This window comes from Eschrichtius robustus, chromosome 14 (assembly GCF_028021215.1).
Source record: "Eschrichtius robustus isolate mEscRob2 chromosome 14, mEscRob2.pri, whole genome shotgun sequence".
NCBI lineage: Eukaryota > Metazoa > Chordata > Mammalia > Artiodactyla > Eschrichtiidae > Eschrichtius > Eschrichtius robustus.
Window position 1 is genome coordinate 76267669 of NC_090837.1, and position 72089 is coordinate 76339757.

General features: G+C 40.9%; 1 protein-coding gene and 1 pseudogene across 1 annotated transcript; both read left to right on the top strand.

Annotated features, from left to right (window-relative positions):
• Positions 1–22442: 22442 nt before the first annotated feature.
• SKA1 (spindle and kinetochore associated complex subunit 1) lies at positions 22443–37253 on the top strand. Its single transcript, XM_068563314.1, has 7 exons — positions 22443–22639; positions 23276–23374; positions 26060–26184; positions 28337–28434; positions 32179–32316; positions 35913–36082; positions 36932–37253. Exons 2-7 carry the CDS (start codon positions 23287–23289, stop codon positions 37078–37080), a joined length of 768 nt encoding a protein of 255 aa, XP_068419415.1. The 5' UTR covers positions 22443–22639; positions 23276–23286; the 3' UTR covers positions 37081–37253.
• A 2780-nt stretch (positions 37254–40033) lies between these two features.
• LOC137776214 (DNA repair protein RAD51 homolog 3 pseudogene) lies at positions 40034–41189 on the top strand (annotated as a pseudogene).
• Positions 41190–72089: the final 30900 nt, after the last annotated feature.

Below are 72089 nucleotides of genomic sequence, written 5' to 3' on the forward strand. Positions count from 1 at the left end.
CTGTTTTCCAAAGTGGCTGCATCATTTTACATTCCCACCAGCAATGCATGGGATAATTGTGACCTCCTAGGTCTTCCATCATACTGTACACATTGCAGAATCAATGTGGGGCTAAATCAGTATGTCTGTAATTGCATAAATGCAAATGGAGGGGTTACTAGAGTGTTGTACTGGTTAGGCAGAAACAAAGGAATTTGGGTGCTTATACCAACAATTCTACAGTGCTATGTAGAAATTATCAATATTCTATGGCAAGCAGCATTCCCTTGGTCTCTTCCACAACCATAATCCTTCCAGCCACCCGTCCTTCCTCCAGTTTCCAGGTCTGCAGGGTCAGTTCCGCCAAGCACCTCTCAGGGTAGAACTGGTCACATAAAGCAGTCATAGAAGGCTGAGGGACATAGGCATGAAATCCACAGCTCCATCACATACCACAGACCACACTCCAAGAGATGCATAACTAGCTCCATATCTCAAGCTGGTTAACAGCCACCTCAGAGCCCAGATCTTCTGCCTCTCAGCCCTGTGTGTCTCTTGGGACATAACCTATCACAAGTGGACAGCATCCCCAACCCCCCTCCCCGATGTATCTTGGAGACTGAAGGACATTCAGGACCTCCAATGATGATTTTCCAGAGACATAATTTATATGTTGAGTCTGACTAGTGGGGTGTATTTCTTAGGAGTAGGGTACGTTGCGAACTCACCTGCCAAACCGCCCTAGTAAACCAGAGCACAGTCCCCTCTTAACTGGAGCCCTGACTGCGATCCAGTTGGGTGCGCTAGGTTGGGCCTAAGGATGGGGAAAGCCGGAGAAATCTAAGAGTCTCGCACACTCCCTCCAACTCCCGAGTTTTACCATGATAACCATCGGGAGTGGGGCCCTACACCTCCCGCTGCAGGACGCCTATGAGCGCCCTGCGCTCAGAGGGGATACTTTCCAAGTAAGAGACCGGAAGCGGGCTCTGTCTCCATGGGAACCAAAGACTCCAGGACTCGCGACTTCCTATGGGGTTGAATGGCTGAGTCTGCGCAGTTCTCACCTCACCATTGGTCACGCCCATAGGCTCCGTTGCTCCCCTGCTCTCAGGTTCTGATGGAAAGGAGCAGACGCTAAGGAAATCGATTATGGTAACTACCATAACAGTCCTTTCCCATGAGAAACTCACGATGTGGTTGGAGAGACGATATAAAATCAAACGCTTTCATTAAATTGTTAAAAGCCCGTCAATAATAAAGGAATGCAAATTTCAGAAAAATATGACCTAGTCTAAACGGATCAAGGAAGATTCCCTGCAGAGGTAATTATTGACCTAAATTTTGAAAGATGATTCGAATTATTCACAGAGGATAAAAAGATTTTGTGGGCCAAAGGATATTCTGGACAGAAGAACGTGATGAACAGAAACTCAGAGGTGTCAAAGAGCATGCTTGTACTGGTAGGGTGCGGTTGGAGGCACACAGAAGTGGCAACCTCCAGAAACAGCTGTTTGGGTGGGATTAACTGCTTCGCTAGAGAGGCTGGTTGCTGAGGTAGGCAGGAGCCAGGGCAACCGGTATGTCATGCCAAGGAACCTGGGCTTTCCTTTGAAGATGATTGATAGGGAGCCATGAAAGCACTTTTTTTCAGGGGGGAAAAAAAAAAATGTGAGTCCTGCCACAATCACCGTACTCACCCATGACCATTGTGTATCAGACATTCCTGATCTGGTTCCCCTCCTGTCAGCTGAACTCCAATTCTGACCCTGTTTTTCTTTGTTTTTCCTTTTTTAAAAAATTTATTTTATTTATTTTTGGCTGCATTGGGTCTTCGTTGCTGCCTGAGGGCTCTCTCCAGTTGCGGCGAGCAGGGGCTGCTCTTCCTCGCAGTGCGCAGGCTTCTCATTGCAGTGGCTTCTCTTGTTGCGGAGCACGGGCTCTAGGCACGTGGGCTCATTAGTTGTGGCTCATGGACTCTAGAGCGCAGGCTCAGTAGTTGTGGCGCAGGGGCTTAGTTGCTCCGCGGCATGTGAGATCTTCCTGGACAAGGGCTCGAACCCGTGTCCCCTGCATAGGCAGGCAGATTCTTAACCACTGCGCCACCAGAGAAGTCCCTGACCCTGTTTTTCTAATCAATAACAAATCTGAGTGTGATGAGGATATTGTTGTCAATTCCAAATTTGTCATGAACATCTATGCGGCAGGCCAGATGAAAGGGCAGGACCTCCAGGAGCTGGGCAAGGCCAGAACAGCACAATAGATCATGGGCCAGATAATCCAGACATTCCATTTTGGATGATAAATAGCTTAGCAATAGCATGTACAGGGATAGTGGATCCTGTATTGCACTGCCCTGATCCCACTGAGGGACATATTCCCCCAGCTGCGGGTAGTGTTGTTAGAAAATTCACGAAGAGGCTTTATTGAGGGTCTAAAGCATGCACTGGGAAAAATGTTCATGGAAAACAATGCTAAAAGCAAAATGATTAAAGGCTGGGATATTTAGTTGTATAGAATGATTTATTGATTGGCTGATTAATTGATCTGAGCTGAGTTTTTGTTTGTTTGTTTTTTAAATTCAAGGGAGAGGAATAATGGACTTAGGTAAGTCTCCTTAGGTAAGTTTATTCCTAGGTATTTTATTCTTTTTGTTGCAATGGTAAATGGGAGTGTTTCCTTAATTTCTCTTTAGGATTTTTCATCATTAATGTATAGGAAAGCAAGAGATTTCTGTGCATTAATTTTGTATCCTGCTACTTCACCAAATTCATTAATTAGCTCTAGTAGTTTTCTGGTGACATCTTTAGGATTCTCTAGGTATAGTATTATGTCGTCTGCAAACAGTGACAGCTTTACTTCTTCTTTCCGATTTGGATTCCTTTTCTTTCTTTTTCTTCTCTGATTACTGTGGCTAAAACTTCCAAAACTATGTTGAATAATAGTGGTGAGAGTGGACAACCTTGTCTTGTTCCTGATCTTAGAGGAAATGGTTTCAGTTCTTCACCATTGAGAACGATGTTGGCTGTGGGTTTGTCATATATGGCCTTTATTATGTTGAGGTAAGTTCCCTCTATGCCTACTTTCTGAAGGGTTTTTGTCATAAATGGGTGTTGAATTTTGTCAAATCTTTTTTTGCATCTATTGAGATGATCATACGGTTTTTCTCCTTCAATTTGTTAATATGGTGTATCACATTGATTGATTTGCGTATATTGAAGAATCCTTGCATTCCTGGGATAAACCCCACTTGATCATGGTATATGATCCTTTTAATATGCTGTTGGATTCTGTTTGCTAGTATTTTGTTGAGGATTTTTGCATCTATGTTCATCAGTGATATTGGCCTGTAGTTTTCTTTCTTTGTGACATCTTTGTCTGGTTTTGGTATCAGGGTGATGGTGGCCTTGTAGAATGAGTTTGGGAGTGTTCCTCCCTCTGCTATATTTTGGAAGAGTTTGAGAAGGATCGGTGTTAGCTCTTCTCTAAATGTTTGATAGAATTCGCCTGTGAAGCCATCTAGTCCTGGGCTTTTGTTTGTTGGAAGATTTTAAATCACAGTCTCAATTTCAGTGCTTGTGATTGGTTTGTTTATATTTTGTATTTCTTCCTGGTTCAGTCTCGGAAGGTTGTGCTTTTCTAAGAATTTGTCCATTTCTTCCAGGTTGTCCATTATATTGGCATATAGTTGCTTGTAGTAATCTCTCATGATCCTTTGTATTTCTGCAGTGTCAGTTGTTACTTCTCCTTTTTCATTTCTAATTCTATTGATTTGAGTCTTCTCCCTTCTTTTTTGAGTCTGGCTAATAGTTTATCAATTTTGTTTATCTTCTCAAAGAACCAGCTTTTAGTTTTATTGATCTTTGCTATTGTTTCCTTCATTTCTTTTTCATTTATTTCTGATCTGATCTTTATGATTTCTTTCCTTCTGCTAACTTTGGGGTTTTTTTGTTCTTCTTTCTCTAATTGCTTTAGGTGTAAAGTTAGGTTGTTTATTTGAGATGTTTCTTGTTTCTTGAGGTAAGATTGTATTGCTATAAACTTCCCTCTTAGAGCTGCTTTTGCTACATCCCATAGGTTTTGGGTCGTCGTGTTTTCATTGTCATTTGTTTCTAGGTATTTTTTGATTTCCTCTTTGATTTCTTCAGTGATCTCTTGGTTATTTAGTAGTGTATTGTTTAGCCTCCATGTGTTTGTATTTTTTACAGGTTTTTTTCCCTGTAATTGATGTCTAGTCTTATAGCATTGTGGTCGGAAAAGATACTTGATACAATTTCAGTTTTCTTAAATTTACCAAAGCTTGATTTTTGACCCAAGATATGATCTATTCTGGAGAATGTTCCATGAGCACTTGAGAAGAAAGTGTATTCTGTTGTTTTTGGATGGAATGTCCTGTAAATATCAAGTAAGTCCATCTTGTTTAATGTATCATTTAAAGCTTGTGTTTCCTTTTTTATTTTCATTTTGGATGATCCGTCCATTAGTGAAAGTGGGGTGTTAAAGTCCCCTGCTATGATTGTGTTACTGTCGATTTCCCATTTTATGGCTGTTAACATTTGCCTTATGTATTGAGATGCTCCTACGTTAGGTCCATAAATATTTACAATTGTATCTTCTTGGATTGATACCTTGATCATTATGTAGTGTCCTTCTTTGTCTCTTGTAATAGTCTTTATTTTAAAGCCGATTTTGTCTGATAACGAGAATTGCTACTCCAGCTTTCTTTTGATTTCCTTTTGCATGGAATATCTTTAACCATCCCCTCACTTTCAGTCTGTATGTGTCCCTAAGTCTGAAGTGGGTCTTGTAGATAGCATTTATACGCGTCTTGTTTTTGTATTCATTCAGCCAGTCTATGTCTTTTGGTTGGGGCATTTAATCCATTTACATTCAAGGTAATTATCAATATGTATGTTCCTATTACCATTTTCTTAATTGTTTTGGGTTTGTTATTGTAGGTCTTTTCCTTCTCTTGTGTTTCCTGCCTAGATAAGTTCCTTTAGCATTTGTTGTAAAGCTGGTTTGGTGGTGCTGAATTCTCTTAGCTTTCACTTGTCTGTAAAGGTTTTAATTTCTCTGTCGAATCTGAATGAGATCCTGGCTGGATAGAGTAATCTTGGTTGTAGGTTTTTCTCTTTCATCACTTTAAATATGTCATGACACTCCCTTCTGGCTTGCAGAGTGGAGATAAATGAAATATAGAATAGAAAAATAATAGAGAAAATCAACAAAAATAAAAGTTAGTTCTGAGGAAAGATGAACAAAATTAACAAAATTTAGGTAGAGAGTGTGTGTGTGTGAGAGAGAAAACACAAATAACTAAATCGGAAATGAAAGTGGGGACCTTACCTCTAATATTGCAGAAATAAAAAGGGTTGTCAGAAAATACTATGAACTAATTTACACCAACAAAATAGATAATTTATATGACTTAGACAAATATCTACAAACACAAAAATTACCAAAATATCTCAAGAAGAAATAGAAAATCTAAAAAGAACTATAAAAATTAAAGAAATGGAATGAATAATAAAAAAATCTCCCAGGTAGTTGCCAGCAGCTGGGGAAGAGGGGAATGGTGAGTTATTGCTTCATGGATGCAGAGTTTCAGTTTGGGAAGATGAAAAAGCTCTGGAGATGATGGTGGTAATTGTCACAGAATAATGTGAATGTACTTAATGCCACTGAACTATATATTTAAAAATGGTTAAAATGGTAAATTTTATGTTATGCATATTTTACCACACAAAGAAAATGTGAAAATTCTTTTTTAAAAGTCTCCCAACAAAGAAAAGTCCAGGACCACACGATTTCACTGGTGAATTTTACCAAACTTAAAAGAAGAATTAACACTAATTGTTCTCTAACTCTTCCAAAAAATAGAAGAGGGAACACTGTCTTAGTTATTTTTGCTGCTACAGCAGAATACCATAGACTAGGTGGCTTATAAGCAACAGAAATTTATTTCTTACAGTTCTGGAGACTGAGAAGTCCAAGATCAAGGCACCAGGAGATTCTGTGTCTGGTGAAAGCCTGCTTCCTGTTCATAGGTGACAGCCACCACGCCATGTCCTTACATGGTGGAAGGAGCAATGGCACTCTCTGGAGCCTAAGGGCACTAATCCCATTCGTGCGGGCACCACCTCTTGATCTAATCACCTCCCAAAGGCTTCGTCTCCAAATATTGTTACATTGGGGATTAAGTTTCAGGATATGAGCATTAGGAGGGACACATTCAGTCTATAGCAACTTCATAACTCATTTTATGAGGCCAGCAGTCCTGATACCAAAGTATAACAGAAAAAGACATCACAAGAAAACTACATACCAATATCCCTTAAAAATATAGATGCAAAAAATCCTCAACAAAATACTAGCAAACTAAATTAAACAGCATATTAAAAGAATTATACACCATGATCTAGTGGGACTTACTCCAGGAATGCAAGGGTGGTTCAACAAAAGAAAACCAACAAATGTAATATGCCACATTAATAGAATGAAGGGAAAAAAATGGTCATCTCAATTGATGAAGAAAAACATTTGACAAAATCTAACACTTTTTCATGGTAAAAACACCCAGAAAACTAGGAATAGAAGGAAACTTCCTCAACATGATAAAGGGCATCGCTTTGAAAAAATCCACAGCTAGTATCATACTAAATGGTGAAAGACTGTAAGCTTTCCACCTAAGATCAAGAAGAAGACAAGAAATGGCCACTCTCACCATTGTTTTCAACATTCTACCGGAATTTCAGAGTTATTAGACAAGAAAAAAAACCATCTAGATTAGAAAGGAAGAAGTAAAACCATCTCTATTCTTTGATGACATAATGTTATATATATAAAATACCAAAGAATGCACAAAAAATAAACTATGAGATCTAATAAACAAATTAAGCAAAGTTGCAAGGTACAAGGTACAGGATCAACTTTTTAACCTGATAGAGTGCATCCATAAAAAAAAAATCTATAGCTAACACCACACTTAAATAGTGAAAGACTGAATGCTTTTTCCTTAAGACTGGGAACAACGCAAGGATGTCTGCTGTTGGGAAACGCAGTCACGTGCAGCTTCTTGCCCCTTGCACAGTTGTATAAGAGAGGCCTTTGACCTGGAACATTTCCTAGCAAAGACATAAAGAGCCCTCACAGCCCAAGCTAGGCATATCTCTTTGCTTGGCAATATCTTTCCCTGTTCCAGGCTTAACGCGTATATCTTTGTTCTGCTTATGAGTGTGTGTCCTATAGCACCTGGCCAACCCCATTGCTATATCTGTTCTTGGAGGGGAGGTAATGGGGTCCTTTACCTGTAGCACAAGAGGGGTACGTGCAGACCATTTCCTTGTGTCAGCTTCTGGGCAAGCCCTGCTGGCCATGAGGGACAGACACTTACTATTGAAGCTGATCTTGCTCTGTCTCTTCTCTACGTGAGGAAAGCATTGTTCCATCCGGCGCCTATGTGAATCATGTCTTTCTCTGCTACCCTGACATTTGCAAACCATGAAGGGTTGACACCCTGGGATTGTTGCTGCTAGGCAACAGGTGTCACTTGCTCAACATCTGCTCTTACCATTCCTGTTACACATCATACTTACAGCCTAGTCAGTAAAATGAGAAAATAAAAAGAAGTAAAAGGCATACAGATTGGAAAGAAAGAAATAAAACTTCCCCTATTCTCAAACAACATGATTTTCTACATAGAAAATCCAAAAAAAACTTTAAAAAAAGGCTTCCATAACTTGTAAGTAGTTTAGCAACACTACAAGATAAAGGGTCAACAAACAAAATTAATTGTGTGACCATATGAACATCATACCAACTTGAAAGCAAAAAAATTTAAATAATACCATTTAAATAACTCCAAAATAATGAAACACGTAGTATAAATCTAACAAAATATGTGCTGTATCTGTATGCTGAAATCTACAAAGTGCTAATGAGAAAAATAAAAGAAGATGTAATTAAATGGAGAAACATGTCAGGTACGTGGGTTAGATAATTCAATATATTTAATATGTCAGTCATTCCCAAGTTGAGCAACAGATTTAGCACAATTCCAGTCAAAATATCAACAGAATTTTTGGTGTATATATACACAAATTTATTTAAAAATTTTATGGAAACAAAGGAACTAGAATAGCCAAAACAATTTTTTTTAATTTATTTATTTTTGGTTGCATTGGGTCTTTGTTGCTGCGTGGTGTGCAGGCTTCCCACTGTGGTGGCCTCCCTCACTGCAGAGCACGGGCTCTAGGTGCTCGGGCTTAAGTAGTTGTGGCACGCTGGCTCAGCAGCTGTGGTGCTTGGGCCCAGCTGCTCCGCTGCATGTGGGATACTCCTGGACTAGGGCTCGAACCAGTGTCCTCTGCATTGGCAGGCTGACTCTCAACCACTGCGCCACCAGGGAAGCCCCAAAACAATTTTTAAAAGAAGAAATTTGGTGGGATCACACGACTTCATTTTAAGACGTGACACTATAGTAATCAAGACAGGATGGTATTAGTGAAGGGATAGACATATACATCAATGCAACAGAATAGAAAGTCCAGAAATAGACTCACTCAAATACAGCCAATTGATTTTTTGCAAAGATACAAAGGCAATTCAATGGAGAAAAGATAGTATTTTTCAACAAACGATGTTGGAACAATTGGACATCCACCTGCAAAAAAAGAAGAACCTCAGCCCAAACCTCACATCTTATGCAAAAAGTTACTGTAAATGTACCCTACAACTAAATGTAAAACATGAAACTAGAAAACATCTAGAAGGAAACATAGGAGAAAATCTTTATGACCTGGAGTTATGCAAAGAGTACTTAGACATGACATCAAATTAAGATCCATTAAATAAAAAAATAGATAAACTGAACTTCATCAAAACTCAAAACTTTTGCTCTGTGAATGACATTGTTCAGAGGATGAAAACATAAGAAGGGGTGGGAGAATATATTTTAAAAACACACATCCAACAAAAGACATCTAAAACGTATAGGGAACTTTCAAAACTCAAAAGTAAGAAAACCTAAACAACCCAATCTTAAAACACAGGCAATAGATTTGAACAAACATTTCACCAAAGTTGAATTTCTCTGTGACATCTCCTCAGGTGTCAGTGTTTCACCTGTATTTTAAAATGACTGTTTTAAAATTTTAAAAAATTTTTCGTTTGGTACCTACTGCTGCTGTTGTCACAAGATTTGGTATCCATGGTGAGTACTATGAATGGTGACTGTATCCTTTCACCCACAGTGCCAAAAAATTTCAAAAAATAACCATTATACATTTAAAAGGGAGATTATGGTTTAGGTAAGGTTGGATCAGAGTTGGGATTATGGTTAGGTTTGGGTAAAAGTCATAATAAGTGAGAGAAGAGGAAACCATGAGCAGAGGGTGTTTACAGAGTATGCAGGAAACGGTCCACATTTACGCATTTTATCCTAGGAGTAAGCACGTGGACCCTAAGTTTGTTTCTGACAGGTGGAATAATGAGAGTTTTCATTTTATTCTTTATACTCTTCTGTGTTGTTCAAATTTTCAATTAAAAACATGTGCTCCTTTTATAGTACAAAAAGCGAGTGCTAAAAAGGAAGATAGTGAAGTTTAATTTCATAAACTTTTAGAGCAGGTTGACTGCCCATCTGTGGCCATGATTCCCTAAGTTTGCATTTTGTTTTGCTGGTGCCCTCAAAAGAATGGTGTGCCCTGCCATCTAGTGACCATGTGGCAAGAGAGCCTTCCAACCAGCATTCCGGTAAAGCCAAAGTCTGTTTTATCAAGTTTGAAGAAGACAACAAATATACTGTGTTCTAGGTAAAACTTTGATTTGGTTGAAGGCTTAGTGATACCAAACACAGATAAAGTATTCTGTTTCGTGATAATATCTCATCTTTTTTGCATCATCTGGGAATACAGTTTTCCACTGAAAGCTTAACTCTACATTACTACATAAAAATTAAATGAACATTCTCACTCAATTCTTAAACTGAATATATTGGACACAACAACCTATTCTCTGGAGTTCATGGTCTTTTGAAATGATACATAGCTCCATCATCAGGAAGAACCCAGGCTTAGTTGTAGCTAATCAGTAAATCCTGGGCATGTTTGTAGCAGTTTCTTACAGTTACGCCCTGTGTTGGTTTGCTAGAACTGCCATAACAAAGTGCCAGGCTGGGTGGCTTAAACAACAGAGATCTGTTGTCTCACAGTTCTGGAGGCTGGAAGTCTAAAATCAAAGTGTTGGCAGGTTTGCTTCCTTCCGAGGTCTGTGAGGAAAGGATTCCTTCCATGCTTCTCTCCTTAGCTTGTGGCTGGCCATCTTCTTCCTGTGTCTCTTCACTTCATCTTCCCTTTAAAGGGATCTGTGTCCAGATCTCCGCCTTTTAATACAGAAATCAGTCATATTGGATTTGTGCCCACTTAATGACCTCAGTTAACTTGATTACCTCTGAAAGACCCTGTCTCCAAGTAGGTCACATTCTGAGGTAGTGGGGTTAGGACTTCAACATATGAATTTGAGGGGTGGGGTACACAATTCAACCCATAATACCTCCCAGTGTTACATTTCAGAAGGAGACCAGTTAGCCTCATGTTGGTACCTCAAATCCTCAGCTCCTTGGTTCTTCCCGTCTTCCTTTTCTTCCCCCTCAATAGTGTTTAACCCTAATGCACATTAAACTTATCTGAGGAATTTTTTAAAAATTCTAATCATGAGCCCTACCCATAGATCAATTGAATCAGAATTGCTGGAGGAAATTTGCAAGGAAACCTAACCCAAATGAAGGGATACAGGAAGGCTTTGGATAGAAGCGGATTTATTTGCTGAATTTTGAAAAATGAATGGAAATGCTTGAGGTAGAAAATAAAGAGGGACATAGCCAAGAACATCGTGAGCAAAGACACAGAGGGGACGAATAACACGGATGGGCTGGCAGAGTCTGCGTGTGTCTTGGCAGGGCTCATGCACAGGGGCACGGGTGTATTCCTACAAACAAGAGGTACTGGGAGATGAAGCTGAGGAGGCAGGCAGGGCCCAGGTCGAGGGTGGACTTGTGCATCAATTTCAGCATTTCAGAAAGGGAGCCTTGAGACCCACCATGATCACTGCGCTCACGCCTGACCATCCCGTCCTTGCCTCCCCGATTTGGCTGCCCTCCTGTCAGCTGAATCACAGTTCTGATTCTACTTTTGTAAACCATAACAAGTGTGAGTCAAAAGATACGAAGAAGAATGCTGTTACCACATCCAAAGGTGCCATGGATGGCAGTGAGTCGGGGTAGAACGGAAGGGGCAGGACAACAGCTGGGCAAGACTCATGGAGCATAATGGATGGTGGGGAGATCTGGACCCAGACAAACAATGGGGTGGATTGTGCAGAAATGCATTGTGGGGGGGGGGGGGAGAAGGGAGGTGAACAGCTGGGTCCAGGCATTGAGGTTAAAGACTTGGTATAAGGACCCATGCTGGGTACAAGGGAAAAGGCAGAGGGGAAAGTCTGGGCTAGTGAAGGTCCTGGGAGCAGCTTCATTGGGATGTGGTGAAGGGGAGTAGAGCCACTCAACTGCTGAGTGTGTACAACTGCCAAGCTCTGGAGGGCCGAGCTTTGCTGCTCCAGGCACTGGCATGGCGCAGGCACACGTGGGCTGGCGTGATTGTGCTGCTTGCTGTGAGTGCGGCCGGGAGCCCTCATCTGCAGTTCAGACTCCTGAGTGACCTTGTCTCTCAAACATCAATAGCAACTGGGAGGGTAAATGTGCTGTGCTTGGGTTTGTTGCCTCTCCTTCAATAGTATTACAACACATGGTGAGAGATTCCTGGTGTAATTTGACCATTTTCTAGATTATCCAGGAAGTTTATCTGGAGGTTTGGGGGATATAGTAAATCCTAAGAGTGCTCTGATGACTTCTGATAAATCTTTGAGGCAAAGATTCAAAATCTTGCAATTTATTATAAGCACCTTTGAAATGCATGAGTTATTATTAATTTAGATTTAAATAAGGCTTACACAAGATTTGTAAATGTACCTGTTATACAGAATGTACTTCAGTATGTTTGGTTGCATCCACCCAGACAGAAGTTTTCCAAAACATGGAAATTACCTCATCATACAGACTTGGACATCAAAATGACAGTTAATAAAATGAAATTCTAACTGAGTTTTCCTTTTCATTGCTAAGTTTTTCTTAAGGAGAAGAACTTTCAGAAGGTAAGCAAGAAAAACACCTTAGTTCCAGGAAATTAGAACATATTCAGCAAAATGAACACACTGATAAAAATGATACCCAAACAGTCTTTTCTGGCTTTCCTGTGCCCTGTTATTAGAGATCTGATCGGCAGCTATTTCCACAATTAATTGATTCTGGAAAATGTGGCAAGATTTACTCTTCTCTATCTCAAGAATTGGACAACTGCCCACTTTGTAAATATCAATATAATAATATCCTTTAAGTGCTTTGGGAAAAGTGTCTATCAAATAAAAGATACAGTTATGTAACTTATTATAGTACCCAATTTCAAATATTTATATATAAATATTGATGCCTGTTCTAAGAAATATTTTACCAAATTCACAAAGTATGTCAATATGTGAATGCCGTAATCTAACTGTATGTCCTGGCTGCCTTCCGCTTGCCCCTCAGTAACCACTCTCCATGGTCTTCCATCCAGCCCTGGACCCACGGGGCCTGACCTATACAGACTACTTCAAGAGTTTGCTTTGCTTTCTGACTTCAGGATGGATGTAGCCAATGGGACTGGGAAGATCCACAGGTGGGAGGACAGTAGAGGCAGGTACTTATTCTCCCAGCTTCCTTCCTGCTACGTTCCTGACAGGTGTGCTCTGAACCTAACCAGAGGCCACAGCTCCTGCCTGGTGGCACCTCCATAGAACTGTCTCCCCAGGCTCACGTGACCGTTAGTCTTCGTGCTTAGAGGTAATAACTGGTCCTTGAGTTTGTGAACGCCAGGGAACCTTGCCATCACTTGTTACCTTCTGTAGTCTCTGCCTACACATTGTGGGTAGCTTTTTAATTAAATTCTCCTCCAATTATCCCGTTTGAGTTTTCAGTCTGATTCTTGCCAAGGTATTGAATGATACAATGTGGTTATTCTCTTCCTCTGTGTGAACTAAGCATATGCCCAAAAAAGTGCTAAAACACAACCTCTAATTGTGAAAAACCAGAGAAATTGTGTATTACAAATGTGCTCTATTAATATTTCTCTCTTCTTCCTTTTAAGTATTGATAGAAACCAATGCTCCAATTTCCAGGCAGCTCTGAGTCTCTCTTGAGGTCAGGTCACCCACAGCCTGCCAGGATTCAAGGGATTATTCATACATTGCTAGTGTTTGCATTGGACATTTTATACCCCTGTATGCAGCAACCATCCTCTAGAATATGTGAATGAGAAAGAGGATGGATTTTCTTATTATTGAAAAATTATTAAGTAATTTCTTTCATTTGTGTCCTTGTCCCTTCCGCTCAATAGGCAGCTGATCTTCTCATCTTATCCTATTATTACATATACACATTCTGTCCCATTAAAATGCTAGAATCTAGGGATTTCCCTGGCGGTCCAGTGGTTAAGACTGCGCTTTGACTGCAGGGGACGCAGGTTCGATCCCTGGTCTGGGAACCAAGATCCCGCATGCCGCAGGGAGCGGCCAAAAAAAATAATTTAAAATATGCTAGACTCTAGAAGCCAGAGATATAAAAGATTAGCCTCTCAGTCTCAGTTGGAGACTGCCAACCTTGCTATGGACTGAACTGTGTTCCCTGAAAATTCATATATTGAAGCCCTAACCCAACATTGTGACTATTTGGAGATATGACTTTTAGGAGTCAATTAAGGTTAAATGAAATCATAAGGCTGGGGAGCTTAATTCGATAGGATTGGTGGCCTTTATAAGAAGAGGACGAGATGTCTCTCTCTCTCTCTCTTCCTCTCTCCCCATCCCCGCCCTACCCCAACCCAACCACTCCTGCCACGGGAGGACACAGAGAGAAGGTGGTTGTCTACAAGCCAGGAAGTGGGTTCTCATCAGGAAGCGAATCAGCTGGCACCTTGATCTTGGACTTCCCAGCCTCCAGAACTGTGAGAAGTAAATGTCTGTTGTTTAAGACACCGAGACTATGAATTTTGTTAAAGAAGCTCAAGCTAAGACCGTGCGTGTTTTATTTTGTGTATTGAAAATGCAGGGGCAAAAATCCTATCACAGCAGTAACAGTGGATATAACCACTGCTAGCCTGCTTGACATATTTGCTTCGAGTCCAAACCCCACCCTCATCCCGTTTAAAGAAAGCCATACTGGTTTACTTTTTCATTAAAATGACAGACGCTTACATATAAAGATTTAAAGAGTACATCAAAAGGCAAAAGTGAAAATTAAAATGTTACACAAAGGGCAAAATCTCTGAACCACTACTCTGGGTGCTGGGTGGGGTCTTCGCGGCTGGCCCGTCCCAGCATGGACCCTCTGCCCTGTGAATGAGCTGGAGCGAGGGCCACTGGGGCCCTAGTAGTCTCAGCCTGCCAAGCCTGGGGTGGAGCCTCTTCGTAGGGAGGGGCTGCGTAGAGGAAGGGGATCCCCCGACTTTTTGGTCGCTCTCACCAGAAATTCAGCCTTTTCAACTCAGAGTTGGAGGGAATGAGCTATACTGGTGGCTTGCCCTGCTGGTGAGATACTGTGTTCCCTGATAGAAACCCGAGGGGAGAGCGATCGCCACTGTCTTCTTGGCCACAACTGCCTGGAGTAGAGCTTCCATCAAGCTGAGCTGGAGTTGGAAAGACAGGAAGGAGGTGCTGGCTCAAGGCCCACAGACTTGCACTGGTCTTAACTAAGTTTTAGTAGCCTTTATGAATAAATATTCCTTAATTTTCTGTATGCCCTTCAGACAACTTCCAGACATTTTAAATGGCTTTTTTTCCCTTCATAGTCTACACTAGTTATGTTTGTTCTGCTGGGGAGCAGGTCCTAGGGGCTCCCCACATTGCCATCCCAGGAGTGAAACCCTCACATATTTTCTAATTTCACTTGAGACTCCTCTTTTCACCCATGTGTTGCTGAGAAGTTTTTTGTTTAATTTTGAAATATTTGAGGATTTTCCAGCTATCTTTTTATTATTGATTTCCAATTTAATTCCATTGTTGTCTGAAAACATACTATGTCTTATTTCTATTCTTTTAAATTAGATAAGGTATATTTTATGGCCATTTTGTGGTATATTTTATGGCCCAGAATGTGGTCTCTCTTGGTGAATGGTCCATTCAAGCTTGAAAAGGATGTGTATTCTGCTGTTGTTTGGAGTATTCTATAAATGCTAATTAGATCAAATTGATAGTGTTGTTCAGTTAAACTATATCCTTAATGTTTTCTGCCTGCTTGATCTATTGGTTATTTGACAGAGGGTTTTGAAGTCTCCAACTGTGAGAGTGGATTTGTCTATTTTGCCTTTCATTTCTATCAGTTTTTGCCTCATGTATTTTGATGCTCTGTTGTTAGGTGCATACATGTTTAGGAATGTATGTCTTTTTGGAAAATGACCCCTCTATTATTATGTAGTGTCTCTGTTTATCTCTGATAATTTTTCTTGTTCTGAAGTCTACTTTGTCCAAAATTAATATAGCTATTTCAGTTTTCTTTTGATTAGTGTTATCATGGTATATCTTTACCTCTCTCTTTACTTTTAATCTATTAGATTCTTTATATATTAAGTGGGTTTCTTATAGACAACATATAGTTGGGCCCTGTGTGTGTTTCTTTTTTTTCTGAATCCAGTCTGACAATCTCTATCTTTTAATTGGTGTATTTAGACCCATTCACATTTAAAGTGATTATTGGTATATTTGGATTAATATCAACAATGTTTGTAACTATTTTCTATTTGTCACCAGAGGCTTATTTTCCTAACTTCTCTGCTTTTAGTTGAGCATTCTTTATTAGTAAACAGTTATTCTTCTTTTAAAAAATTTTGGGGAATTCCCTGGTGGTCCAATGGTTAGGACTTGGCACTTTCGCTGCCATGGTGCAGATTCAATCCCTAGTTGGGGAACTAAGGTCCTGCAAGCTGAGCAGTCTGGCCAAATACAAGTGGTTTCCCTAGATTTTGCAATATACAATAATATTTCTGAAGTACATATATATCACAATATGGCAAAATATTAACATTTGAAGAAGTTAAGTGAAGGATATATGAGTGTTTGTTGCTCAACTGTTTTGATTTTTATGTATGTTTGTTTGAAATTTTTCAAAATAAAAAGTTAAGTGCAGTTATCTGAGGCACCCTGATATTTTCCCTTCTTGTAGCCAATTTGCTTTTTACCTTAATGCTTAAAGAACTCTTTATCTTTAAAGTTGAATAACTTAACTTGAATATTTCTAGTTGTAGAGTGTCTCTTAGTAAATTTTCCTGGAATGCAATCTAGAGGCTCAACGTTTTCCCTCTGCTAGGTAATCACCTTTATTACATCTTTTGGATTCTTCTGGCCCATTTTTGGTGTACTTTACATTTCGGACACCAGTTATCGTCATGTTGGATCATTTCTATCTTCTGCTTCTGTGGGCTTCTCTCTATTTACTTTACTTTCTTTCTTTTCTTTTTCAACTGCATGTACTGTAATCATCTTAAACTTCTCTTTTAACTTGATTTTCAGTGGTGTCTTTTATATTTCTTGCTATTGGTACTTCAGTATACTAGTTCTGTAATGGTGTTGTTTGGACCCTCAATTTATATTTTTAAGTCTAATGCTCTCCTTACATCTTTTTATTTTTTATTTTATTTTTTATTTATTTACTTATTTATTTATGGCTGTGTTGGGTCTTAGTTTCTGTGTGAGGGCTTTCTCCAGTTGCGGCAAGCGGGGGCCACTCTTCATCGCGGTGCGCGGGCCTCTCACTATCGCGGCCTCTCTTGTTGCGTAGCACAGGCTCCAGACGCGCAGGCTCGGTAATTGTGGCTCACGGGCCTAGTTGCTCCGTGGCATGTGGGATCTTCCCAGACCAGGGCTCGAACCTGTGTCCCCTGCATTGGCAGGCAGATTCTCAACCACTGCGCCACCAGGGAAGCCCACATCTTTTTCTTTTGTTTCTGTTTATTCTCTTTTCTATGAGGTCTTATTTTTAATTAATTAATATATATACAATTCATACGGATATAAAATTTCTTCCATTCCTTTAAATATGTATTCCTGTAGGTCATTTTCTTTATCAGTCTTTGCATGGTTTCTTCCTTCCTTGCCTTCCTTTCTCCCTTTTTTCTTTCATTGTTAGACACCCTAAACCAATGTTCTGCTTTTCACAATTTCAAGTAATAGTCCATTGCTTTGGGGAATAGCTCAAACTTTGGATCATTTTCCAATGGGAAACTAGACCCAGTTAGAGGGAGAGCCATGGCCGAGAAGAGGGAAAAAAGAAAGACTATCCCTCAGGTGGTAATCTTCAGATTTCCTTCAATTCTCAGATATGTAGGTTCTCCAATATGATTTCCGGGGTGGTGGTGTCGTTAGGAGCCAGGCCATGCTCTGCTTCTCCTCTCTGCTCCAGAATCTTGTTTCCCTCCTTGACATCAGTTTTAAATGTTTATTACCTTACATTCTCTCTCTTTCTTTGTTGACAGTTATTAGTGGTTTTCTGGAAAGGGTGTTTTTTTTTTTTTAAAAAAAAGTTATTTGAGGTACATTTGTTAAGAAGTAAGGAAAGGAAAAATCCATGGGACAATCTTAGTTCTCTTTTCTAACTTAAAAGTCTATTATCCTTACCTAGTCATATTTATATATAAAAAGCAAGTTACAGGAAGAGAGAAACTTTTTTTGAAGAAAAAAATGTCTGATGCTTTGAGCTGGATGTGATCTCAGAAGTGGTTCATTTCTCTAGTTCACAGAGCCAGTTAATGACCGAGCTGGGACTATGAAAATTTCTCCTGATGGTTTTGTTTTGCATCTTCCTCTGTCTTACTACTGGGTGGAATTTTTAGATGAGAGAGAGAGAGAGGGAAGTTTTCATGCTGGGGACTTTCCTTTCCTGCCTCTAATCATATTACATACCTCTGGGCCTTTGATAAGAGCAGCCTGCTGGCACAGAAATTGTGGCTTGACTATAAAACTAAAAAATTATACATAAGATAAAGACTCAGTAAAGTTAAGAAAGACCACTGGGGCAAAGTGTAAGCTTTTTTCTTTTTCCTCTCCTCTCTGGTTTAAAAAAACTCCCCTATAAATCATTTTAGGGTATGAAACATTGTAAAAGTGACAAGTTTTGATTTTCTGGGATGACCTCAGCTGCTGTGACAGCTAATGAGAATTGAGAAATAGTCCCTGTGGGATCTGTATTACAAGTACATGCTTTGGATTTTAATTTTGTCATCTAGAAAATGGCTTTTAAAAACAAGCCAAAAGGGAATTCCCTGGTGGTCCAGAGGTTTGGACTTGGTGCTTTCATTGCCGTGGCCTGGGTTCAATCCTTGGTTGGGGAACTAGGATCCTGCAAGCCACGCAGGGCAGAAATAAATAAATAAATAAATAAATAAATAAATAAATAAAACAAGCTAAAGGAGAGTATTTTAATAGGTAAATGTAAAAACATAATCTGTCTGGATGTTATAACTCCCTAAAAGGTCAGACTTACCCTGCGTGATCAGTGAGGCATCTCAGAAAGGAAGTCCCATCAGCACTAGAGAGCTATGAACCTGTCCCAAAACTTATTGGACCCACTGGTCACTAGCCATCGGTCAAAACCAGAGGAATAAATATTTCCCAAGTTGCCTAGAAATGCAGAGGCCTGTTGCTTAACGAGATCTTTGATCTTTAGTCTACAGTGACAGTTTAGGGACATCCAGAGGTTAAGCTCGACATTTAGCTGCAAGAGAAAGACAAAGAGAAGTACAAAAAGTACGAATAAAGTCTTTTCTGACAAAGTCAATTGGGTATCAAAAACTTCAAATTTATAGGTAATCTAAAATTGCTCATATGGTGATATGTCATGAGGGAATTAAATGATGATGGAAGTCTATAGGTTCAGAAACACAAAACATGGGAGCAAATGACCCCTTTCTCCTGGGGAGGCAGCAGAGCATCATGGTAAAGAGGACAGTTCTGAGGTCAGGGACCCACTTTGCCATTTATTGACTTGGGCTTATAATTAAGTAATTAAGTTACTTAATTATAAGCCTCAGTTTCCTCATCTGTAAAGTGCAGATCATAATTTAAGTATTCATAAATTTATTACAACGGTTAAACAGGATAATTTATGTAAAATGCCTGAATTAGAATAAGTACCCAATAAATGTTAACTGATGTTATTGTTATTACTATTTTTCTCTGAAGACTAGAGTTCACATTACTTTTGCTCATATTTCTTGCAAGGAACAGTCCAGCAATTTCTTACATCTTGCTCTTTTTGTTTTTTTTCCTCTTGTCATATGACTGTCCAGAGGTACTTCAACAGGAAAGGGAAGATAGGTGCAGGTCAGGACATTGCTATCCTGGAAGAAATAAATTATTGAGATTCCAAACACAAATAACTTTCTCTCAACCAACCATCTCAGCTAGAAAAAGAATGAAAAAATAATCTTCTTGACATAATGAGAGAGATGGAGATGAGAATGGATGAATATATAAAGGATTCAGAACTTGACAATATCAGTATCATAAGTAAAATCCTTCTCAGAACACTATGGAAGTGAATAATGAATTGTAGCAATGGTTCTGGAATTTTTCCAAGGAATTATATCAGCAATACAATCATTCCAATGCAGAATAGCTCTCTTTCCTACTTGTAATTTGGGGATGACAATGGAACATAGCTTCTCTGTGGAAAGAGATGGGATACCAATAAATTTTAATTCCCCATAACATAATTTCTGTGAGACAAGTTGTCTCTTTCACCTTGAATGACTCATAACCCTGAAGAAGACAGGTTTTTGTTTTGTTTTTACTTCTCCCTGTCCCCATTGTCTCATAAAAGCAGCTAGATTTTCCTGAGAAACTACCTGTGTCCTACTCTCAGACTCTGTGTTTTGGGTAGGGCTGTCCTGGCTTCCAGCTCCAGGCTACCTAGCGAATCAGACCATTTCACCCCTCCAAATTAGACTGATTGATTCAGAGTGGGCAGATGACCCAAGTCAGGCTGATGAGATTCCATCCTGGGGTTTTGCTAGATCTCTTAGGAAAGCAAGAACTGCTAACCCATTGAGGTATATGTAAGTCTGGAGGTACCAGAGGTCACCATAGGGAAAAGGCCGCCTGAGAATGGGACCAACAGGGAGGAACGCATAACTGAGAGATGGAGATGGCTTCCTAATAGTACGCTTGAGTACCTGGGTTCAGCTGTAACTGAACACACACACACACACACACACACACACTTTACAGTTTTATAAGCCATATAAAGTCTTTTTCCTTGCTTAAGTAAGTTTGGATAGAGTTTCTGTCATTGCAACTGAAGGAGTCCTGCCAAGTAAACCAGTCCCAGAAAGAAATAAGAAGTAGGCAGTGTGATCCAACTGCTCATTTCTATATTTTTTCCACGTTTCCCCCCTCTCGTCTTGTATTCAGTGCCTTTGTGCTCTCTTCTTCTTGTTTATTTTCTCATGGGAAGTAATCTGATAATGTTTGTCCTTGATGCTGCAGGGTGAATTTCTGTTATTATGTTATTTTTCATAGAATGTTGACATTTTAAGCATTACATTTAGTCCTACAAGGAAAGGCTTTGTTCCTGCTAAAGGAATTTAGCTCTAAATAAGTAGGCCTGTTGCAATTAAAAGAGATTTAAGAAATGTATCAACCAAATAACAATGTGTAAATATTGTTTGGCTTCTAATTCAAACAAATCAACAGTTTTTTGTTTGTTTGTTTGTTTGTTTAATTTATTTTATTTATTTTGGCTGCGTTGGATCTTCACTGCTGCCCATGGGCTTTCTATAGTTGCGGGAGCAGGGGCTACTCTTCATTGTCGTGTGCCGGCTTCTCATTGTGGTGGCTTCTCTTGTTGTGGAGCACGGGCTCTAGGCACAAGGGCTCAGTAGTTGCGGCTCACGGGCTCTGGAGCGCAGGTTCAGTAGTTGTGGTGCACGGGCTTAGTTGCTCCGCGGCACGTGGGATCTTCCCGGATCAGGGCTCGAACCCATGTCCCCTGAATAGGCAGGCGGATTCTTAACCACTGGGCCACCAGGGAAGCCCAAATCAACAGTTTTTAAAATAAACACTTTTTTTAAAGTTTCTATCTTTAGGAGGTAAATATGGAAATGTTTTTGGATGAAAAGATACAATGTTTGAGATTTGCTTCAAAATATTCCAGGAGGCAAGGCGTGGGAGGAGAGGAGGTACGGATGAAACAACATTTGCAATAAATTAATAACGGTTGAAGCTGGATGATGGGTTGAGCATGGGGTTCATTGTACTCTTCTTTCTAATTTTATATGTTTGAAATTTTCCATAATAAAAGGTTTTTAAAAGTAATAAGTAGAAATGGCCAAGGCAGGTATTCACCGACCCAGAATCTATGCTCTCATTCTCCCTTACAAAAAGCAACCCTATATTGTTGAGGATGCAATGTAATTGTCCAGATCAAAAAAATTTTAATGATTTTTTTTCTAGTCTCCTTTGCAGATGTGAGTGACCAGTGGAAAGCAAATAGAAGCCATTAGGGGTGATTTCCAGGAAAACTCTTTAAAAGTGCTGTTTCAGCTAAGTCTTTCTCAAAGAAATGAGAAAGGAAATGGCAGTTGTCTTGCACCACAGGCAACCTTACCTCCAGAATGCATGATGCCATGGACGGTGGCACCAAAAAGATGGAACGAATGTGGATCCTTGATGACTGTGGAGCAACCACACCAGCCCTGGGATGCTTTCCCCCCTTTTCTTCAACAAGGGGAATTAAACTTTTTCCCCCCTTTTTTCTTTTTTGCGGTGCCAGGCGGCTTGGGGGAATCTCAGTTCCCCGACCAGGGATCAAACCCTGCCCACGGCAGTGAAAGCACAGAGTCATAACCACTGGACCAACAGGGAATTTTTTTTTTTTTTAATTTGCATTTGCCCTTACAGACACTAAATTCCACGAAGACAGGGTGTCTCAGTCTTATAGCTCACCAACTTGGCTGCTCTTTGGAAGTGGCTGGTGTTTTTAAAAATATTAAGGTTTGGGATCCACTTACAGAGTGTCTGAATTCACTGATTTGGGGTACGGCTTAGACACTGGAATTTGTAAAAGCTGCCCTGGTGATTCTAATGTGCAGCCAATTTGGAGACCCAGTTTAAGCTCACGATTTGATCCCCCGAGCGCTTGGCCCTGGCTGCTGGACGGTCAGGATTGGGTGACCGACTGAAATCACCCGTTACGGCACGGAGTAGGAGGGGCACTTGTCCCGGCAGCCTTTCGCGCCCGAGCCAACCCAGCCCCGCCTTTTCCCCGGCCCGGCCCCGCACCACTGCCCCGCCCCCGGCCCCGCTCAGCTGCGGCCCTGGGTAAACCTGGAAACGCAGGAGGCCGCTAAGCAGTGTTCCGGGAGCGCTGATGTGCGCTTGCGCGGTACCAAGACCCGGCGGGCAGTTTGAATTTCGCTCCCGGAGTTGGGTCTCGCCATCCTGGGCTTCCGGTGGAGACTGGAGGGGTCTTCCCGCCTGGCGACCGCACTGAGTGGGCCCTTTGCTCCCGGACCCGCACGAGGTTGGAGTCTGGTGTTGAGGATCCCGCCTTCGGAAGCGGGCGGAAGGCATTGCTTGGGCGGAGTGGGGGGCTCGGGGCGGTGCCGCGTGGGGCGGAAGAGAGGGCTTGACCTTGCTTCGCCCGGTTAGCCGGGGTGGATGCTTTAGACCTCATTAACCCTCGGAGTGAATAGTACCTGATTTCTTTCCTCCCTTCCCTCCACCTCCTTACCGACCCCAAATAGTAAAGGCCCAAACCCAACAGCATGGGAGAAATGCTTACCTGGACCCGTTTCTTTGAACTTACTGTGTTTTTCCTTAAAATTCTTGGGTCTTTGAGTTTTCAAAGAAAATACCAATGTTGTCTTTATGTGTAAGTAAAGGCATTTGTCCCCTTAAATCTATAAGGAAATGACACAGGCTTATCCCCTGTACCCTGGTTTGGGATGCATTAACTACAGAAAGCTCTAAGACAAGTCAGTACTGGACTTTGGACAGAAACTGAATTTTGTAGAATTGAAAGATATTGCTCTTGAGTTTTTGTACTTTCTTTTCAGGGAGATGTGACTTACTGGGTATTTACCATTCTTGGATATTGAAAGTGAATATAAATTTGTCTGGCTTCTCTTTTTTTATAAATGTATATCTTTTTCTTCAGAGGCTTAAAGGATGGCCTCCTCAGATCTGGAACAATTATGCTCTCATATTAATGAAAAGATTGGCAATATTAAAAAAACTCTGTCATTAAGAAATTGTGGTAAGTAAAACAGATTCCACTGACTTTGTACATACAAAATGCATTGTGATTATTGTCCCACTTTGATATCTTATGCCTGGTTAAGTGAATGTATCTTAGAAAGGTAATTTTAAGTTTCGAATGGTGATTCTTAAAACAGTCTGCGCTCAGTATTTTGAATATTGCAGAGGATACTAAAATGTAAGTTACATTGAACAATGAACTAGCTATTAATTATATTTATTTACTTATGTTTTTCTGAGACACACAAGGCAGAATAGTAAGATTTGAAGGTGATTTAGTGTTCCTAGTTCTAGAGCTAAGTAGAGATACTAAAAGACAAGGAAAAAACCAGAAGTGGAAAAGATCCACAGAGATAGAAGTAGCCCATAACGCATCTTACAGACTGCTTTGGAGGAAGCTGATCAATATATATCACTAGGAAACAATTAATTGAAAATGAAGTCAATTTTTTAAACATCCAGAAACTGGTAAATTGTAACCATCTTCCAAGATATTTTGAAGTGCTGAAAGTGGATGACGCAATGGAAGTGCAGAGAAGTAGGAGATCCTTGTGAAGTCTGGAAAAATATTGTTTACAAAAATGATGTACTTCCCAACCATATCTAGGAAAGCTAAAGATTTATTGATAGGTGGAATTCCATCTGCTGGGAAGATCCTGTTGAACTTTTATTGTAGTTTGTATTATGAATTGATAATTTAAAAAAATTCAAATATGAAATTATACTGTTGGAATGTCCTTTCAAATTATCCATGTCCTTCTGAGACTTTGATATTCTATGTCTCTTGTTGGGAACCACTAATAAAGAGCCTCATCCATTTTACAGTTGGTGGCTGACATAGTCTGTAGAAAGTTAAAGCTGAAGGGACTGTGGGTTCATCTTCTCAAGCCACCTGGTCTCTCACATGAGGAAACTGAGGCTCAGAAGTCAGGTTACTTGCCCCGGTCCCCCAGCTCATGGGTAGTCAGTTGGAACTACAGGTTTTGTGTCTCGATTCCCAGTGTAGTACTTGTCTTCTTCTATGCCACTTTTATTGAATAATCTGAAAAAAGGACATTTAGGTTTTTAATAAGTAGTCTTCTTTAGATTCTCTTTCTGAGGGCATGATTACTATTGGAAAAATATAATTTAGAGATCTGTTAAACGATCAAACCTTGAATTCAAATGACCCCATCAAAGCATGAAGCCTGGATGAAGCAGTCTGACCTGTTAGATAACTACACACTGGGTAACCATCATTTGTACGTGGGGAGAACAATTTGTCTGTTTGGTTCCATGGCCTATTTAGGAAAACCTAGTAATTTGTTTGCCACTTTGGCTGCTGTAATTTACTAGATCACTACTATCAAAAGTAGTGAATTTGCTTAGTGAATTTATTTTACTACAAATCAGCAAACAAGGCCCTAAAATTTAGGTGACTAAGTTATTTGTGATACCAGTATATCCAACTAGTTGTTTTACCCCCTGTAATTAATCTCAGCAAAGACATCAATACTCTGACTTACTTGTTAATTTCTTTTAGTTGTTATGAACCTACTGTCAAATGCAATTTGCATTGCTTTATTAGATTATGTCGATTAATAGTAGTTTGCCTTTACTGAGTGCTTTACTAGGTTCCAAGCACAGTGCTCACCCATCTTATATGTACTTTCCTACTTCTCAGTAACCCTCTGAGGGCAGGTACTGGTGTCTCTGACTTCAGGCCTGGAGGCTTTAGCCATTTCACTCTACTGCATCCATAATCTATAGATGTGGTCACATGATGTTTTCAGTTATGTGTATTTCATGATTTGGTTGCTAGAAGTGAAGATGGAAAGATTTGATTGTGAGGATAGTTTTCCTTTTTGTGCTTTTGATCTGCCCTTAAAAATTCTTGTTTTTACTACTTCTCTTATTTCTAGGGAGGAGGGGACTCTGGTTTTCCCATCCTCGTATCTAGGAAGCTAGAGAGAGGGACTAGGAGGTGGGGTTGGGAATCTGAGAGCAGGCTACTCTCCACCGCCTCCCACCCATACTTGCAGGCCAGTCCAAAACATAAGCTTATCTTCCTGGCCAGTGATTAGAATTTTTCAGGTTTACACATTCACTGAAGATACAGCCCATGAAGAGGGATCCTGGCCTCGTTTGGGATTCTCACTTTCAGCATCCTGTGCTTTGAAGTCCCAAAGCCTTGGCTCCTATCCCCATTAAAACCAAATATATTAGGTTGCTGAGAGTGACGGCCTCCTCTCTCCAGCATTCCTCTGTACCTCGTCCCCCACCCCACCACCATTAGGGCTGCTGCAGCATCAGCTGACACGTACTGCCTGGTCTGTGGTTCGCTCTTCATGTGGAAGCCCTTGGTGATTTACCTTTTTCTCATAAGAGCTCAACTATGCATGTAAAGGGGTGTGTATTTTATCTAGCATTTCTAGGTGTTTTATTAGTGGAACAGTTCTCCAGAAGCAAAAGATTCAGGGGATACAGTGTAATTATCTCTCCCTTCCTTTTTTTCCATATTACTTAGAAATGAGTTCTTAAGATTATCCATAGAGACAGTTCTTAGGGGCTGAAACAATAGTTCTTTCTCAACCCTCAGTGTCTCTTTAAGGTAGAGCTCTGTCCCAAGAGTTCAGTTGGATACATGTATGTTTTTTGCTTTTCTATACATTTTATTTTCCATTTTATCTTTGTTTATTAATAGGGCAAGAACCTACCCTGAAGACTATACTAAATAAAATAGGAGATGAGATCATTGTAGTAAATGAACTTCTAAATAAATTGGAATTGGAAATTCAGTATCAAGAACAAACCAACAGTTCACTCAAGGTAATGGTTTTCTAGTGAAAAAAACAAAATAAAAAGGCAATAGATACAGACTCCCTAATCACCAGGGAATTCTTAAGGATTCTTTAAGTTTATAATGTTCTTAGTTTTGTAAGTTATTATTAACGGTAACGAGTGCCATTTGCATTTTATTTTCCCAGTATAAAGGACTTCAGAGTTCCAGATATGTTTCTTCCTCCATGCTGGTAGCCAGTCTATTTACTAAAAAGGAATATTTCCTAAATAATTCTTTTTTTTTTTTTTTTGGCTGTGTTCGGTCTTTGTTGTGATGCGTGGGCTTTGTCTAGTCGCGGCAAGCGGGGGCTACTCTTCGTTGCAGTGCGCGGGCTTCTCATTGCGGTGGCTTCTCTTGTTGCGGAGCACGGGCTCTAGGCGTGCGGGCTTCAGTAGTTGCAGCACGAGGGCTCAGTAGTTGCGGCACGCAGGTCCTAGAGCATGCGGACTTTAGTAGTTGCGACGTGTGGGCTCAGTAGTTGTGGCGCATGGGCTTAGTTGGTCAGTGGCGTGGGATCTTCCCAGACCAGAAATTGAACCCATGTCCCCTGCACTGGCAGGCAGATTCTCAACCACTGCGCCACCAGGGAAGTCTCTCCTAAGTAATTCTTGGTAGGTTTAATTTAAATAAATGATCTCCTGAGAGTGTGGTGTAGGAGGAATGCCTGCCCTGGGGTTTAGAGATGTGGATTCTCACGCTGGCTCCCCGAAGCACCTTCTGCCACCCTGAGAAGGTCATTTTTCCTCTTGGGGTCTCAGCGTCCTCATTTGAAAAGTAATGGGTCATACCGAACTATTTCTTGGGTCCCTTCTATTCTGCATTTCTCTATTTCTATAGAATATAGTATAAGGATTCTCAAGCAAAGAAAAACTTGAGCCTTATTCACACACACATTTTATTCTAAATAAGCCTTCACCTAATCAAAGTGCTAGTGTACTTTCTGATGGGATGGGAAAATACTCAGTCTGTACCATAATTACCTCATGCTCTTAGAGCCATTGATATGGTCAAGGTGGCCTCTATGGTCCTTTTTAAGCCTTATAATCCTCAATGTCTGTAAAGATTTTTCAGCTCTGGGACTGGGCATGATTGTGCCTATGCTACTATCAGTTGAAATGAAATTAGTATCTCTGAACATCATTCATCTGTTTAAAAGAAAGATGTTATACAAATTCAAAACAGAAACCAATAATGGTTTCACTTCTACCCTGCCCAAGAATGCCCAGGGTTAGGTGTGGGTTTCGAGAATGTTCAACTCAGGATTAAAGACTATTTGGAATTTTTGTTTACATTATGATTGAAAATCAGATGACGGGAATCCGAAGGTACAGAGTATTTTTCTTATTAAATTTGCGTGAGTTCATAACCTCAAGTTCTAGGGAAAGTTAAATAAAGACAACACAAAATGAAAGTGGTTATGATCAAGTAGGAATTTTCCTTAAGCTGGAATATATGAAAGCCGTTCCAAGCAGTATCTCATCGTTGCATTCCGGGAATGCATTATCACTCCGGTGCTGGGGAACGTTTGCTAAGTCAACAAAAGCACTTTACCAGAATGAGAAACATAAATCTTTCATATACTTTTCAGTTGCTTCCCAAGGTTAAAGTATTTTAGAAAGACATGAATGTCAACCCTGCCTGTTGTAATGTTATTCTAACAATTGTCCTCTGAAAAAATCCAGTAGAGAAAAATAATATATTGCCGTCCAAAATCAGCTCGAGAAACCAAAGGGCTCTTTTTAAATATTGCTGTATTCAGTGCTTTTTCACCGCTCTGCTCTTTGAATACTCAGAATCATTGTGATTGTGGTACATAGTCTTTCATGCTCTTTTAAAAAAAATTAATTAATTAATTAATTAATTAATTAATTAATTAATTTGGCTGCGCTGGGTCTTAGTTGCAGCATGCAGGATCTTCGTTGCCGCATGCGGGATCTTTGTTGCAGCATGCGGGCTCTTAGTTGCGGCATGCGGGATCTAGTTCCCTGACCAGGGATCGAATCCGGGCCCCCTGCATTGGGAGTGCAGAGTCTTTACCACTGGACCACCGGGGAAGCCCCTTTCATGTTCTATCTAACATGTTAAAATACACACAGGCAGGACAGATGCTTATTTGTGAGCTTTTTGTTTTTATTTTAGGAACTCTTTGAATGTCTTGAAGAAGATTATAAAGATGTGGAACATCTCAAAGAAAACATTCCTCCCCATTTGCCTCAAGTAACAGTAACCCAGAACTTGTAAGTGTGTTTATAATTAATTTTACTATCTGGTTTTATAAAACTATTAAAGCAAATACTTTAAATCTTTTTGCTTTTCTATATACTTGCAATTTTGTTAGTGATTATCCAGGGTTTTTTTGTTTTGTTTTGTTACTTATACAAGAAATAGTCTTTCCCCCGTCTTTACCAGTTTTCTTATCCCACAGTCTCTGGGAAAAATGTCCCCCCTCTTTCCCAAGGGTAAGTCTCCTCTAGACTGTCTTTTTCTACTTTTTCTCATTTCTTTCCCTTAGAGCAGAGTTTGTCAACCTTGGCTGTATTGGCATTTTAGGTCAGATAATTATTTTTTGTGAAAATAGCATGTTTAGTAGCATCCCTGCCCTCTTCCAACTAAATATCAGTAGCCCCCTGTATCCCCTCCCCCCTCCACCCCTCCACCCAGTTGTGACAATGAAAAATGTCGCCAGACATTGCCATATGTCTTCTGGGGGGCAGAATTTCCCCTGACCCTTGAGAACCACTGCCTTAGGGTAAAACTAAACTTAATGAGCTTCCCATCTTAAAAACAGCTCAAGGAACAAAAACTTAGCTGTTTTTACCCTCAAAGTACTGTCCTACCTCTGTCTGTTCCCTGCCAGTGTATGTTTGTGCCTGCCCTTTTCCTGAAGCCCCTAAAACCTAGCCTTTGGCTGTTAATTACTACCATACTTATGAAAATGATTGCTTGAAGGTCACAAAGAGGTAAAAAATACCTCTTCAGCCCTGATTCTTTTCAGATTTTATTTTGCTGCCCACCTTTTTGAAATTCTGTTATTTGCACTGCCACTGTGCTTTCTTAGTTGTCATCCTACATCTTCGACTAGGCTGCCTCCTTTTTCTCTGCCCTCTTTTAAATTACAAGTATGTCCTAAAGCTCTGTTTTACTCACGCTTACTTAACACCATTATTAATGCTCTCAAATGTCCAACTCTGGCCTTGACATGGCATCTAGTTCTGTTTTAATCGCTTGCTGAGAATCTCATGAATGAGCTGTTCTCTCCTCCAGCTTCGCGTGTCTAAGACTAAACTGTCTCCTTGTTACCCACCCATCACCTAGATAGGAACTCGGCATCTTCAACCTGTCTCTCTGTCTCGTAGCCCCAGCCGTCCATTCGGCCTCTGCGGGGTGTTGTCTGTCCCTGCCCTCCCTCTGATTGTCTGGCTCCATGAGGTCTTCTGTCATCTTTTGTCGTCATGATTGGGGAGCTCCTGTGTTTTGTCTTTCCAGTATTTCTCCACTCCCATCTCTCCAGTCCTCTGCCCATAATTGTATTTCTTTTTTCCTTTAACTTTATTGAAGTATAGTTGATTTACAAAATTGTATTTCTAAAAGGGGGCTCCAAGTACACAAAAACATTCCATGGCTAACTTAACTTTTTAACTTTTGAATGTATCATATATACAGAAAAGTAATTAAAGTATTATTAGTGTAAATTAGAGAAGCATGATAAACATCAGCATATCCACCAGTCAGATTAAGAAACAGGGGGCTTCCCTGGTGGCACAGTGGTTGAGAATCTGCCTGCCAATGCAGGGGACACGGGTTCAAACCCTGGTCTGGGAAGATCCCACATGCCACGGAATAACTAAGCCCGTGAGCCACAGTTACTGAGCCTGCGCGTCTGGAGCCTGTGCTCCGCAACAAGAGAGAGGCCACGATAGTGAGAGGCCCGTGCACCGCGATGAAGAGTGGCCCCCACTTGCCACAACTAGAGAAAGCCCTCGCACAGAAACTAAGACCCAACACAGCCATAAATAAATAAATAAATAAATAAATAAAATTTTTTAAAAAAAGAAAAGAAATAGGACGCTACCAGTACCTACAGCACTTTTTCTATTGCAGACCCTCCCTCTATCAAAGAGGTAATCATCCTGGAGTTTATGATAATCACAGTTTTGCATATGTGTTTCCACAAACAACATACTGCTTAAGTTTGAAAACTGAAAGGAAGGCATGAACCTTGCTGTGTAGGAAAAGGGCCATGTTACTGCTGATAGTTGAAGGTCTCCAGGAAAAGATAAGCTCAACAGAGTCCCTCGCATGTCAGGGTACCTTGGAATTTCACTCCAAGAAGAGAAAATTAGTGGGCAGAAGGTCATGAATAAATGCTAGGAACAGAGATCATCATAGGATATCTGCCAGGGTTGTTGGGCTGGACATTGGCTACCCAGCAGGAATGTGGCCCGAGGAATAGGAGGAATTTTCTTCTAAACTCACTATGGCCTAGCGTCAGCTTTTAGGGCCAGGCCACAGCAGAACCTTTCTATAGGTAGAAATGGTTATTTTCAGTTGATACACACAGCAGGGCCTAAAGATAAGCAAGTACAGGTAAGAACCAGCCAGGCTTACCATGGAGTCTCAGGTTAGGATTCATGTAAGGATCATGCTACCATGGCATCGGGCATCTTCATCTTGACAACCCACCACGTGGCCGTATCCTCATCACACCACCTCAGTCAGGCCTGGTTGCCCTCTGTGTCTGATACTCAGCTGTCGTCTTGGGATCTCACTTCCCTGTCTTTCCTGGGATTCCCTTCCCTTGCTCCTGGGTTGGATCTTCTCTTTCCTGTATCCCATCTCCATTTATCGCTTGTCTTGCTGCTGGCAACAGGGCTCCATTCCTTCCTTGGCAGTTAAACAACCTAGAAGATACAGCCTATTTGTAGACTCTATTTGCTTGTGGGTAGGAGCTATATTAGGCTTCTCACTGACTCCAGAAATTGGGCAGGACTGAGCCAAGGGTGACCCATGCTCATTGCTGGCAACTAAAATGAGTCTGTAGCAGGCAGGACTGATATAGTAAGTCCTTACTTATGAACCTTCAAGTTGCAGACTTTCAAAGATGTGAACATGCGTTCGCATGTCCAATCATGTAAGTTAGTTCACGTGTCTGGCGTACATCGTCACATGCATGCATCCTCTACAAGTGGTTGTGCTTTTGTGTACTTTGTGGTACAGTACAGTATTGTATAGAGTACAGTAGTACAGTATCTTTATTTCAAGCCCAGGATATCCAGAAACAAGAGTAAAAGCACCGGTGATATAGCTGGTACTGCTAAGAAGCGCCAGCTATTGTACTGTATACTACCGTACTTTTCAAGGTACTGTACTGTAAGATTAAAAATGTTTTCTTTATTTTGTGTGTGTGTTTTTTAGGTATTATTTGTGTGAAAAGTATATAAACCTATTACAGGACAGTACTATGTAGCTGATTGTGTTAGTTGGGTACATAGACTAACTTGTTGGACTTACGAACGCACTCTTGAAACGGAACTCATCTGTATGTAGGGGACTTACTGTACTAGCAACCAATGGGATAAATTAGAAAGATAGAAATATAAGGTGATTGATGTTTCCATGTCCAGAAATAGGGAAGTCAGGAAGAAAAGCCATGTAGAAGTTAAATTCAACTTTATGCATATTGACTTTGAGGAGCCAGTGGGATAACTGATGAAGATGTTTGGCACATGTTCTACTTACACCATGTTTTGAGTGTGTAAAGAACAATTATATTACTGAAGATTTAGGGACTTGATTTTTTAGCATTCTCACTATTCAGATCTTCATGAGCATTAATGGTAGGGATAGAAAAAAAGGTTGGCTATAAACTTATAACAAGATGAATCATGTGTTTGATACTGATCATTTTCAGTTGCAAAGCTTTCTGGTATGCTGCAGAATTCTGACGATTACCTGTACATCTGTGCATCTCTATTCTGTAGTGTTAATGGATCAGATCTTGACCCTGAAGAACCAGTCAAAGTTGAGGAACCTGCACCCACAAAGAAGCCCTCCAAAGAACAAAAAAATGTTAAAGAAATGCCATTTATAACTTCTGATGAGTTTAATGGCATTCCTGCGTAAGTATTTAAGATAAATTTTAAGATAAATTCAACTCTTTAATAATCAACATACATGTTGATAAGTATAAGCCTTGATTATATTAATTGTAACATGCTGTGTTCCAACATCGATCTTTTCTAAAATAGTTTTCCGTTGTACTGTGAAAATGCAGGAAATCTTTTGTTGAAGATGTTTAAAACTATGTTTTTTGTTTAGTTGTAAAACCTTTTCATAGAGAGATCTAGAGATGGATCAATTTGTTGCTGAGTCCTCTCAGGGTAATTTTATGATACAGATTTATCCAGTTACATTTCAGAAGTAGCTTCAGTTTTGCTATAATTTTAAGGAAAGTGAGTGTGTTGTATAGGTTTGACAGTTAGAACAGAGAGTGCTGTGTTTGTTTGGTTTGCATTTGTCCATTAACTTACGCCACACACTTGTTTGAGTCTGTGCTCTATTCTGGGGTCTGGGTCACTGAGGAAAAGAATACAGGGTGAATAAGACAGGATGCCTCCCCTGAGAGAGGGCACCTTTGCTCTTCACAGATGACATTGATGGGGAACCAATTATGGAAATCCATGTTTTTAAACTCTCATAATTCCAGGGCTTTACTTAATTAACTTCTAGGCTTTATATTATTACATTTCTTGTTATTTTCTTATACAAATAATGCACGTTGTTAGAAAATGTTTGTTGTTAGAAGATAACTCATCTGTAATTCCACCACTCAGACAAGAGAGAGTATTTCCTTCTATATTTTAATTTCACCTACATAACAAGTTGTTTCTGATTGTCATTACAACAGTGTAGTTATTCTGTGAATATAGTTTACTTACTTTTTTTTTATCATGAGCATTTTTCCATCATTAACTATCATGGAAAACTTGGATTTTAATAGTTGTATAATATTTTATTGTGTGGCTACTCTATAAGTTATTTAAGCATGACCTTATTAAATATTTGGGTTGATTGCATTGTTATGAAGAATGGTACAATGAAATTTCTTTTGGACAAGTCTATTTTAGAATTCCTTCTTCCCTTGAGATAGTGTCCTAGGAGGAGAATCCCTGGGGCAAAGGGCATGATAAGTTTACTTGTCTGAGAGTTGTCTATCTGGATTTTGTTGTTTTTTAATTAATAGACTTTATTTGTTAGAACAGTTTTAGGTTTATAGAAAATTTGAGCAGATAGTACATTGTTCTCATACCTGAAAACAGTTTCCCCTATTACTAACATCTTGCATTAGTGTGGTACATTTGTTATCATTGATAAACCAGTCTAGATACTATTAACTAGATATTAACTAAAGTCTGTAGTTTATATTGGGGTTCACTCTTTGTGTTGTACAGTCTATGGATATTGACAAATGCATAATGTCATGTGTCCACCATGATAAGAATAGTTTCACTGCCCTAAAAATACCCTGTATGCCACCCTTTCATCTCTGCCCCCTGAGCCCCTGGCAGCCACTGATCTTTTTACTGTCTCTATAGTTTCCCTTTTCCTGGGTGTCATATAGTTGGAGTCATACACTGTAGCCTTAGTAATATGCATTTAAGGTTCCCCTCATGTCTTTTCATGGCTTGATAGCTCATTTCTTTTTATCGCTGACTAATATTCCATCGTGTAGATGCAGCACAGTTTGTTTATCCATTCATCTGTTGAACAACATTTTGGTTACTTCCAGTTTGGGGCAATTATGACTAAAGCTGCTGTGAACATTCATGAGCAGGTTTTTGTGTGGACGTGTTTTCAGCTCACTTGGGTCAACACCTAGGAGTGTGATGGCTGGATCCTATGGTAAAACTGTTTAGCTTTGTAAGAAGCTGTCAAACTGTCTCCCATAGTGGCTGTACCATTTTGCATTCCCAGCAGAATGAGAGTTCCTGTTGTTCCCCATACTCACCTGCATTTAGTTTTGTCAGTTTTTTTCTATTAGCTATTCTAGTGAGTATAATGTACCTCATTGTTTTACTTTTCAGTTTCCTGATGACATAGGATGTTGACCATCTTTTCATATGCATAGTAGCCACTTGAAAAATATCTGGCAGAAAAAAAAAAAAAATCTGGCAGTTTCTCTGTTCTGAGACTAGGAATGAGGCTGACAATTCTCTTTAGTTTTTTTGTTTGTTTATTTGATTTGGTCACTTGGTCCTTTCCTTTATTGACAGCTTTATTGTCACTAAAATTCTGTTTGATGCTATTCAGTTTTTTAAATTGTTGTTATTATTGTTGCCCGTTGGCTGAGCTAAAGGGAAGAACAAATGGCTGTGAGAACATTGGAATAGAAGGGTCTTCAGAAAATGCTTCCTTGAAGGGAGTATATTAGACTAGTCATGGTAGAGTATTCATTTTTAAACTAAGGAGTTATTTAACGAATGACTATGAGAAGTCATTCGTTAAATAACGAGAAGTCAGAAGATTAGGGTAAGGAAGAATGTGTTCCAAGCATGGGACTTTATTTATCTTTAAAAAGTTAATACTGAGATGCAATTAAAGTGGAAAACATTGGCACTTGTTTTGAGGAAATTAGGAAATAGTTCACATGATTTAAAGGAATTGCATTGTGTTGAGCTGTGGCATCAACTGTGGAAATTGTGGTTAGAAAAATGAGTGGTGAAAATGAATCTAGAAAGGAAGGGAATAATGAAAATGAATGGGTTTTGGTCAATAAGAACATTTTCCTTTAAACATATTTATATATTATTTTGTCTTAAGGAAGTTTCGATTAGAAAACTGCCCCTTTGAATAGAGGCAAAGGACAGAGTTTAACATAATGAATCCATGATTTGTTGAAGGGAAAAATTGAAGCAGGTGATGAAAATTTTGTTTTTGGTCTGTACAGACCACTCAAAATCAAGGGTCTCCTATTCTTATAGTCTAAGACTCTGGTGACTGGGAGGACGGGCAGGAGGGAGATTGGATTGGAAGAGTGGGCTTTAGAGTGAAAGAGACAATGCTTAAGGGCATTTGAGTTCAGAATGAATAGTGAGCTGTCCGTCGAGGCTGCCTGTAGTTCTCCTCTGCCGGCCAGCTGTGCAGCTTAACTTCCGGGCCCTTTCGTCCCTTTGCAGCCCCTGCACCATCAGTTCTTCTTCGTCTCAATCAGCTTTGTCATCTTTGTTGTCACATTTGTCATCCTTCATCTTCTCTTCCCCCTCTTCCTCCTCCTTTTTCTTTTTCTCTCTGAACAGATCCATTTTTGCAGGAAACTAGAGTGGCATGAGTTATATAATTTATTAATATTTAAATTTTTCTTTCCCTTGCTCACAAACATTTAAAAATATTTAAATAAACTTCTATTTGCAATTAATCAGTCTATTTGATTCAGAGTCTGAAAGCCTATTTTAAATTGTAATGTTAATTCTGTAGGTGGAGAATAGGAACTTATGTATCCAGACATAACTAGGGAAGATAAGCACTAATATATTGTGGTCTCTAATTTTTCAACGGTTGAGATGTGTCTGGTTTATTTGGAAGTTGGTATAAAATTTTTTATATAGAGTACTAATAGCTTTGCTACTGTATAAAGTCATCATATGTAAATGTTTTGCAAAGAAAACAGTTGTGTATGATGATTCTTTAGAAAAATTAATCATTTTCTTTTTTACAGGTACATGAAATCACGCTTAACCTATTGTCAAATTAATGATGTTATTAAAGAAATCAACAAGGCAGTAGTTAGTAAATATAAGATCTTACATCAACCAAAAAAGTCTATGAGTTCTGTGGCCAGAAATCTCTATCACAGATTTATTGATGAAGAAACGAAGGAAACCAAAGGTAAAATGAGAGTATATATATATGTGTACATGTCAACTGTTTGGAATGTAACTAAACATGAGAAACAAGATTAATTCCAGAAACTTCTAACTCTAGAGAGGTAGTTCTCAATCAGGGGCAGTTTTCCCACCAGGGAACATTTGGCCATCTCTGGAGACATTTTTGGTTGTTATAGCTGGGATTGGAGGTGCTACTGGCATCTAGTGAGTAGAAACCAGAGATGCTGCTAAAGTACCCTATAATGCAGAGGACAGCCCTGACAAAAAAAGAATCATCTAGCCTAAAATGTCTGTAGTGCCGAGGCTGAGAAATACAGCATTAGAGTCTATTATGGAATGATATCCAATATTTTCAGAATTAGAATAGTAATGATAACAGTTGTTCATGCTTATACTATAGCACTTACTATGTGCCAGATAGTGTACTAAGGGCTTTAGCCCTCACAGCATCCTTATGAGTTGTGTACTATTATTATTCCTGTTTTTCAGAGTAGGCAAAGAAGGCTTAAGTTACCTGTCCAAGGTCATTCAGTTAAGTGATAAAGCTGCTGTGGGTTTCATTCTCTTAACCACTACCATATCGCGTCTTGAAAAGTGAATTGTTCAAAAGATACCAGCAGATAGCCAGTGATATAATAAGCAGGGTTACATTTCTGAAATGCTACAGTAAACATTATGCAACTTCAGGTGAAAGAATAATTATTATTTTAGCAAGAATACCAGTTCTCACTGTGGTTGGATAATGATAGGAAAAAGTGATTAATGCCATTCATAGTCATAATGTAATACATTAAAGACTCATCTTGAAAGTTGTCCTAATAAAAATTAGCATTAATATCTTTATTTTCAGGCCATTATTTTGTAGTGGAAGCTGACATAAAGGAGTTCACAGCTTTGAAAGTTGACAAGAGATTTCACGTGATACTGAATATTTTACGACACTGCCGGAGGCTATCAGAGGTCCGAGGGGGAGGACTTACCCGATATGTTATAACATAAGGCCCTTGTGAGCTTTTGAACCAGCCAACAGTAGGGTATAGAGGCTATTCCCATAGTTTCCTTATATGTAATTTCTTTATATATAATTTCTTTAGCCGTTTCATTTTCTTTTTCTTTGTTTCTTGTAAAAATAAAACTTAAAAATAAATAAAGCATGTATATTTTAAAATCTACTTCCTTACAGTAAATATTTAATCACCTACCATGTGAGCCTCTGCTCTAGGCATAAAAATGTTCATATTTAGTTTTTGTGTTTAGTGATAGTGCTGCTGACCCCAGTAAGAAGGTTGCAAATGTGACAATAAAAGTCAAAGTTCAAGACGGTAAGATCAAGGATATCCAGGCTGTTTGGAATTAAAGGTCATTAGTGTCTAAATTCCACTAATGATATTTCAGTCTATAGGCAAGAGTTGGATTTGGAGGCAGCCCATCCACGTGGTTATTCTGCTTTCCCAGATGTGGTTAAGGAACAGCTTACCTGAAATGCATTCAGTGTAAATCAGTCTGTAAACACTGACCTGTAATGAAATTATAATAAAAGTATTTTGAGATGAAAAAGATGATAAAATAAGACGTGTAAGGTCATGGAAAATGAGTGGTTGGATTGTAAGAATTTAATGGCATTTCTCTTGCGCACTTGGGGAGGTTATTTGTCTATCTATGTCTTAGTGAGCGTTCTCCAGAGAAACAGAACCAAAAGGCTATCTATCTATCTATATCTATCTACCTATCTATCTATCATCTATCTATTGACTGTCTCTTCTATCTCTATCTATCTATCTATCTATATCTAATTCTCTCCTTTCTATCTCCCCAATCTATCTATCTATCTATCCATTCTATCTATCTATCTGTCTGTCTGTCTGTCTATCTATCTATCTATCTATCTATCTATCTATCTATCTATCTATCTATCTATCTGTGGAGATTCATTATGAGGGATTGGCTCATGTGATCATGGAGGCTGAGAGGCCCCCAGGTCTGCTGTCCGCAAGCTTATGGATTATGGAGGCCCAGGAAAGCTGGTGGTGTGATTCAGTCTGAGTGTGAAGGCCTGAGAACCAGGGGAGCCAGGCCAGAGCAGAGGAGACGAGATGTCGCAGCTCAGCAGTGAGGCAGGAAAAAAGAGCAAATTCCTCCTTCCTTCTTCCACCTTTTGTTCTGTTCACGTCGTGGATGGATGGGAGGATGCCCACCCGCACAGGGGAGGGTAGTCTGTTTCACTGAGTCCACTGCTTCCAATGCTCATGATTTGGTTTAACTGTATCATCTGGTTTGTAGGAAACACAAGGAAGAGAGAAACAAGTTAAATGTTATCATGAAGAAGCAATCAGACAAATCCAGATATAACATAAGTAAGCTGGTCTCTTAAACACAAGTCAATAACAGAAAAAAATAAAGGGCTCCTGTTCTAGATTAAAAGACTAAGAGCTTAGTCAAATATAAACCATGAACCTTGATTCCATTTGAAAACAAGATTGAGGGACAATTTTAGAAATTTTAATATAGGTTGTGTATTAGATGCTGTGAGAGAACCAGTATCCGTTTTCTTAGTTATGATAATAGTCATGGTTATGAAGGAGAATATCATTATTTTCTGCAGATGCATCTGAGGTATTTATTTAGGGATAAAATAATATGCTTTAAAATGGCTAAGCAATATAATTGGATACATACATACATACTTACACACATAGAGTGGATATGGTAAAGTGTTAATTGTTCGATCTAGCCGATGGTTAGAACAGCATTCGTTGTATCATTCTCTCTAATTTTATGTGTTAACATTTTCTTCCTAATAAAATTTAGGATACTTGTGAAACAAATGTACTGATTAGATACTTACATTTCATGAAATCACAGATCAGAACTTGCGGGCTGGTGACGTGAAGCTGGGAAGGAAGGGTTGTTAGCCATCAGCCATGAGCTCATGTGCCCCTTCAGGCACTTGTGAACTTCAAGTTCCTGCATCCATGCTTCCCAGCACTGCTCACTGAGCCTAGGCTGGGTGTTTGAACTTGATGTGTTAGATGAAATTTCTTGAATTATGCTGGATGTAAATATTATGTTTGCACACAAAGCAATGTATTGGGCATCTAACTTCTGCACTGAGAAATGATGCACAGTGTACAAAGCTTGATATCTGGGAAATGTGTCACTTTTAGTGAACCATGTTTTCAAATAAGCTTAGGCAGGACGTACGCTCTGCAGGTGATGAATATGGACAGATGTTCATTTCTAATGCAGGTTTAACTTGATGAGCCTACTTGCCTGTCTTTTTAACAACTGTAGTGCAATTTCAGACTCATATTTTCTTTTAATTAATTAATTAATTTATTTTTGGCTGTGTTGGGTCTTCATTTCTGTGCGAGGGCTTTCTCCAGTTGCTGCAAGCGGGGGCCACTCTTCATCACGGTGCGCGGGCCTTTCACTATCGCGGCCTCTCTTGTTGCGGAGCACAGGCTCCAGATGCGCAGGCTCACTAGTTGTGGCGCACGGGCTTAGTTGCTCCACGTCATGTGGGATCTTCCCAGACCAGGGCTCGAACCCGTGTCCCCTGCGTTGGCCCACGGATTCTCAACCACTGCGCCACCAGGGAAGCCCCCTCAGACTCATATTTTAAATCGAGGATCAATGCAGCAACTCACAAAGCTCAAGTAATTAAAATTCCCTTCCTTCTGATGGGTCAACATGACAAATGTGGGCACTTCTAATGACAAAAGTTTTCTTGGCAGAGTGATTGTGAGCTGTGCCTCAGCTGCATACGAAAAATTACAACTCTAATCCTTAATTGTGACTCAGAAATCAAATTATTTCTTGGGGATACTCTCTTCAACTTTACAAAATAATTCAGCAACATGGTGCATCAAAAAGAAAACTTAAGCCTCAGAAACCTGGTTCTAGCCCTACCTCTGCCATTTGCTCTCTCTTGGTTCTACCTTCAAAAATTTGACCCCTGGTGTTCGGCTTTGAAATGCAGCGGGATTTAGTGAGTTTGCCCCTATCCCCAGCGGTGCGCGTGAAGCTGGTGTCTGCAGGTTTCCAGACTGCTGAGGAACTCCTACAGGTGAAACCCTCCGAGCTCAGCAAAGAAGTTGGGATATCTAAAGAGGAAGCCTTAGAAACTGCAAATTATAAGAAGAGAATGTCTCACAAATAAAACAAGTTATTCTGGTACAGCTGAGTCAGGCCAAGAAGTGTACAGCACTGGAACTTCTTGAGCAGGAGCATACCCAGAGTTTCATAATTACCTTCTGTTCAGCACTAGATAATATTCTTGGGGGTGTCATACCCTTAACCAAAACAACAGAAATTTGTGGTGCACCAGGTGTTGGAAAAACACAATTATGTTCTTTCTCTTGACAGTATGCAGTTGGCAGTAGATGTGCAGATACCAGAATGTTTTGGAGGAGTGGAAGAGCACCCAAAAGCTTTGCAGGATTTCACTCTTGAAAATATTCTTTCCCATATTTATTATTTTCTTCGTCGTGACTACACAGAGCTACTGGCACAAGTTTATCTGCTTCCAGACTTCCTTTCAGAACACTCAAAGGTTCAATTAGTGATAGTGGACGGTATTGCTTTTCCTTTTCATCATGACCTAGATGACCTATCCCTTCGTACTTGATTACTAAATGGCCTAGCGCAGCAAATGATCAGCCTTGCAAATAACCACAGATTAGCTGTAATTTTAACCAATCAGATGACAACAAAGATTGATAAAAATCAGGCCTTGCTGGTTCCTGCACTGGGGGAAAGTTGGGGGCATGCTGCTACAATACAACTAATCTTTCATTGGGACCAGAAGCAAAGGTTGGCAACATTGTACAAATCACCAAGCCAGAAGGATGCTACAGTACTATTTCAAATCACACCTCAGGGATTTAGAGATGCTCTTGTTGCTACTGCACGTTCATTGCAAACAGAAGGTTCATTGAATATCCAGAAGCGGTCAGGGGACTCAGAGGAAGAAAAGGAATCCAAAGACTAGTCTCAGAGTATACATATGTATTGATGCTGTGAGAGATGCAGTGCTTACAAGTAGTAGACTCGTTACTTTAGAATATAAACACTATGGTGTGAATGAATCCAGTCTATATTAAGTGAATGGTGAATGAATGGATCAGGTCTATATTAAGTGAAAATACTTAACAAATAGGATTCTCTGAAAGAGTTTTTCTAAACTAAGCAGTGTTCTACAGTTGTATTTAACCGTGTTTTCATTTTCAGTAACATTCAGTAGAGATGATACAGGTATTGTATTTTGCAAATGTGGAAAGCTGATCACTTGTGGCCAATCTGAATTTAATATTCAGACTTTTTTCCTCCTTTCTTTGCCAATTGCCTAGACATTTCTAGGAAGAAAAGATTTTATTCACATTCCTATTGTGCTCTCCTCTTTAAATGTAGCTTTGCTAATTCTCAAAAATGACATGTTTCTATTATGAAGAAAAGCCAGCACCATGAGTCAGCATATCATTACATTCAGTTTATGAGTAGGATACAAATTTTGGATGACCAGTCTGATTTTAGTGACCCCAATCCTAAAATCTAAGTCATTTGTTCATTTTTTAATGTTATTTTGTAACATTAAAGGAAGGACTTTGGAGTTGTTATCCCATCTAGAACATTGACTGGAACATATATCTATGTTGTCAAGTTGATAAGCTCACAGTCATTTATTTCTATGTTTTTGAAACATGGTGTGATCCAGTTCTAGGTGTATTGACATTTTCCTTTGAATAATCTTAGTCCTGCTTGAATAAATTAAAAATTTGGATTCTTGAGTGGTTTCAAAATTAAAAAAAAAAAAAAAAAATTTGACCCCTTCTCAGGGACTTCCCTGGTGGTGCAGTGGTTAAGAATCTGCCTGCCAGTGCAGGGGACACGGGTTTGATCCCTGGTCCGGGAAGATCCCACGTGCTGCGGAGCAGCTAAGCCCGTGTGCCACAACTACTGAGCCTGTGCTCTAGAGCCCGCGAGCCACAACTACTGAGGCTGAGTGATGCAACTACTGAAGCCCACGTGCCTAGAGCCCGTGCTCTGCAACAAGAGAAGCCACTGCAATGAGAAGCCTGCGCACAGCAACAAAGACCCAATGCAGCCAAAAATGAATAAATAAATAAATAAATGATATAACCATTCTTCAAAAAAAAAAAATTTGACCCCATCTCACAAGCTACTACCCTGGTTCCAAACATCTCCCCTGGATTAATTCAAAGCTTCCTAACTGGTCTCTGTGTTAATTCTTGCCCTACTACTGTCTATTCTCCACATGAACCAAAGTTAGATTAGGTCACTCTGCTACTCAGAAACCTTAAATAGCTCCCCATTTCTTACAGAGCGAAGGCTGAATCCTCACAAAGGCCCGCGAGGCCCTTCATGGGTCCCTCCTCAACACAGTGGTACCGTCTCCTACTCCTCCATTTCCCAACTCTGTTCCAGCCACTCTGGCCGCCATGCTCTTTCTGGAACAGGCCCAGCATGAGTCTCCCCAGACCTTTGCACTGGCTGTTGCCTCTGCCCGGAAAGTTCCTCATCCTTCACCCATGTGACCCTCCCCCTTACATCTTTTATATCTGCTCAAATGTCATTTGATCCCTTAGGGCTTCTTGGACTACCTTACATTTATATTTACATCTCCCTCTGCAACACTTTCTCTCCTTCCCTGCTTTATTTTCCTTCCTAGCACGAACGTCTATCTCACGGTTTATATATTTTACCAATTTATTTGTCTTTCTCTTCCCACTAGAATATAAACTACCGACACTAGGAGTTTTTGTCCCTTTTATTCACTGTGGTGTCCTCAGCCACTTTCACAGGGCTTTCCAGTAGAGGGCGCTAAATAAACATTTTCTAAACACACCGTAACTGGCCCAGTTCGTGGCCATGGGCAAGTGATTTCATCTTTCCAGACTCCAGTTTTCTCCTGTATATATTGAGATGGTTGAACAAAAATTCCTCTCAGGACCCTCTAGTTTTAATATTCTATGGTTCTAATATTCCCAGTTACTTCTGGGAAATATACTTATGATGAAATCCTTCTCTCTGACAGGATTATAAAAAATTGTAAAAAAAAAAACAACTCTGCTGATAATTACATGGAACGCTCATCTTTTACCCAAAGAATCTGTAAAGTATTAAGCTTCAAGAAATACTGAAATTCTAAGTTACTAGTTAAATAATAAAAAGAAGCTTCCATTGACTAAGGAAATTTATTAAAATTTTTTCAGCCAACATCTTTAGTTTTCTAATTAATTTTGCTTATTAGAAATAGTTTTAAGATTTCACAATTTATAAATGTTACGCTTGATCATAAAGGAAACTTCTGTGGTATGTTGAATAGACCTATATGTTATAGGACGCAGTTCTGCTTCATAATATTAAAATTTTTTTTTAAGTTTTCTCCCTTTTTAATTTTTTTTTTTGGCCGCACCACGTGGCTTGCGGGATCTTATTTCCCCGACCAGGGATGGAACCCAGGCCAACTGCAGTGGAAGTGCAGAGTCCTAACCACTGGACCACCAGGGAATTCCCAAATGATTTCTTTTATGAAACATTCCATCTCCTAATAAATGATTGTCATTGTTCCATAAATATATCTATTAATACAAGTGGCATAAAAGAAGGGTTACTCAAGATATTGAGGACTCTTCCTGGATATATTTCAAACAGTATTACTCAAACTGGTTCCAAGACTATACACATGATTAGAAAGTAGAAATAATTTAATGTAATATCAATTGGAGTTTGTTCAAGTTAGGTTAAGTATCTAAGGAACACACACGAGAAATATTTATCAGAAATTATGGCATGGGCTTCCCTGGTGGTGCAGTGGTTGGGGATCCACCTGCCAATGCAGGGGTCACGGGTTCGAGCCCTGATCCGGGAAGATCCCACATGCCGCGGAGCAACTAAGCCCGTGCACCACAACTACTGAGCCTGCGCTCTAGAGTCTGCGAGACACAACTACTGAAGCCTGCGTGCCGTGCCTAGAGTCCGTGCTCCACAGCAAGAGAAGCCCGAGCACAGCAATGAAGAGTGGCCCTTGCTCGCCACAACTAAAGAAAGCCTGCATGTAGCAACGAAGACTCAATGCAACCAAAAATAAAATAAATTTATTTAAAAAAAGGAAATTATGGTATTTAGCAAGTTGTACCAATTCTTTATTGTGAGCACCCTTTTGCTCTGCTGTATTAAAAAGTAGTAAATTAGGTGGTTAGGAGGCTACATCATTTCTTTAAAACTGAGATTAAATTTACCTACAGTAAAATGCACAGATCTTAAGGATACAGATCAGTATTGACCAGTGCACATACCCATGTAAACTACACCTGTATCATTTTTTTGTTTTTTTCTTAAACTTTTTATTTTGAGATAATTATAGGATCACATGCAGTTGTAATAAATAATACAGAGAGAGCCCTGTACCCTATACTTTTTACCTCAATAGTAACATCTTGCACAATTTTTGTACAATATCAGAACCAGGATACTGACATTGATACAGTGGAGACACAGAACATTTTCATCAGCACAAGGAATCCTCACGCTGCCCCTTCGTAGCCACACCCACTCCCCTCCCACCATCACCTCCTCCTTAGCCCCTGACAACCACTCATCTGTTCTCCATTTCCATAATTTTGTCATTTCAAGAATGTTATATAAATGAAACGATACAGTATGAAACTGTTTGAGACTGGCTGTTTTCACTCAGTATAATTCTCTGGAGATTCATCCAGGTGGTTGCACATATCAACAGTTTCCCTGGTTAAGAATCTACCTGCCAATGCAGGGGACACAGGTTCGATCCCTGGTCCAGGAAGATCCCACATGCCACGGAGCAAGTAAGCCCGTGAGCCACAACTACTGAGCCTGTGCTCTAGAGCCCGTGAGCCACAACTATTGAGCCCGTCTGCTGCGACTACTGAAGCCCACGTGCCTAGAGCCTGTGCTCTGCAACAAGAGAAGCCACCACAATGAGAAGCCCGCGCACCACAATAAAGAGTAGATCCCACTCGCTGCAACTAGAGAAAGCCCGCATGCAGCAACGAAGACCCAACACAGCCAAAAATAAAAAAATAAAAGTTAAAAAAAAAAAACCAGTTTGTTCCTTGTTATTGCTGAGTAGTGCTCCCCGGTGTGGAGGTACCATAGTTAGCTTAATCGTTCCACCTGTTGAAGTACAGCTGCCTTGTTTCCAGTTTGTAGTTCTCATGAATTCGGCTGCTACAAACATTCACGTACAGGTTATTGTGGGAACGTAAATCTTCATTTATCTGGGACTGCAACTCCCAGGAGTTCAATTGCTGGATCCCGTGGTAGCTGCATGCTTAGTTTCTTAGTTTAGTTTTTTTTTAACTGACAAATTGTTTCCCAACGTGGCTGTATTGTTTTAAATTTCCCTCTGAGCACTGCTTTCACTGCATCCCACAAATATTGGTAAGTTGTATTTTTATTTTTCTTCCTTCAGAATCTTTCAAAATTCATCAAAATTTCTCTTGAGACTCCTTTTTTACCCAGGTGTTATTTAGAAGTGTGTTGTTTAATTTCCAAATATTTTGTGATTTTCCAGCTATCTTTCTGTTATTGATTTTTAGTTTAATTCCATGTTAGTCTGAGGACATACTTTGTATGATTTCTACTTTACAAATTTGTTAAGGTGTTATTTATGGCCAGGGATGTGGTCTATCCTGGTGACTATTCCATGTGAGCTTGAGAAGAATGTGTAGTCTGCTGTTGTTGGATGAAGTATTTTATAAATGTCAATTAAATCCAGTTGATTGATGGTGCTGTTCAACTCAACTATGTCCTTTCTGATTTTCTGCCTGCTGCATCTGTTGATTACTGAGAGAGGGATGTTGAAGTCTCCAACTATAATACTGGCTTTGTCTATTTCTCCTTGCAGTTCTGTCTTTTTGCCTCATGTATTTTGCTGCTCTGTTGTTGGGTGTATACACATTAAGGATTGTTATATCTTCTTGGAGAACTGACCCCTTAATGATTAATGCCCATCTTTATCTCTAGTAATTTTCCTTATTCTGAGGTTGGCTTCGTCTGAAATTAATATAGCTACTCCACCTTTGCTTTGATTATTATTAGCAAGGCATCTCTCTTTCTACTCCTTTACTTTTATCTGTCTTTATAATAAAGTGGGTTTTCTGTAGACAACATATAGTTGAGTCTTGATTTTTTATCTACTCTGTCAGTCTCTATCTTTTAATTGGTATATTTAGACAATTCACATTTAAAGTGATTATTGATATATTTGGATTAACATCTGCCATACTTGTTACTGTTTTCTATTTGCTACATTTGTCTTTCATTTTTTAAAAAAAATCTTCTCTTTTTTCCTGCCTTATCTGGTTTTGAGTGTTTTATATGATTAAATTTTCTCTTCTCTCTTAGCTTGTAAATTATACTTCTTAAAACTTTTTTTTTTAGTGATTGCCCTAGAATTTGTTAACATACATTTGCAACTAATTGAAGTCCACTTTCAAATAACATTATAACAGGTAGTGCACGTAGCTTATAAGAGAATATTTCCAATTGCTCCCTCCCATCCCTTATAACATTGGTGTCATTCGTTTCACTTATCCATAAGCTATAATCACCCAATACATTGTTATTTTTTTTAACATCTTTATTGGAGTATAATTGCTTTACAATGGTGTGTTAGTTTCTGCTGTATAACAATGTGAATCAGCTATACATATACATATATCCCCATATCTCCTCCCTCCTACATCTCCCTTCCACCCTCTCTATCCCACCCCTCTAGGTGGACACAAAGCACCGAGCTGATCTCCCTGTGCTATGCAACTGCTTCCCACTAGCTATCTATTTTACATTTGGTAGTGTATATATGTCCATGTCACTCTCTCACTTCACCCCAGCTTACCCTTCCCCCTCCCTGTGTCCTCAAGTCCATTCTCTACGTCTGCGTCTTTATTCCTGTCCTGCCTCTAGGTTCTGAAGAACCTTTTTTTTTTTTTTTTTTTAGATTCCACATGCATGCATTAGCATACGGTATTTGTTTTTCTCTTTCTGACTTACTTCACTCTGTATGACAGACTCTAGGTCCATCCACCTCACTACAAATAACTCAATTTCATTCCTTTATATGGCTGAGTAATATTCCATTGTATATATGTACCACATCTTCTTTATCCATTCATCTGTCGTTGGACACTTAGGTTGTTTCCATGTCCTGGCTATTGTAAATAGTACTGCAATGAACATTGTGGTACATGACTCTTTTTGAATTATGGTTTTCTCAGGGTATACGCCCAGTAGTGGGATTGCTGGGTCATATGGTAGCTCTATTTTTAGTTTTTTAATATTGCTATTTTTATTTGAACCAACAGTTATCTCTCAGATCAGTTAAAAATAAGAAACATGAAAGATTTTATCTTCATTTATTTCTTCTCTAAAGGCTCTTCCTTTCTTTATGCAGACCTGAGTTTCTGACTTGTATAATTCTCCTTCTCCCTGAAGAAACTCTTTTAACATTTCTTGCGAGGCTGGTCTTCTGGCAACAAATTCCCTCAGCTTTTGTTTGTCTGAAAGAGTCTTTATTTTTCTTTCACTCTTGAAGGATAATTTTTATTTTTATTTTTTTCTTTAAGCCATCCCCTTAAATATGTCACTCCCCTCTCTTCATGTTTGCTTGGTTTCTGATGAGAAGTTCAATGTAATTCTTATCCTTGTCCCTCTCTAAATGAGGTATTTTTTCCTCTGACTCCTTTCAAGATTTTCTCTTTTTCTTTGGTTTTCTGCCACTTGAATGTAGTGTGCCTGGGTGTAGATTTTGGGTATTTATCCTGCTTGATGGTCTCTGAGATTCTTGGATCTGTGGTTTGGTATCTGTCGTTAATTTTGGAAAATTCTCACGCATTATTACTTCAAATATTTCTTCTCTCTTTCTTCCCCTTCTGGTATTCCCACGATGTGTATGTTCCCCATCTGTTCACTCATTAGTCCTGGGACATAGGTTGTTTACTCTTAAGGCCCTTCTGCCATTTCAATGGAAAGCTAGCAATGTTTAGTAAAGCCCTCTAACCCAGGAAGATTCAATATCCAGCTCTGTCTCCCCTTTATGAGCAGCAGCTGATAGCTTTACTCGACCTTTTTCATCCTTTCAGCTGTTGCTGCCCACGTGCTCCTTGCAGACCCCCTCCTTTCCTCAGTGCACCGCAAGTGCTTGAGTGGAATGTATGAGTAGATCTGGGGGCTTCTCCCTCTGTGGCGCCTTCATTTCTGGGATTTCACCCTTTTATTTCCAGCCCCTCTGGCACTCCCAAAGTCCTTCCTGTGATACCTTGAACCAAGATAAGGTTGCAGCTTTCTATTTGAATTTTAGTTTACCTGCACACAGCTGGGGAATACCTTCGGGGAAAAACCCCTCTAAATATGGAAGTTACCCAGTGTGATTCCCTTTTTCCAAGGGGCACAGTCCTTCCACTTCTGCCTGCTTTTGGTCATTTTCCAGAGCCTTCAAACAGTTGTTTTTCTTTAAATAACTTGAATAGAGTTGACTATTGTTATCTGTGGGAGAGTTAGTTCATTTTATTCCTCCATTACTGGAACTAGAACCTAGGAAGCTGTCTCTTGACCTTTTTGATGAGAACAGCAAGGTAAGCTTCTAGGATATAGACATATTACATGTATTATTTCCCTGGATCACTAGTAATAAAAAATGTCATGTGCCTGCTGTGTGCTCTGAAGGATCCATTAATATTTTCCTACTGAGAGTAAAGAGTAATGAGAGCCACAATTTTCTGTTTTAGACATGTGTATTTTGGATTTAGGAATTTCTTCCAGCAGGACACATATATACCCAGACTTAATCCTGGCCTGTTTCTACAGCTTGGAAGAATATTGACAGAAGTGTGCTTCTGTTTATACTTTTATTATCAACTCCAATAATTGAGGAATGTACATTTGCCAGCTCTCTCTTCTTCTCTGGTCCTTTGTGTTATCAGAAGCAGCTCTTGGTATTAATAAGCTAGAAATAATGATTCATTTCTGGTAATCCTTTCCAAGTTGGAGACCATGATAGATCACACAATCATTTGTTTCCCTAAATTGGAACACCCAAGCCTTTCTGTTACGTGTGGGCAGGGTATGGAAGTGGGCGGTTCTCTTCTATTCTGAGGTTCTCCTCGGAGGTGGGGTTGGATTCAGGGATGCTTATTCACAAACACCATTGCCATTTGTGAGTGTGAGCTGACTTCTGTCTTGGGGGAGGAGTGAGAAGGGCATTTACTCTTTCTGCCTCTTTGACCTTCTCTGAGTCAGGAGAGACTCCATGCCGCGTGAACTGCCATGTTTCCCAGATTCTGAAGCCCAGAGCACCAGTTCTGAGATGAGTAAACAGCAGTGTCCTGACCCTACAGGTTGGGAATTCATGAGTCAGATGTGATTTTCTGCTTGTGTGTACCACCAGAGCAAGGACACAATGATAAAAATAATCTTCGTGTTTTTAAAATATTTGTTCACAACATTAAGAGATTGGACCCCAAGAAACTTGGTGGGGTATAATGTTTAATTTTATAAAAGGTTAAATCTCATGTTATGTGGACCTCCTCTAGGTGACTATAATCTTAGATGGTGAAATATGTCTGCTGCCATAATGGATCATGTGGATTATTTATGAGGATGGAAAGTGATTGCCCAGTTTTCTTAGCTACTAATTTCCCTTTGTTATCTGATTGGATCTCCTAGTTTGGCCATCTCTGAATCATCTTTTGTATCTACCCTTTGGCTCACCCTGCATCTGTTCCTAAACCCAACCTTATTTTCAGCCTGTTCTGGCTGTATGTGGTCTGAACCCTTAGCCTCCTGAGGTATGCTCCCTCATGCCCCTTTCAGCCAGTATGGCTTCTATGGAAGATCCTGCGAGAAGCTTTAGCACAGTGGTCCTCCATCTTTTTTTTCCAGTCTGATAGACAAGATAGATCCGTTTCTCCAGTTGACAAATATTTATTGAACATCTACTTTGACTCAGATATGTTAGAGCCTGGGGATCAGTGATACAAAAAAAAGATATGAGTTTTTGCTTCCATGAAGCTTATATTCTAGGAGGGATTACAGATAAGTAAGTAAAAAATATTAGTGCAATGAATGCTTTGATGTGCATGTACAGGATATTGTAGGGACACACAGAAACACCAAACATAAATGTATAGGGATCAAGGAAGTGTTCTGGGAGGAGTGATATCTAGGCCAAGGCCCAAGGGCGATTAGGAGGAGAGGGATCCAAGCAGAAGGACCATGCACATCCTCATGCAGGACACATGCCCAGGAAGGATCCAGGGGTAATGCCTCATCTCCAGCTACCTCCTCTACCCACCCTTTTCTCTCCTGCTTAAGAGAGTATATAGACTGCAAGGGGAGCAGTAAAGTCATTGTGGGGATAAATCAGAATCTGCTCTTTTTAAAAAGATAAGTCATAAATTATTTACAAACTGCCTGCTCACTAGGAGTCCAGGTATGACCCATAGTTGAGACATGTACTTCAGAAATGGTTTAATGTACCAGATGTGGTGCCTTACACATAACAATTAGTAAAGAAAACAAGAAAAGTCATTAGAAAATGCACCCCCTCCCAAAGATAAACACTGTTAAGAGTGGGGATACATTCTTCCAGGTTTTTTTTTCTTTCCAGCTATATGTTAAGTGTATAAAATAGTCTTGTGCAATATATGTATAATTGGTCCTTTTCATTGACTAGATCATAAGCATTTTCCAATGTTGTTAAATACTATCCTACAACATCATTTAAGTCAGGTACTCTTTCATATGATGTATTTATTTAATTAGTTCCTTATTGTTTGGCATTTGGGGTGCTTCCAAATTTTTCTAAACAACATTATAGTATCTCAGAAAAGTCTGTAATCTATGTTGCTAAATCTTTCTAGCTTTGGAACTTCTATAAAGTGATTCTTCCATTTCTTAAGTTAAATGTGAGATTCACTCATCATACAATGGGGTAAGTGATACAGCAAAAGAGGTTTTTTTTGTAATTTGAGAAAAATTGGTTGTGAAAGCTGCAAGAGTAAAAAGAAGCATTATGATTTTCTTTTTCATAAATCTAGATAAGGTTCTCAATCTATGTCTGCCTGACAACTTTATCATTTGTTGATGATATTATTTACCAAGTTTCTATGGAACTTTGAGGAATAAAATGAAAAGCCATGGATAATAAGTTTAAGCATACAATTAAAATCATAATGTTTTCTTAAAATGTTTACCATCAAAAACGTAAGGGGGTAATTAAAGAAAATTGCTTTCGTAACTTGTAATCAAATTTGGTAGAAGACTAATACTTCATGTAAATTCAGGGGGAAGGGGACTTGAACCCCTTCTAAGATCAGATTAGTTATTTTTTTAAAAAATAGATTTATTTATTTGGCTGCATTGGGTCTTCGTTGCTGCACGTGGGCTTTCTCTAGTTGCAGCAAGCGGGGGCTACTCTTCATTGTGATGAGCCGGCTTCTCACTGTGGTGACTTCTCTTGTGCAGAGCACGGGCTCTAGGCACGCGGGCTTCAGTAGTTGTAGCTCGTGGGCTCAGTAGTTGTGGCTTGCGGGCTCTAGAGCACAGGCTCAGTAGTTGTGGTGCACAGGCTTAGTTGCTCCGCGGCATGTGGGATCTTTCTGGACCAGGGCTTGAACCCATGTCCCCTGCACTGGCAGGCGGATTCTAAACCACTGCGCCACCAGGGAAGTCCCAGGTTAGTTATTTAAGGCATTTTAAGCTACTTAAACTTATTACTGCTTTCCTTATTAAAATACTGTCAATGATACTGTGAGTTTATAGTCATTGGAGAATTCTCAGTTGAGTCATAGGGATTTATGAATCCTTTAAAATGTTAGTTTAAAAAAGCTGAAATATTATTATCTTGTTAATGCCCATCTGATTTTGAATTTCTCTTAAATCTCTATTTCCTCCAAGAACCAATATGGTTTATACTACCTTGAGATCATTAGTAGTTAGATCAAAGAAAATTTCTTGCAACATAGATATTTGATCATCTAGAAGCACCCACCAAGAAGCCATATAAACATACTTAATTTTGAAGGAAGTGCTAAACCTTTCATAATTGTATCTGGGTCCACAGTTTTTCTTGCTGGAGTTAATAGGACTGTTTGACAATCATAGCCGGCTTATTACAGGTTGATTCCAGGCTGGCCCCTGCTTTCCTCTCTGTCCTATTTTCCAGACTCCTCTCTCTCTCTTTCTCTCTCTCTCTCTCTCTCCACCCCACTCTCTCCCCCTCCCTCCCTCCCCCTCTCTCCTCTGTGGGCTGTTCAGACTCAGCGCGGAGGCCTCCCCATCCCCTGAAGGCTGGGCTGGTGATCAGGGATTTGTGTTCCCACAGGCCACCTTCTCACTGGCCTCACTGTTGTCACTGCCCCGGGGGCCCGGAGCCATGGAGCAGGTGGCAGAGGGTCCATCCTGGGTGACAGTGGAAGGCACGACCATGTGGGCTGAGGCTCCAAGTCCCTGGCACGTGCTCCCCTGTCCCATCAGACTTCACTTACAAACCACAAGAAAATCAAAGATAAAATCGTTAAGAATTCCAAGATGGCGATGGGGGTGGGTGAGTGGGCATTAAACCCCAAGAACGAGGCCTTTCTGAGGAGAGCGAAGGGGGTCTGTGAGACTGTACTGGTCACAAACCGGTGAAGCTGGTCCTGCACGTGTAGATTCATTTCATCCTCCTTTTACGGACGTGGAAAACAGTGCCCTGAAAGGCTAAGTTACCAGCCAGATATCACGGAACTGAGATTTGAACTTGGGTGATTTATCCTTGTAGTTTCTGCTCTTAACCCTTACGCTGGCCTGTGATATGTGAGTCAAGGTCAGGATTCACGCTCTGGGAGGTTGGAAGAACATATGTGCTGCTTAGGTGGGTGAGTCTCAGTTACCTGGGTCTCTGGTCCCTGCTGAGGGTGGATGGCGTCTCACCTATTCTTTATATTGGACGATGTTAACAATAAAAGCAGTGTGTCATCTATCAACATTGTTCTTGTTTTTAAAAAGTTATTCTCATTACAAGTGTAAAATGTTTTTTTAAAAAATATTAACTTTGCTGTTTTTGAAAAAATTGCATCTGTATTGCCCTCCAGTGACCATGAAAATGTAAAAAGGGAATGGAATAGCAAGTGGAATAACAGCTGTGTATTAAGTGCCATCATAAAAGCATGAATCATGCCGCTACCATTTACTGCTTGTGTGCAGACACACAGGTCCACAACGACCAGATGGGCGATGTCACAGGGACGTGGGCTGGGACAACACGAAACTGGATGGCACTTGTCTAAAAGGGGAAGCTTCCAGTGAGTTCCAGCCTCTGGTTGCCTGGGAGAAGGCAGGCCCAGTTGTTAAAGAAAAGCCCCAGATCCATTTATTTAGGTAAAAGTTCCCAAATTTTCAGTGCAGGCAATTAACTAAAAAAAAAAAAAAAAAAAATCTCTATGTGGGCCGTAACATTTCCGTGAGCTGGATTTAGGCTGCAATAACCGCTCACTTGTGACCTTTGGTTTATTGGTGCTTACGGCCAGCTGGGCCCTGTGCTAAGGCTTTCATACAAGTTCCTGCTTCAGTTTACAATATGGCCCCAGGATGGCTAGCCCCCATTGCATAGATGAGTAACAGGCAAAGAGAAGTGACATAAATTACCCAAGGTCCCACGGCTGGGATTTGAACCCAGCTCTTTCGAACTCAAAGTCCGTGATTACTGCCCACCAGGTGGTATGTAAGATTCATTCCATTAAGAAGAAATATATATTAAATCACTAACATATGCCAGAGACTATTCTAGGTGACAAAGATACAGCAGTGAATACTGCCCTCATTGGAGTGTGTGCTTGTGTGAATCTAATGAAGTAGAGAATGAAGGGGGCAAGGATTTGTTTTGAGCGACAAGATTCCCTGGTTTCCACCCCTTTAGGGCCAGTTCCATGTCGGCCTCAGTTTATTCCAGCAGTTCTATATGCTCTGTCCTCTGTCCAGCCGGCATCCAGATTCTCTGTGCTTCTGTCCAGCCTGGCCCACTACTTTGCTTCCCACTGTTCAGCTCAGAAGTTACTCCCTCATCTCTGCCCTGCACATACGGCCTGACAACAAAGCAATGCGGCCTTCGACTTGGCCTTGGGGACATGCCCCTTAATCCCAGACCCCACCCCTTCTCAGACATGACCCTGTCAGGGGTGTCACATAAAATGTCCTGCTTATTAAACTTAGGGACACTTGTGCCGTAAAAGAAAGGGCGATATCACCTGAGCCAGCTATTATTCTGTCCAGAAAATCACACATATTCTTACATGCTAAGGTTTGGAGTTTTATTTCAGTTTTAGTTACACTTTTTTTTTTTTTTATTGTAAGTCAGGTTTATTGAGGTGAAAATTAAATATGGTAAAAATTTCCCCTTTTAAGATGTGTACTTCTTTGAATTTTGACAAACACATACAGTCATGTAACTTCCACCATAGTCAAGACATAAAGCATTTCTATCACCACCCCTGAAGTTTCCTCCTGGCCCTTTGCTGTCAGTCTCCTTCCCTCATCCCCAGTCCTGAGACACCACTCATCTGTTTTCTGTCCCTGTGGTGTTGTCTTGTCCGTAGTGTCATATAAATGGAATCATACAGTTTGTAGCCTTTTAACTGCTGAACAGTATTCTTTTTTTTTTTAATTTTTTTAAATTTATTTGTTTATTTATTTATGGCTGTGTTGGGTCTTCGTTTCTGTGCGAGGGCTTTCTCTAGTTGCGGCAAGTGGGGGCCACTCTTCATCGCGGTGCGCGGGTCTCTCACTGTCGCGGCCTCTCTTGTTGCGGAGCACAGGCTCCAGATGCGCAGGCTCAGTAATTGTGGCTCACGGGCTTAGTTGCTCCGCGGCATGTGGGATCTTCCCAGACCAGGGCTGAAACCCGTGTCCCCTGCATTGGCAGGCAGATTCTCAACCACTGCGCCACCAGGGAAGCCCCCTGAACAGTATTCTTAACACAGTTCTTGAAGACAAGTGTTTCCTCTGTGGCAACATTAACTTTGAAATTCTAATGAAGACCAATGAGAAATAATGGAAACTTTTGTCTTACAAACCACTTTCAAGAGCAGGCCGATGTTATTACATGAAGCAGACCTGAATTCAATTGCCTCTATTGGTCTATGCATATAATTCATGGACATATGAGATCAGGCCTCGCCAAACTAATACCTTTCTTGGGGATTGTGGTGGTGTTGGGGTGGGTAGAGATGAGGGAACTAAGGAATTACTGTGGGAATTTTTGCTAAACTTCTGTCATTCTCACCCCATGTAGAGAATTGCAGATATTAATGTTTCAATGTGATGCATACTGCTAGTGTTTAATCAGTGCTGCTGCTGAAGTAGCAAGATCAAGGACCGTTGGGTCTGCATAGAAAATTAGTGGTTCTGGGGCACCTCTGTGCATAGGTTGATTAGAATTAGCTTACCTGAGTGACTCAGAGGCAAGTTTGGTGAAGAGGGGAGAGAAATCATTTCAGGCAGGGCGAACAGCACGTGCAAAAGCCCTGTGGCATTGTGTTACGTCCCGGTTAGCATCAACTCAGGGCTGACATTCAGCTGTTTGCACTGGTCAGACCGTCAAGATGGTCAGTATTCATTCTGACTGGTGAGAGCAAGGGCCTTACCACTTATTAAATATTTTTAAATCATCTCCACTGAATGTCCTTTGGCCAGTTAGCCTCAGGCAGTTAAGCTGTTGCACATTTGAGCCCAACTAGAAACATGAGCCAGAGGAAAGACAATTTAATCCAGAGACTCTTGTCCATATTACATATTTGGGCTGAGAGCCGCTCCATACTAAGACTTCCTAGAGAGGCCAGGCCTGTGTAGCTTAACAGTAGTAAGTGCCATGGGCAAAATTAGGGTCCCCGGAGTCCTTTTCCTGGGGCCATCAAGAAAACAAGCTGAAAAAAAAAAAAAAAAAGAAAACAAGCTGAACTAAAATCATTTATGAAAGTGGCCAGCATAAAGCAGGTCATCACTAAATATTTGCTGATCTGTTGGCAAAGGACATTCAGGCATCTCTGTTATTTACGTTTTTTTCTGAAATTGTCTCTCTGATTAATACCTGTTTTACTACAATAGGTTAGGTTTATTAGGTTTGGTTTAACAGAATTCCGTTCTGATTTTTGATATTTAGAGAATATTTAATCCAACTCCAATTTTGCAAATGAGAAAGAAAGTAATTTGGCTACAGGACCCAGCTAGACAGTGGATGCCACTGGGATAGAACTCAAGTTGACAAATTCAAAGTCAATTTACTCTCCTGTTTTAATAAAAATAAATCCTCCTCCACACCCCTCACCCGACCTTTCCCCTAAAAAAAGAAGAAAAGTGTGTTGTGCTCCTGGAAGCAAGGCAGATTCAATTGTTGTTTGTTTGTTTGTTTTTCTTTTTCTTTTTTCAATTGCTGTTTTCAGTCTCAGTTCAGTAAGGTCCTGGTTTGGCCTACAGCAGCAAGTAAATATCACAGATGAAGTGGATATAAAAAGAAAAAACCCACACACCTCATAAAACTTCAGGACAGCATCTCCGAGAGGCTGATATCCAACAGTTTTATGACGCCATGGTTGGGGCAGGCCCTGCATCCATTGCCTGGAGCTCCCTGATCTGTAAGGGGTGGGGTGAGGTCCTGGTGCTGCGCACTGATTTTCCAGGATAAAGAAACTGAATTAGGATTAATCTAGGTGAGTGTTATCTCAATGCTGCTAGAATGTTCTTTACTGCCTAAACGACTTCCTTTTATTATATTTTCCTCCTACACTGGTAGGAAGAATAATTTCCAGAGTGTTACATGTCTGGTTTTTGTGACGGAAAAATGGGTGACTGCTCTAATTTCAGTAGTAGAAGGAGAGAAGGAGAGAAGGAGAGCATCAGTACAACAAACAGCTGGATTCCTTGCTGAGCGCTTTTGCAGTCTAATTAGGGTGAGTTACATAAAATGTAATTTGAACTGAGCTGCCTTCTTTGCAAAGGTAATTTAGACTTTCTGCCTAATCTTAGCCTTCAAAATGAAACTGAATGGAGAACTAGAAATTAGTGGATTTAAAAACAATAGCTTTTTGCCCTTTTTGAATTTACAGAAGATTAAGTGAATGCATAAAACTCAGCCATTAAAACCTTCTGAATGGAAAGCATCTCCCCCTGAAGCCGTCGATGAGCCCGTCCTAGGGTGCTGGTGCCTTTGTGTTCCGTTTGGGCAAAAGTGAATAGCAAAGTAGTAAGGGCCTTGTTTTGGGGTCTGACATTTAAACACGCCTTACAGGTGCCGGAGAATCCCTAGAAGAACAATAGCATGCAGGCAGGGAGTCTTTCTCATTGTCAGAGAAATGCCATGGCAACGTGTCTGTGAAGCCGTGTGTGGGCGGATGGGCCTGTGTCAAGTGCAAGTTCACCCTGTGTGTGTGCTTGTGAGTTTCACGCGGATCACCCTCCCTGGTAAAGCCTCATGTAACCATATGTGATCCGTCACATATGCTTATATCAGCTATCCCAAAGCAGCTTCGAATCGGTACTTGCAGCTAAGAACAAGGAGAGAAACCGAATAAATTTATCAGTGAGGGGGACGGAAAGTCTGCAGACAAGCCTACGCTGTATGAATGAACCTAAGAACAAAAGGGCACTTCTTAGCTTAGAGCCTGATCTTTGAGAGTGATTTGATTCTTTCTGCAGGTAGAACAAAATTGAAAAGTCTTTTTCAACTTAGCAATTTAGTTTTGATTACAGAAGATTCGGAGTAACTAAAGTTTTCACAGTTTAGTTGCTGCGGTAGTTGCCACCAACTGTGTTTCGAGGATTTATAAAATATCCTTTAGCTGGTTAGATGATATAGCTGAAGACCAAGAAAGGACTGGACATGAGTTGGGAGAATAGAGGAAAAAAAGCTACAAGGAAATGAATAAACATGTACTGATCTACTTCTTTATGCCAGAAACTCTGATATCTGCTTTACTTATGTGCTCCTTTTATTCCTCATGGTGATCCTTTGAGTAGCTGGAGAAACATCTTCAATTTCTTTCATTTATTCATTTGACAAATATTTATTATGTGTTTATTACACTCAAGGCATAGGACTAGTCCCTGAAATACAATGTTGACCCAAACAGATATGGTCCTTGCTCTGAGGGAGTTTATATGCTAGAGGGGACATGCATATTAATCAAATAGCCATGAAAAGATGATAAATAATGGGAAGGAGAGGGAAATGATACTATGAGAATATTTAATAGTGAATCAGATAAGCCTTCTTTAAGAAGTATACTTTAGCTGAGATCCTCAAAATGAAGAGGAAATAATTCATTCATGAAGTGAGAAGAAAGCCTGTTCCAGGCAGATGGAAGAAAACGTGCAAAGGTCCTGTGGCAGAAAGAAGTATAGTGATATGAGGGAATAAACTATAGCAAATCTATTACTCAGTGTTCTTTTTTTTTAACATTTCTTTTTAAAATATTTATTTATTTATTTATTTGGGTATAATTGCTTTACAATATTATGTAAGCTTCAGGTGTACAACAGTGATTCACAATTTTTAAAGGTTACAGACCATTTATAGTTATTATAAAATATTGGCTATGTTCCCTGTGCTGTACAATATTTCCTTGTAGCTTATTTATTTTATACTAGTTTATACCTCTTAATCCCCTACCCCTGTCTTGCCCCTCCCCCCCTTCCCTCTCCCTACTGGTTTGTTCTCTGTGTCTGTGAGTTTGCTTTGTTTTTTGTTATATTCACTAGTTTGTTTTATTTTTTAGATTCCACATATAAGTGATATCATACAGTCTTTATCTTTCTCTGTCTGACTTATTTTGCAAGGTATAACACCCTCCAAGTCCAGCCATATTGTTGCAAATAGTAAAATTTCATTCTTTTTTATGGCTGAGTAGTATTCCATTGTATGTATATACCACATCTTCTTTAGCCATTCATCTGTTGCATGGACACTTGATTGCTTCCATATCTTGGCAATTGAAAATAATGCTGCTATGAACATTGGGGTGCACATATCTTTTCAAATTAATGTCTTTGTTTTCTTCTGACATATACCCAGGAGTGGAATTGCTGGATCATATGGTAGTTCTATTTTTAGTTTTTTGAGGAACCTCCATACTGTTTTCCACAGTGGTTGCACCAATTTACATTCCCACCAGCAGTGTACAATTGTTCCCTTTTCTCCACATCCTCACCAATGTTTGTTATTTGTGTTCTTTTTGATGACAACCATTCTGATAAGTGTGAGGTGATATCTCATTGTAGTTTTTTTTTTTTAATTAATTAATTAATTTATTTATTTATGGCTGTGTTGGGTCTTCGTTTCTGTGCGAGGGCTTTCTCCAGTTGCGGCGAGTGGGGGCCACTCTTCATCGCGGTGCGTGGGCCTCTCACTATCGTGGCCTCTCTTGTTGTGGAGCACAGGCTCCAGATGCGCAGGCTCAGTAGTTGTGGCTCACGGGCCTAGTTGCTCCACGGCATGTGGGATCTTCCCAGACCAAGGCTCGAACCCATGTCCCCTGCATCAGCAGGCAGACTCTCAACCACTGCGCCACCAGGGAAGCCCTCTCATTGTAGTTTTGATTTGCATTTCTTTGGTTAGAGATGTTGAGCATATTTTCATGTGCCTGTATGTCTTCTTTGGAAAAATGTCTATCTGTGTCTTCTACCCATTTTTTAATCAGGTTGTTTGTGGTTTTCTTTTTATATTGAGTTGTATGAGATGTTTATATATTTTGGATATTAACCCCTTATTGATCGTATCATTTGCAAATATTTTCTCCCACTCAGTAAGCGGTCTTTTCATTTTGTCTATGGTTTCCTTTGCTGTGCAAAAGCTTTTAAGTTTAATTAGGTCCCATACTCAAGGTTCTTAATTGAAAATAATAGAGATCAATCCTAGAGTGCTGTAGAAGCAAGTCCAGTAACAATGTCCAAAATAATTCCATGGAGCTTGTGCCAAGAAGATACCACTTACACTGGTGTCACAGGTACCATCAATACTGGGCCCTGGACAATGTTGTAACCACTGGAAACTGGACATAGCCTTTCCTATTGCCACCACCTTCACAAGAATAGATTCCTGCTTTTTTTGCATCAGTTGTTGAGTAATATCCACTCCGGTATGTCTAATTGGAGGAGCCTGGTTTTACATGTCCATACTCTGGGCACAAGGCAGGATTAGAAAGCAACGCAGACAATGAGATGCACAGCTTCAAGTTCTGCCTGTTATGAGGAATTCCCTTCTGTATTGACCTTAAAGCCCATTATGTCATTCCACTGGTGCCTACATAACATGCAGAGTGTTCCAAAAATTCAAACTCTCTAGCAAACTCCCCATTTGTTGAGGGAGGGGTGTCACTGTGATGGGTGTAAGCCCTTGGGAATGTGAGCTTCCTCATGACACTTATGTGTGACTTTAAGAGCTTTTCAAATACACTATGCTGTGTATCAGTTATCTATTGTTGCATAACAAACTACACCAAGACATAGCAACTTAAAACAACAAACATTTATTATCACACATAGTTTTTGAGGATCAGGAATCTGGGAGCATCTTAGCCAGGTGGTTCTGCCTCAGGGTTTCTCACAAAGCTGTAATTAAGGTGTCATTTGGGGCTGCAGTCATCTGAAGGCCTGACTGGGGCTGGAGGACCCACTTCCATGGTGGCTCCCTCCCATGGCAGAGGGCAGGGGGTCTCAGTTGCTCCCTAGCTGTTGGCAGGAGGCTTCAGTCACATGCCATGTGGGCTTCTCCATAGGCTACTTGAGTGTCTTCATGACGTGGCAGCTTAGTTGTCCCAGAGCAAGTGATCCAGGAAGGAAAACAAGGCATCAACCACAATGTCTTTTATAATCTAGCTTCGTAAGTTACATACCATCATTTCTGCTGTATTCCATTAGCCATACAGACCAACCCTGATACCATGTGGGAGAGGACTACATAAGGCATGAATACCAGAGGTGGAATCATTGGGGTGAGACTGACTACCACATATTGCTTCTTCTTGCTAATGGAGTGCTACTGGGCACATCTGAATTTATTGCTTAGTATATCAGAAAACCCCCAGTTAATGAGGAGAAACTCACACTCTATGTCACATGGTGACCAGGTACTCAGTCACTACCAGTGTCTAGTAGAAATCCAGGAACTGTTTCTCAAAAGTAGAAGTTACTTTCTAAATAGGGAGTGGTTTTACTTCAAAACCTTTCAGAGCTGTGGCTGAAATTGTCCACTGGGGGCTTGCTATAGGTTCCTTATGGCATGCCAATCTGCCATAGTCACTCAGATCTCCTTGGTCAAAAGTACTACATGGCAGAGCTGTTGATACAGCAGACGGAAGCAGCTGAAGAGACTTCTCTCGGTGTGGATTCCACTCAGAGCTAGAGCATATAAATGGGTCAGAGCAACACAGCTACAAGAAAACCGTAGGACAAATCTGGAAAGTGCAACATTCTACAAAACTGTGAAGGTGTACTGCAGCCACTGACAGGAGAAAGAATTTTCTTCAGGCATTTTCTGTTTTTTTTAGGATAGATTTTTATATAACACCCAGTAGATCAACAGCTGCATACAAGTTTCTGGAGACTGTGTTAATATGTTTTGATAGAAACAGCATTTGGAACAGCAGTCACAGATGCTGTATCACTTGACTAAGCTAGTATCATTTTTCTAAGACTTAGCTGTGTTTTATACTAACCCAACATACGATTAAGAAGGTGATGCAATAGGAGTTTTTACCCCTGCACCTTTCAAAAGATCTTCAGTTCTTCTAGGGATGCAGTATTGGTTTTGGTTTATTATTTTAGGAGGACAGGGAGATCTAGGGACTTCCTCTGGTTTCTTCCTACCATAATGGCCCTTCTTCCTCAGATCAGGGAGTCAGTGTGGAATTTCTGCCCATTGTAGAGTATATTTTTTCTAACTCTACCCTCGAGAATGGGGCAAAAACCTTGAATCAGTGTTGGAGTCCCACTAGAACCACCATGAGATGAACTTGGGCCAAATTTCACTCATCAACTGACCATCACAAGTTCCGTCTGTAATCGATGACCCACTGTAGTATTCTGGGACCTTAGGAACTACTGTTAGCTCAGAACCTGTGTTTGATAATCCCCAAGAAGTCTGGATAATTACCATTCCCCAAAGTCCATTTACCCTAGTAAGTTGCCACAGTTCCCTTTGGCCAAGACCAAAAGGAATAATTGGAGTGTATACTTGGGATGGTCAACAGGATCTTTCCCTTACAATGCCCCTTCATTCAGGGCACTCTAAGTCTAAATTAACAAAGTCTGGGATGAGGTGCTTTAGTAGACATTCTGGGTCTACCCACATCCCCTTGGATCCCTTTTACCATTTCTGTGAAACCCTCCCCTGATTTGGGGGTTCTTCTGCTTCTGATGTCCATATCTGCAACTGTCTTCAGACACCTGCCCTTCGGCTTTTGGAGCCACTTTGGTCACATACACAGAGAGCCGGAAGTGCCTGGGAGCTTATGACCCCCTCCCTCCTGGGACTCCTAGTCAATGACTGATTGGAGCAAGAGTGTGAAAGCATAGCCTCCTTGCCTGGAGCTGGGACAAACTCTGAGATAATTTAAACTCCAGATTTCTTAGTGAGATCAGAGGCTGAGACTTTGCCTGAAATTGCACCTTGCTTGGTTTCTTTTCCTTTACTATCATGCTTTCTCTGTCCTACCAGTTTCTCCTGGGAGCACTTCCTTAGTAAATAAGTTGCACAGAAATCTTCATTTCAGGGTCTGCTTCCAAAGAACTTGACCTAAAACGGGAGTCATAACGATTTTGGTGGCTCAGGTCTCTGTTCATCAGAATTTGATTTTGTTTGTTCTTTTGTTATACTGAAGAAGGAACTAAATGGACTGGCCATTTATTTCAGTTCTAAAGAGCTCATGATCAATGACCATTGCCAAAGGTCCCCATGGGTCAGACTATTCTATTACATTGGTCCCACATCCTATTCAATAACCACCTCTACCTTGTCTCTGGGAGTTAAACACTGCTCCTAGATTTTATCCACCCTGGAACCCCAGCATTGTCATTGAAATCAGGAAACTCATTTCCATTGCAGGGTCTCCCACCAGCATCCTCAGCCTATAGAGAATAGTCCCTACCATTACTTTTGAAGATGATGGCAATACTTTCACCGATGTAATTCTCAAGAACTTGGTAAAGGAAGTACACTATGGATTCTCTTGAGGTACATGGGAGATGGATGAGTGGGATGCCCATGATAATTCTACTTCAACATTCCTGTACCCCAAGGCATTGGATCCTTTCCCTGCATCCTCACAGCTCAAAGTGTATGAGGAGTAGGGACAATGGCATCACCTGGAGCCTGTTAGAAATCCAGAATCTTGGACTCTCTCCCAGACCTTACTGAGTCAGAATTTTAACAAGACCTCCATGCTGTTTGTGTGCACGTTAAAGCCTGAGAAGCACTGACTTGCAGTTATGCCAGCGAATTTCTGGCATCTCAGCATCTTGCAGTTAGGCCACCCCTGAGCCCAGGTATCAGTCACCTAACTGAAAACACAACGAAAATCATTTCCACCTGCTTGACCTGGCATATTGAATTCAGAGTTTCGGGTACACACAAACACCAGTAAATTCAGCCTGATGTAACATTATGTTTCCCTCTCCTTGGTCTAGACCCCTATTCTACAAGGTTTTGAAAATAAAAATTAGCAATATCTTGCATATCTTTTGGTGTGGTTCATCTTCTCCTGGGTTTGTCTTTGTAATTACATCCCAGGCTGTGCAGGTACTGAAAACTGGAATCTAGTCAGAAGCCTGGAAACAAATAGGGGTGGCAGACCTGAATCACAAGGAGAATGGGCTCCCTCAGCAAGGTACCCACTGAGAAATGGAATATTGCCTGCCATATCAGGAAACAAAGGATGTCACAGTCATGAGCCATTGCAGCCACCACCTGCTGGTGAGCTGGCGAGCCCTGAGGAAACTCAGGATATGAAAACACAGGATACTGGCCCCAGATAGCTGAGGTACATATCAGAGGAATGATTTCAGTGAGCCTAGACTCTTGCATTTTCCCATACATAAAAAAGTGCTAAATTTCTTAACTTGAGATGCCTGGTTTTCTTTAATTAACAATCATCTTTTGCCGTTCAGACTACCTGCCCTTTCTTGCAAAATTTCTATATATCCTGGCTCCCCTGTATCACCTCCTCGGAGCAGTTCTCTCTCAGGGTTACCTGAGATACTGCCTCCCGGGCTTGAAGTCCTAAACATTTCTGCTGAATAAAACCTAACTCTCAACTTTTAGGTTGGGAATATTTTTTTAGTCGATACCGCCTCAGCCATGATCTTTAGGGGTCCTTGGGCAAGGAAAGGATAACCTCATCAGAAGGGAAAGGAAAGTCTCCTTCTGAGGCTTTCAGATCCTCCCGTTATATCCGTTTCATTTTATATGCCCAAATTTTTAAGTAAGAATGAATGAGGCTGTGAATTAAACCAATGCTGTAATTCAACAACCCAGAGCTATGGCCATGTGACCTGATATCTGCCAACGAGAGATGAGAGGAGACCAGCTGTTGGGCTTTGGGGAGTTTGTCCTTGCTCCCAAGAGCGAACCAAAGGGAAAGATGGTTTCTGTCTTCCTCTGGAAATCTGAGTCTAGATGTGTTACTTGGCACTGCTACAGCTCACTTGCTATCAGCCTGAGCATGTAGACATCACTGAGAGTGACAGAGAAAGAGAGATGCCAGGAACCTGGTGCCTTGGAGACATTGCTGAGTCTTTGATTCCACTAACCCTGGGGGCTGTTTACCTCTGTATTTCCTGTTATGTGAGATGACATCTTTTATAATCTTTTTAGCCTATTTGAGTTGGGATATTTGTTACTGTGGGTAGAATCTAGGCAGAGGAGGACAAGGGTGCCCGCTTATACTAGATCCCACAGCAAATAAGTGAGAGGCCCGGGATTTAAGTTGGTCTGAAGGCAAAGCCCGTATTCTCAGACTGTTGCCCTGCATACAGAAGGAACACTAGGACTTTTATTAGTCGTCTCCTGGTGCTTCTAGGGCAGGTGATGGCAAGGGCCAGATAGTAAAGACTTTAGGCTTTGTGGGCCATATGGTCTCTGTCCCAATTACTCATAGCAAAAATTACTTTTGCTACCCTTGTAGCAAAAGTAGCCATAGACAATATGCAAATGAGTGGGTGTGGATGTGTGACAGTAAAACTTTATTTACCAAAACAGGTAGCGGACCTATGGGGTTGTAGTTTGCCCATCCCTCTAACAGAGTAAAATGTTCTGGAATTAGATCCTACGTTTTAATTACAAGTGTCATTGTATGAAATATTGACTGAGTCTAATTTAAGTGTTTGCGGCAAAATGTAAAATTTCAACACACAGCCAAATCCCGTGTTGCATTTTTGAGAAGTTTTTGTCTATATCCTTCAATAGCAGGATTTGGGCCAACATAACGTGAGTTGATTTCTAAATACTGAGTAAGTAAGAAAGGTTCGCAAACGAAGTGTTATGACCAAGCGCCCTAGGGTATTTGGAAAGGCAACCCTGGGAGGCTGGATGGATGTGGTGCCTGCCTGAGAATTCTGGGAGGTGAGGTTGTCTTGACCTCTGATTCCATCTACTGCTTCCCCTATCCCCCTAAGGCAGCAACTCAGACAGATACTCTCTAGCTGGGAGCGCTTAAGGGACAGGGCACTGTGGGTGCGGTTTAGAAGTGGGGGTGGGGAAGCAGATTAGGGATGTGTGGACCAAAAATGTCTCCTGCCATATCAGTAAACTAAAGGTGTTGCAGCCATCAAGCCATCACCACTGCAGTCACCCCCTGAGGGGGTTCAGGATGGAGAGAAGCAGGATACTGGCCTTAGATGGTTAAGGTGCATATCAAAGGAATGATTTCAATGAGCCCAGACTCTTGCATCTTCCCATACACAGAAACAGGCTAAATTCATTAACTTGAGATGTCTTGTTTTTCTTTAATTAACAATAATCTTTTGATGTTCTGACTACCTGGGTTTTTTGTTTGTTTGTTTGCAAAAACTCCTATATATCCTGGCTCCTTCCTTACCTCTTTGGAGCAGTCCCTCAGCTATCTGAGAGGCTGTGTGCTGGGCATAAATCCTCAGCAAGTCCACTGAATAAAACAATTCTCAACTTTTAGGTTGTGCTTTTTTTTTTTTTCAGTTGACAGTGGGGATCCCTCCCATGTCTTTTCCCCAGAGAGTGTTCAGATAATCCTAGATAACCAGAGCTTTTGACTTGTTCTACCATGATTATCAGTGAATTAAATGGTCTTTGTTGGGAGCCTGTAAGGTTTTTGGTCTATGGGAAGAGGAACATTTCTAGCCCTCTTTACTTGGTTTCTATCCTAGGGCTTACAACAGTAATTGAAGGGTGCATCAGTCAGGGTCTGGATCAGGGTGTTGGCCAGAGTTGGGGAAAGAGAGAGGAGACTAGAAACTGAAACTAGAGATAAAGAACGGCGCTTAATGAGGTTGCAGTGGCTGAGGATAGAGAAAAATGATAATGCTTTCATTTTCTGCATAGTGGACATTCTCAGGAGAGGCACATTTTAAGACTGATTCTCTACAGAGCAGAGTATTTAATATGTCAGCCTAGCAGTAATACCGGCAAGAGTGCCACTTTTCTAACTGCCTTGATGAAGGCCAGCTCTGGCCTTGGCTCAGACAGTGCGTTTGTGCCTGGCCTGTCCCCCTCAGCCTGGGAAGCATTGAAGTCCTGGCTGCTGCCTCAGGCTGGCTTCCTGGCACTCCCTCTGACTTGGTTCATCTTGTCAGTTACTGCTGGAGAAAAGCCCCTGGGGCTGCTGGCCTGAGCAGAGGGAACCCAAGACACAGTGGAGCTATTCTGGCTCCCCACCCGCTGGATGAGGTCCCCATCAGTGCTTGTTAATTTCAGCCACGGGGTCCTCTGCTCCTGGCTCAGGAGGGAGGGTCATAAAGCAAATGTGACAAGCATTTCATTTTACGGGTTGCTTTCTGAAGCCCTTGCTAGAAGAAGAGATTTCAAAAGGCCAAACAATGAGCTGCATATCACAGGTGTTGACTAAGCAAAGCCACAGCCCGGAACCGCCACAGAGCTCAAAGCTCGGGGGCCCGGCCGGGAGCAGAGAGCAGCTGCTTTCAAAGGAGATTCTTAGACAGAAAGTCATAACTTATTCATGCTTCATAAACACACACAGGCATTCGGGTTCCTTAAACACAGTATGCCACTTCACATCAATGAACAGCAAAGTGGTGCCATTTGCAGCACAAATTCTGCCAGCTGCCAGTGTAGAGAGAGCTCCTGCAAGGAGGCGGCTAGCTGTCAGGCCCAAAGCTCTAGTGACCAATGTGAATACGGGAAATGCTGGCATCCTTGGCTACAGGAAAGACATTTGGGGCCATTTTGGGCTTTTCTTAATTTGGTGCAATTTGTTGTGATAAACTAGAAAGTCTTAGTATCTGAACTTTCTTGATAGCTAAGAAGAGGTACAAATTAGAAATAGCAAACCTACTAGAGAAGGTGAAGAAGCAGCAAACTCGTTATCTCGTAACTGGATGTTCTGCCTGGTCGGAATCAAGAGCTGGGCTGTCAAGAGTAACCTTTTCCCGAGGCCTAGATGGCTTCAATTCAGCACTCTGTGCAACTATAGGCATTTGGATGGAACAAAACATCAACATCAAAACATCGAATACTCCAGCACACCTGACAACCAAGTAGGTCTTTATTGATAGCTCTTGCAAGCCCTGTTGACACAGCACACCTCATATACTTCAGAGGAATAGCCTGGGGACAAGCCTCTATCCTAACATTTATCAACTAGAATCATGGCTGGAAGGCCCTTTTGGAGATCACTTAGTTCAGTGACTCTTAACTGGAGTAGTATTACCCCACTCTCCCCTACCCGCCCCCCACGGGGCATCTGGAAATGTTTGGAGGTGGTTTTGGTTTTCATAATGACTGTGGGTGAGGCCTTATAACTGGCAGTTAGAGCCCAGGAATTCAGAGACCTTAAACATCCTGCCACAGTGAGCAATTCTTCCCAAGAAGAATCATCCCAACTAAAAGGTCAGTAGTGTTCAGCTTAGACTGATTGTCACATTTTACAGATGAGAAAGCTGAGGTTCCAGGATAGGAAGTCTTTTGTCCAAGATCATCCGCGTTAGTACCAGAGCTGGGTCCAAGGTCCCAGAGTAGGATGGGATGCTTCAGAGTATCCTTTGTTAAGTTTCCAGCAACCACATTTCATAAAATTAAAAGTAGGAGTGTGTCTGACTAGTAGGAGAGCACCGTAGGACAGCAGGGTAGCGTTCTAAACCAGGATCACCCTGGAAAGAGCCTCACAGCTCTGCATAAAACTGACATGGTGCCTGAGCTCAGGGGTCTCACCTGCTGAGATCTACCATTAAGAGGGCGGTCTTGGCGAGCAGGGATAACAGTGGAGAGCCTCCTTTATCACCAGGAAAAGGAGATGCTGTAACTTCAGGTCATCTGGGCTAGACGCTATGGTGGCAGCAGACCCTGCTACCCAGAGGAAGAGCCTCCTGCCCATCAGTGGGGTAGAACTTGCTGGATTCCACCCAGAAGAAGAAAGCATAAAGCGTCTGGTTCACTCACAATAGATCACGGGCATTTGACTTTCTACATGCATTTGTGTTAAAACACACACAAATAAAAACAAAAAAGGAAGCCCTGAGGTGGGTGGTGTGAGTTTTTCAGATAAGCAAAGTTGTTTATAGAGCCTGCAATTTTCTGTTGGTCCCTCCAGCTCGAAATGCTTGACCTGCCCTGAATCTCCTGTACTTTGAATCTTCCATGCACTTATCACATTCTGTTCCTCCTTTGTAATATTTCTACACATTTAGTGGCTCCTTCATTAGATGCAGGCTCTCCGAGTGCAGAGACTCTGTCGGGCCACTGCAGGCGCTAAAGATGCTGCATACGGTTAAGCACATGGTAGATTTTTCATAAATCCTTGTTGCAGAAGCAAGTGCAGGCTGACCAACTCAACCACGGAGTCTTTTTTCTTCTGCTGCTGCTATGCCGAGCGCTCACACGTATGGGGACCATCCCATTCTCCTTTCATTCTTTGAGGTATCAAAAAAGTTAGGAGTCAGACGGTGGGGTTTTGAATCCTGCCTACACCACTTATGGTGTGACCTTGGACAGTCACTCAAGGACACCTCTTTTGAGCTTCGGGGTCCACATCTGTCCAATGAGCGTAATAATAAGTACTGACCTCATAAGGCTGTTGTGAGGATTCAGTATGGGATAATATGTGTCATTCTGGGGTGTTTTTCAACACCAACAACCAATTCTCTGGACACCAACTGGGTACCCAAAAATTCTTGAATTATGACACTAACTACCACAGATTTAGGAGTTTAGTCCTGAAGTGGAAATCTGGCCTCTATACACCAGTACTGAATTGAATCTCGGAGACAGAGTTGTGGGTGAAGTAGAAAAGAGTAGCTTTATTGCTTTGCCAGGCAAAGGGGGCCACAGCAGGCTAATGCCCTCAAAACTGTGTCCCAGGGGCTTCCCTGGTGGCGCAGTTGTTGAGAGTCTGCCTGCCAGTGCAGGGGACACGGGTTCGAGCCCTGGTCTGGGAAGATCCCACATGCTGTGGAACAAGTAGGCCCGTGAGCCACAATTACTGAGCCTGCACGTCTGGAGCCTGTGCTCCACAACAAGAGAGGCCACGATAGTGAGAGGCCTGCGCACCATGATGAAGAGTGGCCCCCACTTGCCGCAACTAGAGAAAGCCCTTGCACAGAAACAAAGACCCAACACAGCCATAAATAAATAAATAAATAAATAAAAATTTAAAAAAACAACAACTGTGTCCCAACCCAGGGGGAGGGAGGGTGGTTTGTGAGGAGTGTTATGGTCAGGATTGTTGAATAAGGATCCGGGTGCCTGCAGGGCCTGCATTCCTCCAATCCAGGGATCATCTGGCTTCTGTTGTTCTCAAGGTTATCGAACTGTGAACTTCTCCCTTCTCTCTGGAAAGAAGAAAGAAGTTAACATCAAGTGGTTAACATCTTCCATTTGGTGGGGGTTTTAGTTCTGCAGAAGAGCTCAAAGATATTGTTATGTGTATCCCTTGAGGAGGAACCAGAACCCTGTCCCAAGGCTGCACTATTGTTACTTGACTCCTCCTCCCTTGTCTGTGCATTCCCTCCCTTCCCTGATTAGCAACTGTTGGAACCTGCCCTTTGGAACTCAAGGAAGGTCATGGAGGCTAAATGAAGCCTATTTCCTACAAACAAAAAACTGGGGACACCAAAAGACTTTTGTGCCCAGGAGCCCCACAGGGTCCTGCTCAGGTTCAGTCCTACAAGACTGCCTTCACCTCAAACACTATTTGTAAGTCCCAGGGCACCCATACTTCTGACCAACTGGCTATAAATCAGGGGTTCCTGCAACCCCTTCCTCAGGTTCAGTAATTCCCTAGAATGGCTCACAGAACTCAGGAAATACTTTACTTATATAGACTAGTTGATTTTAAAAGACACAGCTAAGGAATAGCCAAATGGAAGAGATACATAGGGTCAAGTAAGGAATGGGGTGGGAGACATAGCATGGAGCTTCCATGCCTTCTCTGGATATGCTACCCTGCCAGCACCTTGATGTGGTCACCAACATGGAAGCTCTCTGAATCTTGTTCAAGAGTTTTTATAGAGCTCAGTCTCCAGCCCCCTCCCACTTCTCAGAGGTTGATGAGTGGGGCTGAAAGTTCCCACTCTCTAATCACTTGATCTTTCTGGTGACAAGCCCCATCCTGAGGTTATGTAGTGGCCCTGCCCTAAGCTCCCTCATTAGCATAAACTCAGGTGTGATGAAAGGGGTCCCTTAAAAGAACAAAAGACACTCCTATTGATGCTGAAAACTTGGCCTCTGTGCACCAGTGCCGAAATGAATCTTGGAGACAGAGTTTTGGGTGAAGTAGAAAAGAATAGGTTTAGTGCTTTGCCAGGCAAAGGGGGACACAGCAGGCTCTTGCCCTGAAAACTTGTGTGTCCCAACCTGGGAGGATTTGGTGAGGAGTTTTATAGCAATAGTTCAAGGATGGGGTTGCTGATAAAATTAGGGTGTGTGCAGGGTCTGAACTCCTTTAAGCTGGTCTCAGGTAATCTCTTGATGAGCTTCTCTGGTTCCTTTACTCTGGCCTCAGGTGGTCTTCTCTGGAATGAATACTGACATCTTCCATTTATTGGGGGTTTTAGTTCTGTAAAGAGCTCAAAAGATATTGTTATGTGTATCCCTTGAGGTGGAACCAGGACCCTGCCCCAAGGCTGCACTATTGTGTCTTGGCTATTCCTCCCTTGTCTCTGCATCCCCTCCCTTCCCTGATCAGCAACTGTTTGAATCTGCCCTTTGGAACTCAGGGAAGGTCGTGGAGGCTGGAGTCTGTTCCCTACAAACAAGAAACGGGGGACATGGAAAGGCTTCCATGAGCCTTTCCAGGAGCCCCTCAGGGTCCTGCTAGATTTCACTATCATTCAGGAAATTGCAACTGTTTTAGGAGCTCTTTGCCAGGAACTGGGGACATAGACCACATATATTTCTTTCTTTCTTTTTTAAAATAAATTTTATTTATTTATTTGTTTGTTTGTTTGTTTGTTTTTGGCTGCATTCAGTCTTCATTGCTGCGTGCGGGCCCTCTCTAGTTGAGGCAAGTGGAGGCTACTCTTTGTTGCGGTGTGCGGGCCTCTCATTGCAGTGGTCTCTCCCACTGTGGAGCATGGGCTCTTGGTGTGCAGGCTTCAGTATCTGTGGTACGCGGGCTCAGCAGTTGTGGCCTGCAGGCTCTTGAGCACAGGCTCAGTAGTTGTGGCACATGGGCCTCGTTGCTCCGTGGAATGTGGGATCTCCCCAGACCAGGGCTCAAACCTGTGTCCCCTGCACTGGCAGGCATATTCCCAGCTGCTGCACCACCAGGGAAGCC

Bases quoted from the DNA above. Each gene is read 5' to 3' on its own strand.
- SKA1 (XM_068563314.1), top strand. From the start codon at position 23,287: ATGGCCTCCTCAGATCTGGAACAATTATGCTCTCATATTAATGAAAAG. The intron at 23,375-26,059 runs GTAAGTAAAACA...GTTTATTAATAG, and splicing joins TCTGTCATTAAGAAATTGTG to GGCAAGAACCTACCCTGAAG. The intron at 32,317-35,912 runs GTAAGTATTTAA...TCTTTTTTACAG, and splicing joins GAGTTTAATGGCATTCCTGC to GTACATGAAATCACGCTTAA.